The sequence below is a fragment of the Lytechinus variegatus genome, chromosome 11 (genome assembly GCF_018143015.1).
Source record: "Lytechinus variegatus isolate NC3 chromosome 11, Lvar_3.0, whole genome shotgun sequence".
Taxonomy (NCBI): domain Eukaryota; kingdom Metazoa; phylum Echinodermata; class Echinoidea; order Temnopleuroida; family Toxopneustidae; genus Lytechinus; species Lytechinus variegatus.
Window position 1 is genome coordinate 25,498,212 of NC_054750.1, and position 72,089 is coordinate 25,570,300.

General features: G+C 36.5%; 2 protein-coding genes across 15 annotated transcripts; one reads left to right on the top strand and one right to left on the bottom strand.

Moving 5' to 3' along the window:
• The first annotated feature begins 3,994 nt into the window (after positions 1-3,994).
• LOC121423736 lies at positions 3,995-28,835 on the top strand. 14 transcript variants are annotated; one of them, XM_041619194.1, is made up of 13 exons: positions 3,995-4,125; positions 10,318-10,397; positions 10,934-10,975; positions 11,348-12,738; positions 13,060-13,125; positions 15,781-15,846; positions 17,555-17,629; positions 21,037-21,108; positions 21,657-21,776; positions 22,766-22,905; positions 25,726-25,845; positions 27,281-27,388; positions 28,287-28,835. In XM_041619194.1, exons 1-13 carry the CDS (start codon positions 4,046-4,048, stop codon positions 28,306-28,308), a joined length of 2,382 nt encoding a protein of 793 aa, XP_041475128.1. In that variant the 5' UTR covers positions 3,995-4,045; the 3' UTR covers positions 28,309-28,835. The 14 variants fall into 14 exon arrangements, with proteins under 14 accessions (XP_041475128.1, XP_041475133.1, XP_041475131.1 ...); XM_041619199.1 differs by lacking the exon at positions 25,726-25,845; XM_041619197.1 differs by lacking the exon at positions 21,037-21,108.
• Positions 28,836-45,609: 16,774 nt separating this feature from the next.
• LOC121423744 (Krueppel-like factor 5) lies at positions 45,610-49,064 on the bottom strand. The gene is made up of 2 exons (XM_041619223.1): positions 48,890-49,064; positions 45,610-47,972 (listed from the first exon to the last, which is right to left on the bottom strand). The coding sequence occupies exons 1-2, from the start codon at positions 48,950-48,952 to the stop codon at positions 46,839-46,841; spliced, it is 1,197 nt and encodes a 398-aa protein (XP_041475157.1). The 5' UTR covers positions 48,953-49,064; the 3' UTR covers positions 45,610-46,838.
• Positions 49,065-72,089: the final 23,025 nt, after the last annotated feature.

Here is a 72,089-nt window from a genome sequence, read left to right on the forward strand (position 1 = left end):
AAACTTGAAAACTTTGGAAACTTCCGCCGGAATACCATGATAGGTTTCTATACAGGTTACCTTTGTAAGCATTAACGACTGTATGTGCCCTTCACCGGGTTAAATGTTTACATTTCTCCTGATTTGCATTTCCTTCTTATATCATTATACTTCACAAGGTCATTGTACTATTGTTGTGATAATGAGTTGTTTTTCTACGACGATACCATAAGTATGGTGAGGTATTACAAAATGTGTGATATACGGTTAATGTGTTTATCTAATATGCTTTTACCGGACTGCAGTAATATATGTATGTATAATTTTGATTCCCAATTAGGAGGGGAAGAGGCGAGTTTGGTCACAAAATGGACCCCCCCCCCTTATCTTTCTTCTTCACTAAGTGTACATTCAGTGGCGTAATGAACAGAGATGAGGGAGTCAATTATGGCATATGGGGCGAAAATAGAGCTGCGAGCTTGCAAAACCAGGGGGCGTTTTTTCTTTACCCTTTTAATACAAAAATCTATTTTTAATATAGATTTTCACAGAATATAAGAAAAATGATATCCTATTTCACCACTTTCCTTTTCCACTTATTTTCTAAGTCATGAAACTTTTTAGGCGCATGGCCCCAAGCACCCCACCCCCCCCTCCCTCTGCAGACCAGTGTATACATTTCTTCTGGATAACTCTTTGAGGATAAATTCGACAGAAATATTCCGAGGAAACAACAAAAGAGAAAAGATGTGCCCATCATATTATTTTTTCTTTTCTTTTGAGACATCAGAAAAGGGGGATTCTTACAAATAACTTCTCTCTACAACAACCAACACCTTATGGTGCCTTTTTTATACGGAACCTTATCACTTGGATTTGCTTTAAAGACGAAGAAAACAAAATCGTTTATTTAATTCTTAGGTTTTTTGTGGAATTCGTTGCGAGCTGCTAACAAAGAAAGACCTATGTTTGCTTTACTTTATTAATTTATCATTTTATAGTGGGGGTTTATAAAAAAATCGACATAGCGATTCCATTCAAGTTTGATGCATCTCGCGTAATGGTTATGGCGTTAAATGTTGGCGAGTATCTGTCGATTCATTTCAATTATGATATAACTACTATAAATCATTAATAGGTGTTTTTTTTGTTTATGTAATTTAACTTTCTTTGTTTGCAGGTGCCCTCGGGTCATCCAGGGTCTTTCATTTGAGTTGTTTCGAATATAAAATTTTACCCACTAAAGGGCGCCCTATTCCAAACATGTATAGCTGAGCGTTTTGATGCCGTTTTCTATCGATGTTACACTCTGGAAACCAACCAGAGTCAGTCAAATTGACTAGACCAGTAGTCAGCTGGGTGCAACTGATATGAAAATCACTGATGATCACATTTCTGAAATATATTCTGGTCAGAAATAACTCTGGTCTAGTAAAATATTTCATTATGTATATGAATTGAAGTTGTTTTTAAAAAAATCTACTTAATACAAAAAATAGAGGTTATTGTTTTTGCAACTTCAATGCAATTTTTTTACAAACACGATAACTGACACTAAAAAGTGGTTTTAAACAACTTTGATGTTACTATTCCATTAAAAAGTTGTTTCACAATCAATTTTACCTCGTGTAGGATTAAAACGTCATGGATACATGCATCTATTGATTGGCCCTTCATCAGGTCATTGCAGCCCTTTGATACTTTGTCGCAATTGGATTTTACAACACAGCAACGAATACTTCCTGATTATCACAACGTGAACGTTTTAATGGTGTCAACTTAATTTGGGACAAGACACTCCTCCAGGATATGATTCTTTTGTGTTCATGACACGTTGTTATTTTAAAGGTGTATTCTTTTTCTGACAGTCGCTCACTTTATAAGGCCAACTATTGCATACAAAAAAATAGCCCCTATCATGTTTATAGCTAGAGAAGAATTGGCCTTTATAGACAGATTCTGTAAGACCTAAACCTTCAAAAGAGAGAAAATAAACTTTAATGCTGGTGACCACTAAAGAGAGGTTTTATCTCTATAGACAGGTCGTTAAAACAGGGTTGAATCATGGGCAGATCCAGGATTTCCCAAAGCACGGGGCATTTTTGTTTAAAAAAAATTGATGATTAAAAAAAACATGAAAAGAGTTATGCGCGACATCATTAGGCCTATCCACTACAATTTTTTTTTCTAGCGGCTTTCAGGGGGGGGGGGGCACGGGCCGAATGTGCCCCCCCCCCCCGATCCGCCACTTGGTTGACATACAGACTTATTGTTCCATTTTTATTTAACCCTGGCTTTTCCTATTTTGAGTTCTACCACTAAAGGAAACCTATACCACTAGAGAAACCGAGCGAATGCGGGTTCGCATGACAACAGGACGCTACCCAGGATCAGCTTTCACAAAATGCATATACGCCAACCTCGCCCGCACTCCAGTCGCCCATTCACCATTCACGCCATGGGGGCAAAGGTGGATTTTCGTTCTGTTATTCCTGCCAGTTCCGCCGTGTCCCTCAAAAGAGGGGCGTGCTCACTGGAGCGTCAAGGTAGGGGGTAAATAAGTGTCGAATTTCATTGTCCCCATGAAGCTGGTGTTTACTGTCGCACAGGTAGTATGTGCCTGTTAAACTGTGTACTTCTAAAATGGAGTTAAACTGACACTAATGTCTCTCGCTGACAACACCATAAAAGTATTTTGGAAACGCGTAATGGATGCATGACGTGAGGGGCCGTGCTTGAAAGTGCTCGTGTATTCGTAACTATACGGATTATATTTCATTTATAGGAGTATATTTTGATTAAGGTAAGTGTAAGTACACAACCTACCTACATGACAGTAGTAAGAGTACTATAAGCACCTTTCTCGATTTTATAGTAATATTCGTGCAATGTACATACGTGTAATTATATCTCTGGTCATATATCGTGGCAATCTAATTTTCTCGATTGTTAATAATCATTGAATCACTGCGTGATAAAACTAATTCAAAAATAATTGAAACACATAATAGGGCGGCAAATTATTAACAGTTTCAGGCTATCGATATGAATCTATTTATAAGAGATCCATGTTGCAGATTATAGCAAGTAATGTATGTGTATACGGCTCATTTAGTATTTCGATGTCACTACATGCAATGTGCCTTAGAATGATGTGACATTGCTTGTTGTCATTTTTTATGAATGAATAATATTTACCAATTCACCAATGTAAGTTCATTGTATTTGCTCATCGATTTCTACATGTATGTCTGATTTCTGATTTATATGTTCTAAATTAATGAAATTTAATAAACCAATAACCCCAAAAAATAATTAAAGTAATTATTATTTCATGCGTGGATAGTTATGTTTTTTTTATAGCAATGAATTGAAGGAGCCTATATAGTTTGATGGTTTTAATACTCTATTATTACTGATTATTATCATTTTATTGTCAGTGTCATTATCATTAATTATATCATTCTAGTGCCTAAAACATGATTAATAATTACCGAATAAGTATTGCCTATTTAAAGATAAACAACATCAATAATAATTGACTTCGTTGTTACTTTCCAGATATAAGGAATCGGGAACACGAACCTTTTGTTTTAGGTATTAAACTAAATAAAGACCAACTTGAATCACTGCGAAAATCACAAGTAAACAATGAGAATTTAAACTTAGATACAGCATGCATTTATTAAAAATGAGCACCAACTCGATTCGTTAGCACTATTTTTATTGTTACTTTTTTATGCCTGTGTATCATATTCAAATGTTTGTAATATGCCTTTTATATGCGAATAAAGGTGATATGTACACATATATATATATTCTACTGACGTGACTTAGTATCACAATTGAGATCTTAGAAGTTAGAGCACAAACAACAAATAGGCCTATCGTCACATTTAATTACCGATTATATACGCCCAGCATATACATATGTATTCAATGTAATATAATAAATATATCAAATTGAACATTTTTGTTCGTTTCGTCATCGAAGACGGTGAGCAGTCTTCGGCGAGAAGGGGGATGAGGACGACGACGACCAGGAGATGACATGATGACGATCTAGATGTTTGCTCCCAGGACGCCACAGAACGGATCGAGGAACCTACCCAGGACATCGTCATCGAAGGCAAATAAAAACCAAAGGTAAAACGTCAGATTAACAAAAAAACGAAATACCAAAGATAGCTTTTGAAAGTGAATCTGATTATCTATCTGAATCCCAGATTTAAATGAATTCTGTAACTCTGTGGAGGTTTGCAAATATCTGAACTGCGGTGCCCTCTCTGCTGTCACTGCATGAATTAACGTTTCTAGAGGAAACCCTGAGTATTTAAGTATTTGAATAAATATCAAAACAAATCTGTCAAAATGATAATCGGGTCACCTGAGTGCAACTGTTATTCTAGTCACATTTGACTGTTTTCTAGTCGTATTTTACTAGAATATAGTTATTTCTGAATCGAATCTACGTCAGAAATGTGACTAGACATATCAGTTACATCCTGCTGACTACATAACTGATCTAGTCAATTTGACTGATTTGTTTTAATAGTGTAAAGCATCACTACATGCTTCACGCTAGTAAAAAGATATTACCTTCCCTCTATATCCTATCATCGCGGTAATTTCGCAACCGAATAGCGTAAAGGAGAATGAAACCTTTAGAACAAGCTTGTGTGAAAACAGAAAAACCAAAGAAACAGATCAACGAAAGTTTGAGAAAAATCGGACAAATAATGAGAAAGTTATAAGCATTTGATATTTCGATCTCTAATTATACAGAGATCCCACTAATTGGCAATGTGACAAAGATGTGTGACGTCACTTTTAAAATGTCAGGTGTTTGCGATCTGACATAAGGGTCTGCAGTTATGATTACTACATTAAATGCAAGAGAAAAAAAAAAATATTAATCTCAATTCTGAATGAATCTAAATGATTTATTTACTCGGGAATGGCTTCAGTATTAATATCTCGATGTAAGAAAATATTTGATTATATGAAATAAAACTCGTAAATCAGGTGGGAACCTACATGAAATGACTACGATTGCGTTTAATGATACACAGTCTGTCAGAAAAAACTATAATTAATGTGGAAATGTAGATGCCAATTAATGAAAGTCGACTTTAAGAGCAATTTACGTATAGGCTTGCCATATATGCTTTTCAACAATATCAGGTGCGAAGCGTGTTCGTCAGGGTTAGATAGCAAACAATAGTCTACTATCGATCGCTCCTTTCTAGTATTGCTATTACGTAATGACTGTTGTCCGCAAGACAATCGGATACATGGCGCGGGACAATTAGGACAATAATAAGAGAAATGGCCCTTGGGCTCCATATAGATTTGGGGGTGAGCAGGTCAGTGTTGGTGCATTTATCTGTATAAACATGGCATTCCTGATTGTAATTATTTCTACCTTGTTTTGACAGTATTAAACGATCACGTCGGAATCAGTGTGAAAACAACTCGATTGTTAGAAGATAGGATGTATATCTACGAAATCACTGGAATAAATACCGGTAACATTATGGTAAAAACATATCAATTTGACAAAATGAAACAAATGCAAAACGATTAAATCCACCGACGACAAGGTAACTTGTTATATGACCATATAGGCTTTCCATTTAGGCTTTTAGACGTGCCCAAAATTCATTGCGAATGTGGAACTGCATATATATTCATAAACGCATCAATATATTTTAACGTAGTTTTAGAAAAGATATTTATATGGTAATAAATGACTTTAAATGCTATACATGTATTTAGAAACCATCAACTGAATGTAGAAAATGTAGGCCTATTGACATGACTGATGTTTCATAGTTTCGATCATGGTTACGTGGTATAAGCTCAACATCAAGAGAGAGTGAACTTTTCTGTCCAAGACCTATAAAAGGGCATGACTTTATATGTCATTCAAGTCCCATTTTTATTCCATGACCATCGGCAAATCGATTTAGATGGGCTAATACAGCAGTCAAGTCTGCGGTATAAGTTATCAGACATGTAAGGGGGTTTGGGTCTTTAAAGATTTTTTCATTTGATTTCATTTCATATGGACAATTAAACATACTTTGTCTAGTAGATCGATAAAATGTAATGTTTGATAACATCATCTTCAGTACTGCACGTCAGTCAGTCATAAGTCATTAAGTATAGGACATAGCTTGTCCAAAAGCAAAAAAAGGTTGTTTGTGCACCAGCTCGAATTCGTTGCTATGTCGGTATACTCGATATACACCGCCACGTGTCCTACAAGAATGCATATACCACTCTCCTTTGACATTAAATTGATACAACGTCAAGTGTGACTCTCCCAGACCCCGGTGTTAAATGGGCACATGTACCTGGTAGGTTGAGAAAGCCAATTATGTTCTACCCAGCAGTTGAGCTTGAAAATATTGAAAGCTCCATCTGGAATGCCCCCCCCCCCCGTGGAGTGGGGGTAGTGCATTTTGATTGCGGGCAAAGACAAATAACAATGACTGGCGTAATATGAGTGCCTCACTCTACTCCTACACAAACTAGCGAACTATGGGATAGATGGCTCGATACACAAGTGGCTTACATCCTTCCTAACACACAGGGAGATGACTGTTGTAGTTGATGGAGAGCATTCCGACCCAGAAGAAGTAACATCAGGAGTGCCGCAGGGGACAGTGCTCGGACCCTTGTTATTTCTATGCTACATCAACGACCTCCCTGATGTCGTCCAGTCACAGGTTCGCTTATTCGCATATGACTGTGTGCTGTATAGACAGATTAAGTCTCAACGAGACCATCATAAGCTGCAGCAGGACCTTACTGCATTAGGAAGCTGGGCATCCACCCGGGGAATGAGGTTCAATGTTGGCAAGTGCGAAGTTATAAGTATAAATGCCCAAACCTCATACTTTTACACCATAAATGACTGTATACTTAAACATGTATCTCAACATTCATATCTTGGAGTAACACTAGCCGAAAATCTGAAGTGGTCACCCCAGATCAACAAAGCTGTGAGGAAGGCAACCTCTGTCCTTGCTTTACTCAGAAGGAACCTAAGTTTCTGCCCAGAGAATTGCAAACGCACAGCATATATTGCACTAGTCAGATCTATCCTGGAATATGGTGCATGTGTCTGGGATCCCTATCTTCAGAAGGACATTCAATGTCTGGAGAAAACACAGCGTAGAGCAGTACGGTTCATCTGTGGCGACTACAGCTCTCGAGAACCAGGCTCGATTACCAAGATGAGAGAGAATCTCAACCTGCCTACTCTTGCCTCAAGACGCCAAGTCCTGAAACTTACATCCTACTTCAAAGTGGTCGAGGGGTTGGTTCCTGCCCTTCCTGTTGATAAATATCTTATTAAAGCAAGACCCAAACGTAATATCAAAGCTAAGAAATTTGTATACTTTGATGCTACTAATGTGGTAGAGAAACAAGACATTGTAACACAGAGCAGTAAAGAAATTATTTTTTTGTGAATACAACGTTGGCCTGGAATCAACTCCCTAACGAAGTTGTCAGCAGTACATCACCAGAGGTGTTTAAAGCCAAGATCGAGGAAAGCCACCTACGTTTCGACTAAACTCATTTGTGCCCTCTTTTAACCCGGTGCATTATACCAAATGGTCCTGCACTGTATTACATCCAGATGATTATGTAAAGCACATATAACGATATCCCGATGCATGCGTTCTTGGTAACAGCACTGTATGAAATTGAAAAATTGAAATTATTATCATTTCAATATCAATTAGTGGCTAACTGCCTCAAAGGCGTACTGATTTGACCCCATGTAAAAATGTTAACATTTTCAAGCCCCTATATTTTTTTACCGGAGAGGTTCACTTTAAGAAAAAAATGGTCCTCGTTTGCATTTTTCCAATATCATGTCAAAGGAAGTCTGACAGGCCAAAAAAATGTATCTATAAACACAGTCCATCGCTAAAATGTTTTCGTACATTGTAATATTCTTCGTTTCATTGTGACAAATGCCACCAATTAATTAATTCGAAATCGAACATTTTTATCCCCCAACGCGCAAATCAATCCATGGACCCCTGCTCATAATAATACAAATACAAATAAATCCATGATTTCTCTCACTAAGGATACATCATACAGAGGATATATATTGAAACATTTTCATTTCATTGCCTCCTATTAATTAATTCGAAATCGATTTTTTTTATCCCCTGACGTGCAAATCAATCCCTGGATCCCCTTGCTACAAATACAATTAAATCTATGATTTCTCTCACTAATGATAAACCATACAAAGGAAGAATCTTTGCCCTCGCATTATCATCAAATCCTTTGTACTCAAATCATGACTCGCATATCACGCTCAGTCACACCAACGAGAACGACTCCAAACCGACCGATGGTATGCAATTGGAAATAACGTAATAGCTTCGATCGGTCTGGAGTCGGGCTCACCGGTTGTGACTGCGGCAGTATGCAGTGAAAAATAAAGGTCATTATCGATTAGTTACATGAAATGTCATTGGCGTCGAATTTGCGGTGTCAGTATTGGCAGTTAATGACAAGGATAATTGCTAATACACACATACGTGAGATCGATCGAAACGTTAGACTTGCAGAAGCAGCAACTTTACCTCAAATTATTCCGAAGTAAAATGCGGTTGTGGATGCTTTGAAATGTGGTAAGAACAAAAATACATCGATTTGCAGTCGTATTTCAATATTTTTCGGGTAAATATTGTATTGATTATTTACTAATAGTTGCAGTCGTAATGCATGATCTACGCTACGCTGGACCGCATACGCTAATGAATGACTTTATATCATGCACTCTAAAAAAGAAATCAGTCAAAAATGACTAGTTAATAGGGTCAGCTGGGAGCAACTTATAATCTAGTCATATTTGGCTATTTTCTAGTCGTATTTTACTAGAACATAGTTATTTCTGACAAGAATATACGTCAGAAATGTGATCATCAGTGATTGTCATATCAGTTGGAACCAGCTGACTACTTGTCTAGTCAATTTGACTGATTTGTTTTAAGAGTGTGGGTGTATTATAAACACTGGCATACATATGGGGGGGGCTCAGGGGCATGGCACCCCAAAAGCTCTACGACCAAGAACAACACAAATGAGAACAGGGAGAAAAGGAAATATAAGGAAACGAATTATGGTAAGATAAGATGTATTTTTTATTTCATATTTTGTCAACATCTATCACATCATTAGGTTTTTAATTTGTAAAAAAAACACGTTCGATTGTTTCGCTCGCTCGGGACTTTCACAAAATTCACACACGCCTAATTGTTGTGCCTCCTCGAAATTGTGGGCTCATTACGCTTCTGATTATAAAGAACGTTACTTTCTATTTATACAGTGACTGAACTTCTGTACATACTAATGTTGTGTATATAATCAGTCTGTTAATCTAAAATCACACAGCAAGAAATGTATATGCACCTGCGTGTGAAAACTGTATATGTGTGCGAGTCAAATTGTAAATGCATATATAAAATGCAAATATAATGGAGCCAACCTGTAAATACATATCAATCGAATGGTTAAACAAAATGCACTACATAAAGGAATCGGTGTGCCGTTACATAGTAACTCGACACTTATACGACTGAACGTCACGTTTCGATCTTTGTTTGGCAGTTTGATGTGAAAATAGTAGCATGTTAAAGGCATGCGTCAACATTACAAAGGTCTTATTTCAAAATAGACTGATCTTTGATTCATGTTGTAATTAATATTATTTATATGGATTAAAACAAATATGAAGAAAAAAATCGTGCCAACACTAACAAAATATCTCTAACTGAAAAATCATCATTCACATCTGGGAAGATTGATATTAATGTTTAGAATCAAATTAAGAAGGGGTTTCCAGTCACTTTATATTTCAATTCTTTTATTCACTAAATAATGGGTTTTCGGGCACAGCTTTTTTTCTGGGCTTCAATTTTTATAACACAACACATACACAAGTTACAAACGGCAGTGTTTCTCAGAGTTTTAGGGAATCCCATAGTGGAAGCTCAAATTTGTTTCACTTGGGTGCCAGAAGATAAATAGGTACCCCGAAAACCGAGTAAGCGGTGAGACCGGCCTTTATGCATCTCAATTCTATATCCTATAGAGTCTTGAATTCTGAAATATGCTATTGTTTTTAAAGAATTGGCCCATATTTTAATCCCACCAGTGAAAATGCTACCAAATCGCGATCAATCTCGTCAAGATAGAGATTTGCTTTTCATTTCCAGTGATTCCACCCGAGTTTCTCGATTTATTCATTTTTCATTTGTTGTTATTATAATTGCTTTTTATCACTGATTTTTTTTATTACAGCAAACCAAGATGTGAGGCTTGGGTTCCCCTTAATGGATGGGAGCAGAGTGATGATGCCGAGAGTGATGTCTTCTACCTAGGTAAGAACACCATTCCCCTTATCAGCCTATCACCTCCCCCCCCCCCCTTCCACCACTATGATCAACACTGTCTAATTCCTCGACCACCTTGAGTAAAAACAACTCAAGTTCCACAATCCCTATCCAATGAACAATTATTTAATCATCTACAATGTAATAATAATGGGCTCCTCGAGACATCCTTACTAATCATGTGTTTATACAAACAGAACAAAAATCTTAATAATTCAATTCGTATATCAAGAGCCTCAAGTGGTATGTATGAAGATTATTCTTTACCATGCCTATGCAGGGGTATAATTCAGACTAAAAGCTATGTGATTTTTCACCTGAACGTATCCTCCCCCTCCCCCCCCCCAAAAAAAAAAATGTTTAAGAAGTTGTGGCTTTGAAACGGCTTACAAATAACTCCAGATAAAATTTACTCATCTTTATAATTAGGCCAACAGACCAAATTTTCCTTTTAATGTTCACTTACAAAAATATCAGTCTGAACTTAATTATTGTTTAACGATATCATTTTTCTCTTTCTACAGCCATAGATGCCTGGGCCAAAAGAAACTCGAAGATTAAAGCAGGTGAGATATTTTGGATGTTTGCTATTTCTAATTGAATATAATGACTTGGCTTTGATGAGCATTTAATGAGAGGGTAGTCCTCGTCGAAAATCATCCAGTATGATCGAATGACAAAATATAATAATAGAGCATTAATTGGATCATCTCATCGCACGAGTTTACTATCAACTTCAATAATTACCACAGATGAATTGTCTTCAGAGACGGCATTATGTACCTGCTCGTAGATCATGACAAATCCACGAATCCTAGGTCAAAATTGTGAATATTCTTACCCGGTCTTTGGTTGCCATAAATAATTATCCTACCGTTCCACCGAATGGCAGTCTTTGTATAAGATGTAATGAAACCACTTCCTTTCGATTATTTCAGATGCTCCAAAAGGGGTTCCTTCCTCCAAGCTATGGGAGCCTTTCCTCTGCACAACTGACAACCAGTGCACCGGCATTCTGGATTTTGAAGCTTTCGTGAATGTCAGCCTGAGCCTGCACAAAGACATTGACGTGAAGCAAGAAGAATGTCGGCAAAAGGAAAGCAACGGCACAGACCTTAGCAATGATTCAAGTAAAACGACCAAAGCAGAAGCCAATGATGATGGTATTGGGAATGAGGTTGCCAAAGTCAAGATCCAGGATGAACAACCTAGCGAAATTTGCCAATCGGACAAGAAAGAAAATGATCAATCAACCAAAGAGGAGAAATGCAATGAGGACGAGAAAAGGACGAATCATTTGAACAAGACGGCCGGTACTGATACTAACAAGGATGACAACTCGTGCAAGAAGAAGATTGTCCACTTGGACATACCGGACAAAGTTACAAGGGATTTTAGAAATGTAGAGCACAAAGATACCCAGTCCTCAGAAAACCTTGGTTTGGTCAGCCATGATCCTGGACCTTTGGAGGGTGCGGATGGTGAGGCAATCAGCAGTGAAAGTGTACCTGACTGGAACGCACGCAATGGTACTTCCCACAGCGCCCCCGTGTCTCGAACGCAGCAGAGAGAACCGTTAAAGAGACGTCTCGGGTCAGCAGGGACCAAATCTGCAGAGGACAGACTTCGAAGAGCAGCTCTTAAGAAGGCCACAAAGACCAAGGTGAACTCAAAGAAAGTGTCGGTCACAGCCAACCCAGTAAAGATCTCGTACGCACATGCTGGTAACGCTCGACCGGGTATCTTTGCTGGTGAGTTACTTATGGGTGAGACATCTGACAGCGCTGAGAACACTCAAATTGAATCGCAAACAGATGAAACGCCGAGGAGGATCTCACTGGATAATCGGTTGTTGATCGAGGAAGCCATCAAAGACTCGAAGAAAATCGACTACATGACAAAGACTTCTGTGGTCAGCATTGGCGACCTCTTATCCACTGCACCCCGTCTCGAAAGGCGGCTGGGGAAACAAAGTAAAGGTCGTGAATCCATGTATGCTGCCATGGCGAACGAAAACGAAGATGCTTCCTCAAGAGACTCCTTTGGTACATTGTCTTCATCTCCTAGGCCGCCTGAAGACATCAGATCACCCTCTTCCTCTAGTCTTCCACCTGTCCCGGTGACGAGCAGACAAACCACACCGGTAAGAGATGTCCACTCGTCGGAGGGGCGAAAGCCTGGTTCCAAGCAGGCAGTAAACCTCCACTCCGCCAAGATCCCTGTTATAAGCTACCGAAAAGGGGTAAGCAGGGATTTTGAAGAGGACGAGGAGGGGGATAACGCCAATCGAGAAAGGGAGACGGATCTGGCTGATGTGCGTTATATCAAGGTAAGTCAGATCGTTTGATGTAGCATATTTTATCAGCTACTACTTAAACTGTTTTTCTTTGTAGGCTTACTTTTCCAGTCGTAAATGTTGATCATGACTATTCTTTTCACTTAAGTGATTCACAAACCTATATGTTTGTTTATTTACAGTCATCGTCCAACTGTCAAACCTACCATCATTATGTTGAACTATCTCTACACTAATCATTATTTTGATGATTTCCTTCAATCACAACCTTAGAAGTCTTACTGAATTAGTGGTAAATTTCGATTAAATCTAATTATTTCCATTGCCTGTATCCACAAACTGAACTTAATTCAGTATACCGACAGCATAATGAGTGCAATAGAAGAATCTACTGTGGACATGGACAAAAACTTAGACAGTGTAAGTTAACGATTGTGTTCATGTTTATTTCTGCATATTAACCATTATGTGAACACAATATTGCTAAGTACACACTGAACACGATACTGGGTCCGTTGCATAAAAGTTGCTATTAAGGTGACGTTGCCAACCAATGGTAACTTTCATGGGGTCCTTGATTTTGATTGGCTGATGAGCATTGTTACAATGGTCGTCACAAATGGATGGCAAAGTTAGCATAATAGGAACCTTTATGCAACGGGACCCATGTCATGCCAGGAATTTGAAATTACTATAGATTTCTGAAATCCTTGCGACTGTGTTCATGAATATTTCTGCATATTAACTCTTAAACGTGTATATTAATTTGTTAAGTAAAGTCACTTCAAGGTTCTCTTTCGCACGGGATAATGCAATTGCATGCTCAAAATGTTATGTATGATTTACCAAGTTGACAATAGACAGACCGACATCGTATCGACAACAGAAAGACAAACATTAGATGAACAACATACATACATCTGCTCGACAACAGACGGACAGGCATCAGGTCGTTATCAGACCAAAATCACATCTACCCCAGACAGACCGAGGCGCATCGACAACAGACAGACCGACATTATATCGCCAACAGACAGACTGACATCGGATCGACAACAGACAGACTAATATCACATCGACAACAGACAGACATCAGATCGACAACAGACAACCAACAATACATTGACAACAGACAGATCGACAACAGACAGACCGACATTACATAGATCGGCATCACAGTGACAATGGACAGACAGACATCAGGTCGACACCAGACAGACTGACATCACATCGACAATGGAACAGAATGACATCAGATCGACATCAGACAGACTGACATCACATCGACAATAGACAGAATGACATCAGATCGACAACAGACGGACCGATATCAGATCGACAACAATTACAGACATCAGACGTGACAATAGACAGACCGACATTATATTCACAACATGCATATACCCACAAGAGATCAAAATAAGAGTGTCAGAGCGATAGCGTGTTTGAAAGAAAAGAATATCCGTCGTCCTTTTGTGAAACAGTGGTATCAAGTAACTTATAACACCCATTTGCCTATTGCAAAGCACTTTGTTAATCATTGACCGTCTCACTTGGTATTTGGAGGTCCCTTTTGAAGGTTTTTTAACTTATGCACATGATTTCACTATACTTTCGGTCGCACCTTACAGGCACTGAACACCTCAGTAAGAGTTGCCTGGCTACGACTTGGCACTGTTTACATAGAAAGTTATACCGACGCGTTGGTCCAAGCCAGAATTATTACATTTTGTACCATCTGCTCCAAGAACAGTTTTATTCAAGAAAATTATGATCTACAGTCTCCTACCCATTTAATCTAACTGTAATTTATATGTATGATAAAATGTGGTGATAATCAATTTATTTCTCATAAGTAGAGATAGTCTGACTCTTTCGAATTGGAATCGACATCAGTTTGTCCGTCATTAGCTTGCTTTCTCATTATGACTATATTAAAAATACAAATTTAAAGTGGTTATGAAGTTGGAGTTATAAAATTAAGAAATATGATTTTATTTTGTAATTTTGTTTTGTTTTGAAAATGATTATTAACCATCTCAATAAACAAATTGTCACAATGCAACGAATGAAATGACAAATCGTTCATATTCATACGACCATTGTTGATCGAAAATGATTATCCATTTTTTTCCTATTTCATGTCATTCTTAATGAATTTTATTCACTCTGGAAGGCTGTGTTCTACCCCAATATATTCCCCCAACAGTTTACAAACTTCTCAAATTCACTCTTCATTCTCTGACACGTTTTATTCATACACTGCAAAAACTCCGGTGTTGATTTAACACCAGCCCGTAATCTCTATATGTCCACACCAGAAAAGTGTTAAACAACACCGGTTTGGTATTAGTCGAACACCAGATAGGTGTTTATACAACACCAATTACTTTTTAAAACAGCATCGGTTTGATTCCAAACTGGTATTGTTTCAATGCTTCTCTGATGTGGACGGATTCCCGGCCGGTGTTAAATCAACACCGGAGTTTTTGCAGCCTACGTTTTTAAGCACAAAAGCACATGATTGTTTGATGAACGCATTTGAACTATGAGCACCGATCAAATTAACAGGGTTTTTTTATCTTGTTAAAACTCGGCCTCTAACAACATGACACCTTTTTCACGGTGTCTCCTCATAATACATGTAGCAAGTATATGCATATTGGTTTACTATATTGATGATTTTATATTTTTTCAACAAAAGTACAAAACTATGTATTATTAATTGTAACACATACATTTACAACCGAATACATTCAACGGTGAAGATGAAGATCATGAAAAATATGTTGCGATATTGTGGTTTATCATGATTATATTACCTTAACTTTACATATACGTATAGAGTATAATCATGCATGCAATAGTACGTATAGAGTATTGTCATGCATGCATAGTACGTATAGAGTATTGTCATGCATGCATAGTACGTATAGAGTATTGTCATGCATGCATATATATATCATTCTGTTTTACCATGAATTTTTCCTTTTCTTGGGTAGCTTATTTTAGATCAATGCATGTATTATACTTTTGTATTCCTGCATCTCTTTCCTTGGTATATTCACTGACCAGAGGCTACTCAAGTCCGCTCTGTCACGGGGAAAGTCTCGGGTGCACTCGGCTGATCATGTCCGTCAGGTACAGGGCTTTTCTTTTCTCCTCTATCACGTCTATGTTACAGTCCCACCAACGAAACGGATTCCAAAGCGATCTCTGGTACGCCATTTGAAATAACGTTACAGATTTGATCGGTCTTGAGCCGGTTGCGTTGATGTGACTGTGGCATGATATTGCCCGTTGCAAATGATGCGTCTTTTAACTTGCGCCAATAGCCTTGTCATGATCCCTGCTACATTCATGCGTCAATTTGAATGCGTCATGAATGGGGAGTCCGTTTAACAAGCAGCATAGCGACACCCAGTTTTAGTAAAAAAAAATCAATTACTGTTCTGCTGGTTTTAAATTGGACATGTTTCTTTTTTATTTTCTAGTAGGTACCTCTTTTATCAAAGGTTGCGTGCACCAAATCGAAGTGGCAGTTTTTCAACGACGCACTGTTTGCAACGGGTGTACTAATTTCTTATTCCATTGAGTAGACATTTGCTTTTGTTTTCATCCCATTTCATTTGGTGGTTTTCGTTCGCATTCTTGTCATTCTTATATTTCGGTTTATTTAAAACTCGAACAAGTACTCTCCGTTTTATTCTGTTATCTTTTCCTGCTTCCCTTCTTCACTCAAATCTTGCCACTGCTTTTCTTCATGCACCATTAGCCTGGTTCACCATGGTTACATGTCACGCTACGATGGCGGCCTTCTCTCTTGCTCTTCATAATATTATACCACCAGCTCCTAAGATTCTTCCTTTTCTCTTTTTTTTCCTATACAACTAAGAATAAGGAATACAATAAATGTTACATCTCTTTCATTGTGTATTACTTTTATATGATTCATACACCCCCCCCCCTCCCCTTGAGTTTGATGCACATTACAGTAAGGCAAAGAATTTTATATATGTCAGGTATCCATATATCAGGAGTTATACGGATTTCTGACACTCGAAAATCAAATATTTTAATACAGTTTGGTGAATTATCTGTCTGATTAACGATATTTGTGAAGACTGACCAGTGTATTCATGGTATTGGTCAGAAATGTATGTTCCAGAAATCTGGTAGATTTTGACCAATGTGTGGTCGGACTATGTTGGGTAATTAATCAATCTCTGTAAGAGTTTATGACAAGATTTTGAACTTATACATTCTTGCTATATAGTATGTCATAATTTTAACGCGTGAAAATAACTAAAGTCTAATATTTGAAAATTGTTGTTTTCAATACTTTTGCACACGTTTTGTAGTTAGTATTATAACGTGAGAGCTGATTTAGTCTGTAATCACACTCCCTTCGCAGTGAATCCTTTGGGGTTTACTGTATACAATCCTTATAGAGTGCATTATAGCTCTTTTATGGAGTGAATTGTGTATCTTTTTTTTACACTTTTACTCAAAACAGGCTAAAATCCGCTCTCAAAAGATGCAAATATCGCTCCAAAAGGAGTAGTCTCTAGTCTCGCTCCGAGAGAAGTGTGATTCGGTATTAGATCAGCTCTTGAATGTAGCCTATACAGAGTATGGTCAAGTTGCTCATCATGAAGAATGACGTGAAATAACTTAGCTAATTTCGCTTCCGAGTTTTATCAAGAGATTTTACTTTTTATTTGCCAAAAGGTTTTTTTTAACTTTTTTAACACTCAGAGTGTTTTTCAGCAGTCGTAAATCTAACTTCTGTAACAGTTGAGGGTTTAGAAATATCTGTAACCATAGCAACCGTGTCCTTATTCCCAAGATTCCACAGGTAAACGACACAACAACTCAGCAAACAACGAAATCGGGCGGGAAAAAAGATGAGCAAAAATCAAAGGTAGATTGTTTGCCATGTCGGATGATGGTTGGCATGTGGACGCACTAACGCACTCACAAAATTCATTTTAATACACAAAAACCCATTTTCATTTTGATTTTGAAATGAATTGTTTTACACCGATTAACGCATTTTCACCTCCACTACACAGTTCCATAATTCAGCTCATTATCCAATATTTCATAGGCAGCTCACTGTCCAATATTTTATAGGGCTATGTTACATACACCCTTTACATGACCTGTGGAATAATTTTGATTCCCAAATCCAATTTTATATCAGATCGGATCTTAAATTATCATTCAGTACTACAGAATGTTTATATTTCATGTATATTAATGTAAACTCTCATGAAAATCCGGTCAATATGCACCAGTTTGCACAATAAACCTCTTTTCGAATGAAAAGAACTTATCAGAAGTTCCTTTTGCACATTCTCCAGTAAACATTGACATTCTAATATGTTTCCCCCTAATGATCTTTATAGATGTTAAGTGATCTTGGGTTGTTCTAACGGTTAAGTGCCAAATCGTCTACTGCCAACTCGTCCACTCACCACATGGACTACCTTCATTTAGTCTAATGCCATTCCGTCCCACTTTTCGTCGAACAACCATTTGGTCCAATAACCATTTGCTCCAATCATCACTTCGTCAAATCACCAGTTCGTTTCGCCTCATAACCAGTTGCTTTGGCCTAATATCCATTTAATTTTCATTCATTTCTCCCAGTTAACACTTAGTCAAATTAGACCAAATGGTATATGGACTAAATGGCTATTGGACCAACTGGTTATTAGACGAAATGGTGACTAGCTGAAATGGAAATAGACCATGTGGGTAGGGGACGAACTGGTGGCAGACCAAATGATAGTAGACTAGTTGGTAATTGGACGAATTGGCAAATTGACCCATTAAAAATAAACCGTTCTAACATGTTTCGTGTGCTTCACAGCGAGTAATTTGTCAGAATATCAATTATCACTGGTCGGTTGATTTCATCATGGACATGATGGGGGTTTGATTTTATTAACCTTATGATGTGTGAAAGGTTATTTTTACCACCATGGCTGACTTATCCATATTTATTTTTAGTTTAATATTTTTTCTTGATGAATTTCAACACGTTCTGAGGTCATGGTCACATCGAAATTTTATTGCTGATCAATCAATCATCAATTGTATCGAGCCATATTCAATAGAAAAAGTATATTTGCTTTCGAAACGATAAAAGCTGTCAGACTTGTTGAAATATGGCGTGGTAAAACCGCGAGTGTAGTTTATTACCCAACCATGGCAACAAACACGGAACTGACGGTTTAGGGGATATTTTCGTTGTCATTCATCTGCTCATGTAAAGAATTACGAGTTCATTTCATGAAAAGTAAGACCCTTTTCACACAGGATTTTCTTAACCCGGACTATCGCTAACCCCGTACTATCCTTAACCCCGTACTATTTTTTTTCCTTTTCACACATGCCAAATTGTTATTGCTAACCCCGGATAAGGAATGCTTGCTTTTCACACACGAAACTCACTAACCCCGGACTAGTGGTTTTTGTCGATCATTCGTAGTACAAGTACTTCACTCGTACACTTTTTACACACGCTAAAATTTCCTTAACCCCGTACTATAGGTGGGGCTAAATTGCCATTTAGCCCCAGCCCACTTTCATTTTACACTAGCGATCTTAACCCCGTACTATCGCTCTTAGCATCGCAATTGCTGGGATAACCCTGCTTTTTTGCAAGGCCAAATAATCCCGTACTAAAGGTGGGGTTAGCCCACTTTGCAAAAATGCTGTGTTAAAAGAAAGTGGGCTAAGCTTAACCCCGTACTATAGGTGGGGCTAAATGGCAATTTAGCCCCACCTACAGTACGGGGTTAAGGAAATTTTAGCCTGTGTAAAAAGGTATAAGAGTAGTTTCATCTGGGGACATTAATGTTTTGTTATTGCTGATTTGTCTGTTTTGCAATTTTACCAACACATACTAAAAACGTGCTCATTGTGGATGCATCGTTATAATGTTCATTATTGTATTTTATAAATGAAATATTTATCATCATATTTTCCGTAGATCGGCATTTATTTTAGCCCGAGATATTTTATCACTCAACGCGCAAAAGTGAAAGACCTAAAGGACAAGTCCACCCCATCAAAATTTGATTTAAACAAAAAGAGAAAAATTCATCAAGCATAACACTGAAAAATTTCATCAAAATTGGATGTAAAATAGGAAAGTTGTGACATTTTATGCACATCCTGGTTAGAATGCAAATGAGTGGACTGATGTCATCACTAACTCACTATTTCTTTTGTATTTTATTGTATGAAATATTGTAATTTTCTCCTCATTGGATGATGGAACAAGTCTTATCCATGAATATAGGGGATGGCAATCTTTTATTTTCATATTTCATGGTTCAGTCAAGCCGGTCCTTAATGTGAAATCTGTAAAGATGAAAATATGGTATAATTCAAACGATAAAAATAAAAAGAAATAGTGCGTGAGGGACATCCTCGACTCTGATTTGCATTTTGCCAAATTGTGCATATTCAATTGGTTTGTGAATAATCAGCGAAAGAATCAGACCGATACTGGTCTAACACTAATTGGTGTTTCTTAAATGCCAAACTGGTGTTTCAACACCTCTCTGGTGTGGACCGATATAAATACCAGGCTGATGTTAAATTAACACGGTCGTTTTCGCAGATACCATGTGGGTGTTTCATAAAGCTGTTCGTAAGTTCAGAGCGACTTTAAGAACGACCGGTGATCCTTTGGTGATCCTTGCTTGCATGGGCGGAAATCCCAGGGGGACAGAGGGGACGTGTCCCCCCTACTCAAAATAGTAGGGGGACACAATATCAAATGTCCCCCAAATATTTTGGGTCTTTGGTGATGCTAAGAAATATATCACTCAAAAATGGGAATAAAACGTGCGTTTTGGGACGGGATGATCTTTTTTTTTGGCTTGTCAAATATATTTCGTCGAAATGACCTTAAATTTTAGGTAATAGCCCTTTTTTTGCTTGTCAAATTTTCCAGACCCTTGTCCCCCCCCCCTGCCTTTTGGGAGAGATTTCCGCCCCTGCTTGCTTGTGGTACATGGTATTGAATTGGCGACGGTTTAGCGCTTAAGAAGGGTTCACCAGTCGTTCTTAAAGTCGCTCTTAACTTAAGAACAGCTTTATGAAACGGTTGCCAAGATAACAATAAATTGACGCAAAAAAATCTGTGTGCCTTATTTGTTTTTCATTCTTACTAGACGCCTTCCTCATGTTAAAATCTTTCTTTATTTCTTAAATTTTCCTTTGCATGCTTTCCATTGTCTCTGCATGGCCTTGCTGCTTCTGGACGTAATTTTCTCCCTTTTTATCCAAAATTATTTTGGTAATGATCAGCTTCAAGTTGAATGCGATCGTGATAAAAATCGCTTAGTCTCACAAGTTCTTGGTAAACATAGATCTATGAGGGTAAGTTTGCTTCTCTCTTAACAGGCTTAACCAAACAAAAGCTCTCCTGGACTTTCTTTCTATTTTGAATTTCCATTATCGTTTGTTCTTTTCATAAATACTGTCGTAGCTTGTAAAGCTTTCCATTTCAAAAAAGAATGCGTTTTATTCTGCAGTTCTGAAAAAAAATAATGCTTGATTTTATGTTTTGAAATTATAATTGTATTATGTCATTCATTTTGTTTTACATTATTTCGTTTGAAACATCTTTTCATTCATTTAGCTTTTCATTATTCTTAACTACTGAGAACATGCACCATTTTGAAATGAACTACGATTGAAAATACGTTATTTTACGTCTGATATGATGATGAAAATCATGAAAGTACCAATTCTTCAATATGATATCAGTTGTAATGGATTTATGAGAAAAATATGTTTACTATTAGATAAGTGTAAGGTTTCATGGAAGAAAAATTGTTATTAACTTAAATGTATAGTATCCAAATCAATTGAAGAAATCATTTCCTTCTTTTCTCGATGTGTTTCTTTTTATTATTATTAATCAGCGAGGTCCACCGGCATTCCGTCCACAAAGCTTCAAGACACCTCTTCAGCGGGCGGTGGAGAATGCTCATAAAAGGATGTATGGTCAACACTATTATCTGTTCAACAACTCAGGGGCATCGGTAAGAAGATTCATTTGGAAACTACATTCTCATATTTTGAGATCATTCACAATAACGACCGTCATGTATTACATATTGTATACATGTATTCAAATAATAAAAATGTTAACATATAGGGTTGTTGATCTGTTATATATTTATACTCTTTTATGACAAATTATTTTGTATGCAACTTATATTGACAATGCTATTTTGTGAAAAATGAAGAAAGAAAATTGGGTTGATGAATTTGAATTTTCATCATGAAAATGTGCGATCAGTAACAGGGAAATTCGGCAGGCTTTAAACCAGAAATATCATGGAATAGATTTTCATATGTTAAGTACAGGGTGATTACAGAAAAAATATATAGGAACCAAAAACTTTCTGCAAGTAAGAAAATAGAGATACATTATGCCATAATAGCATTGAAGACTATTGTGCGCCTCGGAATAGAATATTTATAGATAGATGGCGCTATATAAATGTCTATTATTATTATTATTATTATTATTATTATTATTATTATTATTATTATTATTATTATTATTATTATTATTATTATTATTATTATTATTATTATTATTATTATTATTATTATTATTATTATTATTATTATTATTATTATTATTATTATTATTATTATTATTATTATTATTATTATTATTATTATTATTATTATTATTATTATTATTATTATTATTATTATTATTATTATTATTATTATTATTATTATTATTATTATTATTATTATTATTATTATTATTATTATTATTATTATTATTATTATTATTATTATTATTATTATTATTATTATTATTATTATTATTATTATTATTATTATTATTATTATTATTATTATCATTATTATCAAAATTGTAAAATGGACGTACAATAAAGGGTGTCGGTCCCAGTTTTATATGTATATCCATGCATTAACATGAAGGGAAATTACAAAAATTACGTCCGTTGCGTCACGCATTACGAGTTTTTTTTTTTTTTACTTTTAGGGTACTGAGAACGGAGAAGACATTCGCAATGGCATGGACAGTGCAAAGACTCTCCGAGCTCAAAGTGCAAACGGAGAAACAACAAATGCTTACGTCTGGAAGGAGAATATCGAGAGTCAACAGCGACACAGACGCAAGGCGTAAGTCTAAGAATGTTTTTGTAATGCAGTATGCTGGTTTTGGGGTCAAGTCCAGCCCAAGAAAAGGTTTATTTCAAATTAAAGCAGGCAAATCAAACAAGCATAATGCTGAAAATTTCATCACAATCGGATGTCCAAACAGAAAATTATGGTAATCTAAAGTTTTGCTGATTTTCACAAAACACGTATAGGTGATTATGCAAATGAGAGAGCCGGTGATATCATACACTTAACTACTTTTTTAATTTTTGATATGAATGATAGATTATGTCAATTTTTCGAGATCTGATAATGATCAAGGAGCTCCTTGCAATAATTAATACCTCGGTCACATTTACTCTACGGTGGCCGTACGGCGAGTCGAAAACAGCCGTTTGAACCTTTTTCTTCCATAGCTACATTATAGGTGGTATGATAAAACGGCTGTTTTCGACTCGCTGTACGGCCGCCGTAGAGCAAATGTAACCGAGATATAAGCCCTTCATTAAATCATAATAGGTTGGAAGTTAATGGCAATGCCAAATACTCATACAGAAAGAAATCAAGCATTTTTCCAATTTACAGTATAAGGAGGAAAATTTGCAATATTCCATAATTCAGATTAAAAAAAAAACACAAAAGATATGGTGAATGGATGATTTAATTGGTTCCCTTCATTTGCAGGATGCGCTTATAACTGTTTCATGAAGTTAATCAAAACGTTAATGTGTCATGACCTTCTTATCTTTCATCAGATTTGGGAGAAAAAAAATTATGTTTGCGCTTGGTTAATCTTTCTCATTTTATTCAAATGATCATTTTGCTAGGGTGCACTTGAACTTCTTTAATTCTTCACTGCATATTCACGATAAAAGAGTAACGGGAAGGGTTCATATCATTTTCAACCCCATTATAATTATTCACTAATCCAGTTGATATTGGTCATCGTAATAGCCTTTATGTGCATGTGTAACCTTACTATTTTATAAATTTATGAATGTAACCCTATCATTTTAATAAATTTATGAATTGATGCAGTCGCCAAATTCAATTCATATTAAATGACACCCTGAAAACATTTCGAAATTTGTCCAAGATAAAAAAACATATACACAGCAAAAACTGTGGTGTTAACCGGTGTACATAGAGGACCACACCAGTTATTTTACACCGGTGTTAAATTGGTGGTGTTAGTTTTACACCTATAGGTGTTATTACAATACATTTTGTTGTTACATTTACACTCTTTGGTGTTATGTTTAATCTCTAGGGTGTAGTTTTAACACCTCAGGGTGTGGTCCTCTATTAACACAGATTGGTGTCAGTTTTAACACCGCAGTTTTTACAGTGTATTTGGCATGCAATTTATTCAAGCAATATGAATATGGGGGAAATGGTAAGTGTTCTCAATACTAATAATTGAAATTAAATTGATCTGAGCAGGACATCCCCCCCAAAAAAGTTAAATTTGAAATCGAAATTGATCAAAACAAGAACCCCCTCCCCGCACCAGAATGAGTTAAAATCTTACTGTGACAATTTCTCCATTATTTACTCTATAATATGCTACACTATACTATACAGAGAGTTGTATTATTCTTGCATCGCATTCATGAACTATTTTATTCTTATTTTGCGCGGGCGTTGACCGCTATTCTTCAATATTCCTATTAGATGTTCTCTTGAATTTATTTTCGTTTCGATCGTCGCAATCTCTGTAGTATTCCGCATCTATTTTACATTTCATTCGATCCTTTCCTCTTCTATTCATCCATCTAGCTTACTGCTTTTCTCAAACTCGATAAGGTATTCAGCATTTTTATGATTATTGATTGTTCATTCTTTATATACAAAGGTGCAGAAAATATTGCAGGTGCTGCTGTGAAATCTGCTTAGAGTTTGCTATTAATAATATTATCAGGAGGAAAGATTGCCATAAGAATGAAATAATATCCCTTTTTATCAAATCGCTGATAATTTATAAACAAAAAATTCCTTATGAAAAGTGCGGGGTATATAGTTATGAAGTATCCACCCATAGGGGAGGGATGGGGTACGTTTCCTGTTGTGAAACGGAAAGTACTCTTAGCAGTTAGACAATACTCATCCAAGATTGGTGAGGGAAATGCCATAAATGGATTGATACACCAAACCTTAACCCCAATTGAATTAAATATGCAATGGTTTATAATATTTATGATAACCTTTCTTTTACATATTTGCATCACTAATAGATAGAATATACTAATCATTATCTGTATAGTAATAATTCATACGTATTTACTTTGGCCAGTTGCATTTCTGACGGCATTTATTATTTGCATAATCATTCATTTTTATGCTTACTTCTTATTTCATTTTCAAGTTTTGAGTTCACATCCAGAACCTTTTATGCATGCCTTTCTGCGCAGAACAGGAAAACTGGGTACAGAATTTGAAACAAATATCTGATTTTTTTTCCTCGGGGAGCCATTGGTTTAGAAACATTGGGCACTGTTATCATCTCATTTTGGTGATTGTCATTTATTCATTGGGTATATCAGTCTGTTATTCTTTTTTATATCAATGATTTAGTTTGTGACATAATGTCTATTTCACCATGGAGAATTTAATTTATGCGATCGACTTCTCAATATGCCTGATATGATTAAAACAAAGTTATCAGATATTTTGTATTGTTTTTAGATTATTTGTTGATTCTTGATATTCCGCTAATAATGTATCCTCTTCTGTACTAATAATTGCAAAAAAAAAAATAAGTATATAATCTAATTTAATCACATGACTTCCTAACTCCATTCTCATTGGCTGGCTTGCGTCACATGACTTACTAATTCCTAGGAATACAACCAGTGTACAGATCGGTGAAGTTCATGATATTCGTTGGCGACATTCGACGCACCCCCTGACCGCATTGTCATCGGTTGTCGAACATTACGTCAACCAATCACTGGGCGCCGAGTGAGTTTTTGGTGGCGTCTGTGCTGTTTTCAAGGGGTGTTTAAAAGCCTAAGCGCATGTCTGAGAGATTCTTTCTCAATTAAATTCAACCACTTTTATGTTTTTTTTTTTACTTCGACCTCAAAGATCAAAGGCTATTACCTAAAATAAAGGTGTTTTTGCACGGTTTGTTGGAAAAACACCTTTGATGAGTGACGATATGCGTTGCGAGATCAAATATACTCCAAGATTATTTGAATAAAAATAAAAAATGTTAAATTTGCTCCTACTTTCGAAATTCAGGATTGTGTGAAAAAGTATCTTCTTCCCCATCTGACGTATCTGACACAAATATGGCGCATAAATAATAATGATTGTTTGCCAAGTCTCAAAATGTGCTCAGGCTTTTCACTCCGAATTGTGCATGCTCCTTCGTCGAATCGGATATCTTCTGATCTTTTTACTTTGTGAATTAGGTTTTTTGTTGGATCTCTTTTGGTCTACGGGTTACCTACCGGTTTACTAGAATAATCAAATTTTATCATCCTAGATTGCTTGTTATCCAATCTCAACACATTACTCCAACTTTATATCGGGTAATATAAGCTGCGAATGCGCTGCACAAAATGTCAAATTAAACAAATTTGACTGAAAGTCATTTAATACAATTTGAATATTTTAGTAATCCTTTCTATCGGTGTTTCTGATTCAGCAATACTTCTTCGTTTGTGTCGTTCTTATCCATATTTCCTTTCAAAACAATGATGAAGAAGAGAATGTAAAATTGTCGATAGCATGATAAATTCTGGGTTCATCGTTTTGTCTCTTGGTGTTTGCTTTCAGCTTCGTTTTATTCAATTCCTAGCATTGATTGTTTTATTGCATGCATGAATCTACAATAGGATTTGTGTGTTTAATGATACCAATTTTAATTGAAGTGATTGCTTTTGCTCAACAAATGTCTTATTTTGCTGTTGTTTTTGTACTCAACGACACCAAACCCTGGAAACCGTCACTTTGTTTTCCAGCAGATCCATCTTCATTAATTCCATAAATATATCATCCAACTATCATCACACAACACTACCGCCACCAACACCACCACCACCACCACTATAACAACCTATAACCTATGCAGTTAAGCCAATAGAGCTGATTTGATGTGATGCCATCCCTCAAACTGGAGAGAATCGCCACACCCCACCCCATCCTGCATGTCTTGTTCTTCGAATGCCGACAAAGTCGTATTCATTCGCTTTCAAAGCAGTGTTTGAATTTGTGTTGATTACATCAAGATCCAATGCAAAATTTGTTTTGTCAATTTTAAGTGCATGCATGGAATGGTATTTGCATGGGCATGTTTTTGGTTGTTGTTCTCGGAGTTTTGCCCCTCCGTTCGTATATTCACACATATATTTTCATGATTTTTATTATCTTATTTCTCTCCGATGTCTAGCTATTCCGGAACAGAGAAGTCTCGAGCCAAGACTACGAATGGTCACGCTGGATACAACGTATCGGACTTCAGACCCAACTTCAGAAGAGATACTCTCAAAACAGAAAGGTATATGACGTCGTTGTTGATCTGGGTTTTAGGGCGCGTGTCACTGAGCCCATTTTTATCTCAAACTTAAAAATATATCCTACTTTATGGAAGATTTTGTTTTAGTATGTATTTTTTTTCTTTTGGATGACACGTGGCTGTGCTACATGAGGTGGCAATACTCTATATTGTTATAAGTCATAAAAGTGAAAATAAAAACGAGCAAAGAAAAGGCTCAACATGGTAAAGGGAGAGTTTTACAACAAAATAAAATATTCAGAAGGAGGTATACAAAACTATGCCTCTAATTTTTTAAGTATGAAAATAAGAAATACTTTGAGTCATATCATGAAAAAATCCATAGAAGTAGATATGAAATGAAATACTCCAAAACTTTGCTTTGTCCAATTGATCGTGGGCCCTGCAGCCGCTGTGCAGCGCCAGATCGACGAGGCTCTATCCCTTTAATCGTTGAACGCCAAACAGGGTAACAGCAACTCCCATCTTTTAACGTCTTTTGGTCTGACGCGGTCGGGGTTTGAACCCCCGACCTCCCGGTTGTGAGACGGACGCTCTATCAACTGAGTCAACACACCGGTCGTAATTATATGAGTATCTTTCGAATCCCACTAAATAATAGGGAATAATTATAATAAAATATATCATGTATTCTTTGTTATGTCATCTCTCGATGTCGGTTTAAATTCTCCTTAACCGTTTCATACTTCTCGCTCTCTTGTTTCGTAAAGATTTGCAAAAAATATAGTGAATCTTCTTCATCGTTCGTTTTGCAAGGACCTTCTTTTTCTTCTGAAAAGCATCTTTTACGTCTTGCGGCAGAGTTTGTCTTTGTCTGCATTAGGTCATCAAATTCACATAATTCATAACGGAGTTTTATTTTGTTTATATTGACATTCAGAAGGAAGACAATACAAAGATGACAAGATCCAAACTTGGTTCATCAGGACTAACAAACGATGCTGATGTCGGTCGAAGGCTACCTTGCAGCTGAGGGCAGTCTTCGGGTCTTCGGTGCCGCAGCCCAGTGAGGATGACTCGGTGGCTCTTGCATGCTCGGAGAAAAATCTTGATCATAATGTTGCGATATTAAGGCATCCAGAACGGCAGAATGCAAAGATTTTGCATCTTCAGACCGTGGACCTACTAGTAGGTCCATGTTCAGACATGCTTCCAAATCTTTCAGACTGAATGGTCCGTATTCTGAACTCGGGTTTAAATTAAATCTGGTTTAAAGTTGGGATTTAACTATGGATAGCCAGTCGTGGCATAAATCCCTAATGGTAGGGGTTCAATATTTCAGCTTAGGTGACTCTGAAATCATTCTGAACTGTTTGGGAAGGATATAAAGAAGATAGTTGTTATACCAATTAAGAAAGAGCACAGTAAACATGAAGCTTCAAATTTATACAAAATTTTGACGTGTTTGGCTTTCCATAATTTTAGCACAGAGTTAGACCATGGTCTAATTCCAACCCGACTTCAGAATACACTGTAAAAACTGTGGTGTTAAAACTGACACCAATTGGTGTTAATAGAGGACCACACCCTGAGGTGTTAAAATAACACCCTAGAGATTGAACATAACACCAAAGAGTGTAAATGTAACAACCATAGGTGTTGTAATAACACCTATAGGTGTAAAACTAACACCACCAATTTAACACCGGTGTAAAATAACTGGTGTGGTCCTCTATGTACACCGGTTAACACCACCGTGAGTTTTTGCTGTGTACTATAAAACAGCCTATAAAAGCCTATAAAACATAGTTCCATCGTCTTACAAGTCAATTTTCCATCAGACTGTTACATAAATGGCTAAACGTCGATAGGTTTGTTGCATGAGAATGCTTGACACCATAAGAAAGATTTCCTCCTGTTGATTAGGAGAAGTATCCCTTCAAAAGGATGGAAAGTATATACAAAAATAGAACAAGATTCAAATGGAAATATTAGGTATATTGACTGTTTAGGGATTAAAACATAGGACCATTATATTAGTTGGATATTTCATCCCCGGGCTTTAGATACACCTTCCTATAATTGTTTTTAATCATTTATAATTTTTATCAAATGTGTAGGGATTGTATTTAACATACTCGAATTCGAGTTCAAATAAAAGTTCACTGACGATCAATGTAACAGTTTTTTTTTTCAATTTTCTGACACTGTAACGCAAACTAAATCGATTTTATATGTTTTCTTTGATTGAATACTCCATAATACTAATCAATATCATCCATAATTTGTATATTGTCCCTTAAAACCAGCTAGCTCCGAACGTTTCCTTAATTTATGTAAAAAAATAAATAAATCTTATTAATTCAAGTGAAATGCTGCTATCCTGTTGTATTAACACAGTGAAAAAAACAATAGCACATTGTTTAAGCATGTTGCTCTAGCAAGCTGTTTAAGCGTTTTTTACAATTTTTAAAACTTTTTAAACAACTTGTTTAAAAGTGTAAACAGTAGATAAATTAAAATTTTAAACAGCGATTTTACAGTATACTTATGTCTGTCGTTGATTATCAAACATGTCAAAAGTGCGGTTCCAATTTTTTTCTCAGTATAGCGCCATCTTGTGTTGTTAGTTCACGAAGGAAAGTGATATCTAATTTGAAATGAGTGGGTAAATACAAGGGCAACATGTGATCGTTAAGGGCAAGACTTGTATATTCTTTTAAAACGCCACTATATCTATCAACAAGAATAAAATAACTCGATGACCATCTGTTTTCTCCTTGACCATCATGACCATATGAGATTAAATTTGTCTGGATTTACAGGATGTGAACGAATGAAATCTTACTGACTTTATCTTTTAATCTACACGATGTGTTTAATCCCCCAAAAGTCTTCTAGAAGTTCAATTAGCAGCAAGATATCCAGTGATCGAACAACTTGGTCATGTGATTTCTACTATTTTCAGACAAGCTAGGCTATTTCTCGTGGTGAAAAATATGAACTTTGGAAACTTGATTGCTTACGAAATCCCTTTAAGGGGAAGTTCACCCTGACAAAACGTTTATTGTAATAATAGCAGAAGAAATAATAAAAAATATTGCCGAAGGTTTGAGAAAAATTCATCAAATAATAAAAAAGTTATTAGAATTTCAATTATTTGATTTGTGACATCATATGCGAGCAGCATTCCTACATAGCAAATGGTAAAAAATCAATGAAATGTCATTTTCTCAGAAAATTGAAAATGGTTTTCATTGTACCTTTTGTATATCAATAGACAAATCATTTCACACCCGATCATAAATAGAAAACAAAATTAAGTCATCAGGAACCATTAACAATTTGATATTCATGCATTTTATATTACATAACACATGGGGCAGCTGCTCGTTTATGACGTCACAAAGCCAAAACTTTGAACTCTAAAAATTTTCTTACTCTTTAACAAATTTTCCTCAAACATTCACCAATATTTTTTACTATTTTCTTCTATTTTTTACAATAAAGTTGTCTTTAGCGTGAACTCCCCCTTTAAAATGTTCTTTGATTTTCAATACTTGTGTTGCCTGTTTGGGTTTGTTTTCGCTTTTCTTATTTTGTTACGATTTGCATAATTATTTCGGAAACAGTCTATGTGTTTTAAAGTCTCGTCACTTTTATAGGTAACATGTGCAATATAATGCTTTGCATTTTCGGCTGAACTTACACTATTTCAGCATCACGATTATCAGAAAGGCATTATGTACATCCGACCCCCTATGTTGAACGTTCATGAAATTTTCTGTCTCTGATTCCTTGTAATGTCTTTCCATGACTTGGCAGTGGCGTAGCTAGGATTTTTTTTCCTGGGGGGCACTGGGGGTCCTTGCTTTTTCAGGGGGGGCACCATTTTTTCCGGTGTGTGTGTGTGTATGTGTTACAAGGGCGGTTCCGACTTTCGCCAATAGGGGACGGGGCCCGAAATTATCTTCACCTATTATTTTCCCCTATCAGTCACTTCTTAGTCTTATTCTTATAAAACAACATAAGCATGAAATAATCTCATAAGCCTTATAAAAAGTGCGAGCGCGAAGCGCGAGCGATTTTTTTTTTTTTACTTTCATGTGTTTTTTCCTGAAAATTTAATATCCTTGGCAATGTTGTGTGTGATCCTGAACAAGATTCGTATGTAACTAGATGGTTACTGCGAACGCCATGCGCGAGCAGAAATTTTTATTAACTGTTCTAGCATTATCGAAAAAGGACCTGTTAAAGACTGCTTACAGTTACCCACGAAAATGATATATTTCAATAATGCGAGCGCGAAGCGCGAGCAAAATTTTTTGACATTCCTACCTAAAAATATGGTCATTCCAAGCACTTTTTGTATTAATAAATGGGATAGGTATGTATAACTAAACAATTGATGCGAGCGCGAAGCGTGAGAGGAAGAAAAGGCATAAAAGACCTAAAAGCGGGACACTCTATTCATATTTTGTAAATCATAAATAGGATATAGTTAATTGGGTATTATTAATAATGCGATCGTGCAGCGTGAGCAGACAATTATTGATATTCTGATGTGAAACTGGATAATTTAAGTACACTTTAAATAAAGAGCATGCAGGCTATCGTGTATGTTTTAGATTTAGACCTAGAATCTTGGCATTCTGAATACATTTTTTAATGGAACATTATGGAATACACGTAGACAATAGGAACTTGGCAAATCAAACAATGTGACCACGCAGCGTGAGCTTAAAAAGCTGATATGCAGACCATAAAACAGACATTTTACAGAGCACTTAAATTTGTAAATGTCGATGTTCGAGCTAAAATATGTTTTGTATATTGACTTCAAAACTTGCTCCATATCAGCCTATTGAGCAAGATATGAATCTCATCGAACAGGCAATTCTGGCGCGAAGCGCAAGCAAATTTTTTTATAGTAACATGAAAGTTTTTTTGCAAGTCTTCCCCTCACATTATTTCATTCCCTCGTCTTCCTTCTCTTATTTTCACCTTTTTTCTTCTTTTCCCTTTTTCTTTTCTTCTTTCTCCTTTTTTTTGCTCTGCCAATTTTTTCAGGGGGGGCACCTGGGGGGGGTACAACAAATCTCAGGGGGGAAGCCCCCCTGCCCCCCCCCCCCCGTAGCTACGCCACTGTCAGACTTGGTCAGTTTATTAAGTGAAATAAGACTTGAAAAAATGGGGGTCGGACGTACAAAAGAGTTGGTCATTTTATAGAAATGCCCAGAATTATTCTTATTCTACCTAATAGGAAGGAAATGATCAGAGAGTTAGCCAAACGATAATGCAGGAAATATTTTTTTCGAATTTGCTGTTGTTTGTCCTAAATTCTGAACAGAATCTACTAAAGTTTGCCCTCATTTTACGTGAGTTATTTTAAAGAATCAGGCTCTACCAATTATCACTTTGGGGCTCAGTGCTTTCGTCTGTAGTTCTTTGAGATTTTGCTATTTCCTTCGCCATGTTAGCTTTAGTTTCTGTCGATGTTGTTGTCGCGCCCAATCTCTAGCGACCCGTTTTGAAATTTGGAACGAATCAAGTCACGGTAACTTAAAGCGGAAAATAAGATAAAACATATCCCTCGTGTAAGTTTAGGAGGTATTGTATTGAATAAAAAAGGAATTGCCACCTCGCCAACTCTTTCACCCCGTTCCCTTAACTGGACCCCCCCCCCTTCCCCTCCCCCACTCACTCCTGTACTTCACCTTCGGCCAACTCTTTTTAAAGGGGAAGTTCACACTTGAGAAAATTTTAATGTACACATAGCGGAAATAAATAATACAAAAATACTGGTGAAGGTTTGAGGAAATCTATTAAAGATTGATAAAGTTATTAGATTTTTATGTTTTGGATTTGTGACGTCATAAACGAGCAGCTGCCCCATGTTTTATGTGATATAAAATGCAGGAATTTCAATGTTTTTCTTTTTAGAAACGTGTGAAATGATTTGTCTATATTGATATACCAAAGGTACAGTAAAAACCGTTTTCAATTTTCTGAGAAAATGACATTGATTTTTTTTTGCCATACGATATGGAGGAAAGCTGCTAGCATATGACGTCACAAATCAAATAATTGAAATTTTGATAACTTGTGTATTCTTACCTGGCACTTTTATGCGTTGACATGCCACTCGAGTTATGAAAAGCTATACAACTATACTTTCTCTTTACAGCTTAATAAAGGTTAAGGATTTTTCTCAAACCTTCGACAATATCTTTTCTTATTTTTCTGTTTTTTTTTTATTATAAACTTTTTGTCAGGGTTAACTTCCCCTTTAAAGTGTGATGTGATTCATTCTGTACAGAGAAAATGACCAAGATTAATTTCAAGTTTAGAAATAAGAAATTGTTTCCAAGGTAACACGTTCCCATTTATATTAAGTATCGTGTTGAACTAACAGTTAATCTTATTTCATGTCTTTGAAATGTGAGTGTTGGTAATATGAATTGTATCCATATTACTATAAGTATGCTTGACCACTTCAACTTGTCAAGAATCTCGACTTAATAAATTTTCATTCTTAACAAATGACACCATGATTTCATTCTTGTGTATTAATGTCTTGCTCATAATGTATCATCATGTTGTTAGTATAAGTCTGTATGAAAGCAACAAAAAAACTATATTAGTCTGCAGAATTTGATGAAAATTGTACGAACTGATATCCAAAAATATAAATTCAAGCTATTTCCAAAATTATTCCATATGAAAATACGTGCTCAGAAATTCATTCAACCAACTCAATACAGCAAAGTTTGGTTAAAATAAGACCCTACCAACTGTGTTTTAACAAATAAAGGTTCATAACTGAACCAACTTTGGGGTTGGTTAAAACATTTCTAAGAGTGTATCATTTTCAAATCTCGTATGTGGCCCACAGTTTTTAGCTTTCGGGATTTTTCTTTCAACTACCGTACTTAATGTAATAATCCAAAAAGAACATGAAGATGCCAATAAATAATTTATGTTCAATTCCATCAATGAATACCATAAAAATATTTGTAGATTATTCCTTGACATTCTATGTGCACTGATAACGAAAAGGGCTTACTCGTCTTGGAATTAGAATTTCGTAAAAGCTTTAAAAGCCCTAACCGTTGAGTGGTATACAAAAATTTGTTGATAGATTGAGCTGGAATATTATTTTTTATCAGCAAACTTTTCTTGAAAATGTATTTATTTATTATAATGATTACATGATTATACTCATGTTAGCAATGCATTTAAAAGATTTTTTCCATCAGCTCTTAATCCTCAGTCAATTCCACCAGTAGCGTAAAGAGCCTGAATAAATTAAAGGGGGCAGATATGGGATATGGGGCAAAAATTTGAAAATGCTGCAAGCGAGCATAAAATTCTAATTTTGTAAAAAAAATCATTCTTCTAACAAAATTATATCATATTTCCTACTTTTTCTTCTGTTTCTTTCCTTTTCAAAGTTTTCTCTTGGTCTTGAAAGTGATTGGGTCCATACCCCTCCCCCCCCCCCCCATTATTCATATAGGCCAGTGGATTCCACCTATGCTAATGCTATCCTTGTTAATCTGTAAAAATTATAATCCAACATTCAACATCAACTATTAATATCTGAGTATTAGAAATGGTACGTCTTCGCCAACATGTATCGACGAAAAGGGGCGGCATCAAACTGTTTTTTAATAGGGGCAAGTCGACCCAAAGAAGGCAACATTTGTTCCGTAATTAAACAATAGGGGTGCACACTACCCAGACCTGTCCCTTTTATTCTTCTAAGTTATTTCTTTCCTATCCTCTTTTGCCTCCATTATTTGTACTTAAAAAATCGCAGGGGCGACATCCCTCTCACCCTTCAGCATGTGATTCACCCTCCCCCCTGCGGTGGTACATCTCTGGGCCTCCGATCGAGCCAGCTGACGTTCAAATCATCCAATATTCACAAATAAAATCCCCGGATGCCAACAAATTTTATTCACGCGTGTCACATTTGTATTATTACTATAAAATGAGTTTTCTTATAAACTTTGATCTGTCATATCAGCTGAGACTTATATTTTCTCATAATATTCCTTTGAAGGAGATCTTCCGGCACCACCCCTCCTTAATCTAATCGATCTTCTCTTTATAATAAATCACTCATCAAGAGAATATCAATATCTTAAAAATGAATCAATTCTTAATGATAATTTTGATGTAAGGTTTATGAACAGACTTATTCCCTTCGTTTATGTGATCACACATATTTCTCTTTTTCAGCTGCTCTTGAAATCTGCTCGAGCGTTCTCACGGAGTACACTTTAAATCAGAAAGTTGGGTCTTAAATTTAAAAACATTATGCGTCGAGCGATATATGGAAAGTTCCCATCCCCCGCTTACAAAAATGGGCTATGTGAACGACCCTGCAGACGTCAAGTTTGTAAATAATTCAGTTAAGGTTAACCCTTTAATTTCCACCAGGATAAGCCTTCTCTAGCAAGCGCAACATTACTTTGGCTTCCCAGTCTTCAAAGAGTTAACTCTATCGTTGGAATGGTTGAGAGCGAACGCGTGATGGCGTGCTCTTGCCTTGACGAAGTTCACGACAGCTAAATCTCAACGCGTGTGTCTTCGAAGTTTGAAGACGATCATTAATCTACTTGACTTTAATTATCATTCTCTTAATCTCCTGATCGCAGAATGGATGCTTTGTATATAATCCCTTCTAAAGGAAACGCCCATCATATTTCCATCGTTTTTTAATGATTTTTAAGAAATTTGATAAATCTGAAACGTGCGTTCATTCTTGTTGGAGTAAATTAATATTTGTTTATATTTCATTGGACTGAGATTAACGAGTATATGGAGATAATAATCTTTGAGCTGACCTATTGCGCACAAATCCTTCTGTATGCATGTGTTATACTTGTAGCATGTATCTCTGTACATTTGTTAATGGTTCGCATGCAACATTGGATGTGATTTTAAAGTATTGTGTTAACATTTTGTTTTTAACACTACCCCCTCCCCGCCTCTTTTTTTTAGGGTGGGGGTGCCAGGCACCAGCTAATGTACAGTCAACTTTTTTTATATTAAGCTTTATATTTAAGTTTCATTTTAAAAATTCGATCATACGGCAAGAATAAATATCTATTTATAGTCTCATATAGAATACATTAACTTTACAAAAGTAGTATTTTAGTGTTGTTATTTTTATTAGGGCCCCCTCCAAAAAACTCCCCATCAGTCTAACAGTGAATATAGCCGAAACAATCTATTTCGTTTATTGCTCGCATCATATCAATATAAAAGCACTACCCCCCCCCAAAAAAAAAAGAATAACATAGCAAGGAATATATATTTTAGAATTCATATATCATTGCTGGAAATGTTTATCATTCATGTTTATTCCGGAAAAAATTAAAAACATAATAATTTTCGTAATGAAAATAAGATAATAATCTTATCAATTTCACCAAATTGAATTACCTGCTTTTTTTCAGAGTAAATATACTGTCACCATGGTAACACTCAGAACGTGGCACAATTATTTTTTTATTAAATCAGACAATTCAGTGCCAGATGCTGTAACTTTAAAATCTGTCATACATGTCAATCATGATGATACTCCTCGACGTTTCACTGTTTCAGGGGAAAACTTGCATCCATCCCAATCAAATAATATCTCCTCTTACTCTTCTTTTCTCTCACTTTTCATCTCCTATCTATACTATCTCCTTGTCTCCCCCGGCCCCTCTCTCTCCCTTCCTTCTTTCTAATTCTTTTATTTTTTCTTTCTTTCTCTATTTCTTTCTTTCTATCTTTATATCTTTCTTTCTGTTTTTTATTGTCAGCATTTTGTGTGTACTTCTGTCACTCATTTTTCCTGTATTTCTTTCAATCTTACTTTCTTTCTTCATCATTTTCAGCCCTTTCATGACCCCTTTTTTTTCGTTTTTATTCATTCCGTTCTTTCTTTCGTCATTTTATCCCTACTAATATACATATTTTACCCCTAGACCTTGGATCAAAATTGTGTGTGAGGTGTCAAAATTATGTACGTCAGAACTCGTGTAAGACAATCTCACTTCGAAACTTTACCCAACTACGTCCGTTTGAACAACGAACATTATCCTTTCAAAATGAAAGTTTCTTGACCTTCTTCTCATTCTTTCACCAAAATGCTGTATTTCGAACGTACTTTCTGTTCTCATCGCCATCTCTCATTTCCGAGGCCTGTAAAAGGTTTCTGTCATATTCTTCTGTTCTGTTATTTTTTTTTCTTTGACATAATGTTATGTATTATTATCAGATAGTTTTTTTTATTTATTGTTTTGAATGTGTTTATGTAGGGTCAGCATTTTCATAATACATGCAATATCCAATAATAATTAAGCCAGAATCAGTGAAAGAACATCAAGTACTAGTGCACTAAAAAAAATCGTATTCACATGGTTCTATTAACAAATTACTTTCCATCTCACACGCCCCCTACAAAAATGATCTTTGAAAAGATTGCTCAAATCTTCCACAATATGGCTTTGAACTTTAAAAAAAATAAACTAAATGAATTGAAATTAGCAACACTAACAGTTCATCATTTTACTGGGCAAGCTATAGGGATGTCATTAATTTGTTCCATGAAAAAAAAATGATAATTTTGATTTGAGTTCTTAATCTGATCTCGTACCACTCTTAGACTACTGTTGTACTGTGTGTACTGTCGCACAGTGTGCGAGGTGCCGTGGCCGAATGGTCTAAGGCGCCTGACTATACATGGAAGTCTGGCATGTCTGGGGTTCGATCCTCGGCCGCGGCACCTAACCCTATGAGTAAGGTATTCAATCGACAGTGCTCAAATAAATGGAAATGATGTAAGCATTCTTGGTAACTATAGGTTGATGTGCCTAGTTGAAAAAAAGTTGTACAAAATCACCAGCGATTCCTCAAAAGATATAAACGTGAATAAATGGTATGTTCTGTAGTTTTAATACCAACTTCACAAAGTGTCAGCGTACTGCATGTAAGTCTTTTCTCTTGACCTCTTTAATTCCCCCCCCCCCTCCCTCTTACCCCTTTGCCATCTTTCTTGCCCCTCCAAATATATACATACATGTACAAAAAATAAACAAAAGAGCAAAATGGTCGAGACTGAATAGTTTAACTTTCGCTTCTTCTTTTTTCTTTTCGTTTGCTTTTAGCGAGTTGAATAGCCCAAACCAAGCAAGAACCAGACCTTATAACCATGCTATTAGTGTTTATTGTAACCCTCTGAATAGGCATACCCTCCGTTAAGTAGATTCTATAATGTTTAACATTCACTTATCCTGTGGTGTATTTTAAGAACCTTGTAAGCGGTGGTTGGCTTTTGAAATCCTCCTCTCTTTGTGCGATGTATTTAACTTCCTTCAAGAAGGTTTGCGTGAAATTGAGATGGGTCTATGTAAAACTACAGGACAGAAGCTGCCAATTGTCTGCAGCACAATGTAAATATAAAAAGAATCCAGAAAACTACAGCGGCGTTTATTGTGCCTTTTGTTTAGGGGGATAAATTTCTAAGATTGAATTATACAATGGTCATGATGGTGCTTAGTTCACGACGTCTTAAATCTCCTCTTTTCATCATATCATAATAATTTCTCTTCGGGATCACACATAAATAATGAATTTTCACAAAATCCCTTATTCATTTCATTCCGCTATATCCAATGCATAAAAGAGAATAGCATTACAAATTGTATGGATTTGTCATAATTGTATTTATATACGCAAAGTTTTTTTAAAAAATCTAACAATCGTTAGGCAATCTTGCTACAAGGTAATAAATCTTTTTGGCGCATTTTGCAAGTGATTTCCCATTCTTAATAGTAATTCAGATTTTTTTGTTCAACTTTTGAGACTAAAAATAAAACGACATATAACATTATGTTCTATTATATAGCTTAACATGGATACTGTATGATTGCACTTTTCCTGTCTGTTTCAGTTGTTTAACAGCCAAAAGGAAACGTTCAGACTGTGTAGCCCCACCATTATGACCGTGATCATCCAACACTCCAATGTTAAATCTATAATTTTTCAGTCTTTGTCAAAATTTCAGACATCTTTTTGATCATCTCCTTACTGAGTAGACGCACCTGCGGAGATACCCTTAGGGGGTCCAAACGAAGGGGTGATACCGCCCGGAGCATCGGCATAGATCGGACCGAGAAACGCGATCCTCCCGCCAGAAGACTCCGTGTTATTCTTCGTATGAACTGTAAATATTGATGCGGCGTGGAATATGACAGGAAAAAAACCCCTGAAAATACTAGAATTGCTGTCGCTCAATTTTCGATTCTTACGTAGGCGAGACATCACACTCCTTGTTGTTGAAGAGTTGAATTCAGTGCGATGTCCAGGTTAATGCTGGAGCCTTTTACATTTCATCATGGACCTTCTACTCCCGAGCTTCTACCAACTCTAGTTCCATGGTTTCGAACAGGAGGATGGGGGTGCTGAATGTAAACTCATATTCATAATGTAAATTTATTCTAAATGACAACAAAGAAGTTCCCCTGTTTATGGCGACGGTAATTCATCCTTTTGTCTAGAAGTATAGATTCTGTCCTTTTTTTCGGGGGGGGGGTGAAAATGCCAAAATAGGGAAATTGTGTGCTTTTTAAGAAAAGGGACAAAAACTAAACAAGGAAAAGACTTTGTTCATGCTTCATTTATCATGTTCAGAGTTTTTTTTTCATCTTATCCACAGTATAAACAAGGTCTGCCACAAGAACTAATAATGAAATTGGGTACAATAATCATTAAAATACAGGCCTGCTGTCGGCCCGATTTTTTTCTATTCAGAAAGAACCGTTCTCTATAATTATTCAAAAACAAGCTAAAACCTTTCTCTCTGACAAACACTTGATAATTTTTGTAAGAAATTTGAGAATAGAATCATTCATTGTTTTTAAAAGCGCTTTGAGCTTGTTTACAAGTCATGGAGAAAATGTTTTAATGTGTAGTTGTTTGAATTGTGTTATTTGAAAAGTGTTAAAGCAGAAATTTCCAATTCTAATATATATTTCTTGAAAAGTTGAACCCTGCCGTTGAAATATTAAAAAGAAAATAGTTGAGACTCATTCATAAAGATCAACTGTTCAGTTTACAGTAAACCAGATGATATCTGAACTCCAATAAAAGTTGCTAATTGTGTTTTTACTGTATTTACTTTCCCCTTTTCCTACCTTCTTTCACCATGTAATAGGTTCATGCTTTCACATAGTTCCATCAAGCATGGCTGTCGTTCTTGGCGTTTTCGCCCTTTAGGTATTTTTAGTTTTAAGAATCCATTTGTTAAGTACCTTTTATAAATACTATTTGCCAGAGACATGCTACATTGCGCTTATAACAAGTACTTTAAATCTGGCTGAGCTTGGCTTTGCTTTTATTACCTTGTTTGCCAATCTCCCCTTCAAACAGGGATCGCTCATGCGGTTGAACTTGGTAAAACCTCGCGAAATCATGATCATGGTGATAATTAGATTCACTTTCAAGATTTCAGTCAAAGGGGCATAGAGATTTATGCGGTTTATTTCCAATTGGTCTAATGCCAATTCGTCCAATTGCCAACTCGTCTACTATCATTTGATCTGCCATCAATTCGTCCACTATCCACATGGTCTAATTGCCAATTCTTCCACTCACCATTTCGTCTGATAACCAGTTGGTCCAATAGCCACTTAGTCCATATACCATTTGGTCTAACTGGATTAAGTGATGATTTGGCGAAATGAATAAAAAGAAAATGAGTATCAGACCAACTGGTTTTGGGACGAAATGGTGATTAGATGAATTGATTATTGGACAAAATGGCGGTTAGACGAAAGTCGCAAACGCTGTATACCATATATTTTTGCTTTCCTAACTAAATTTACATTGATTCAACCATGGACCTACTAGGTCCATGATTCAACCAACCGTTGCATGAACCCATGTAGTAATACCCAAGACAGTTAAATGTCTGAACCACATTTTCCATTTAACAGTATTTCTGATTTAATTTGATTGAGGAAGAGATGGATTAACGTTTCAAACTTTCTCAGATGAATTTTGCTGCACACTGAAAAGCAGGGGCGATTCCGGGATTTCATAAAAGGGGAGGGGGAACAGGAAATGGGTCTATTTTGTTTGGACAAAAAAAAAGAGATATGTTATGGAAAAGGAAAATGGCTCTTGCATTAAACGACACAATATTTACCCAAACAAATAACAAGCATGCATACAAAATTAAGACGAGTTAATCATTCCAAACTCCTTCAATAATTCCTCGAATTAAATCTAAGAATAACCACAAAAATGAAGAAAAAAATGAACGGCTTCACTACAAAACTGGTCGTATTTCCATCCCGAAGTCCGGTGAAGGGGGGTGCAAGATAGGTCACTCCAAACACCTTCAATAATTCCTCTATACCTAAGAATAACCCCCAAAAAATGAAGAAAAAAAAGAGGAACGACTTCACCACAAAAAATTGATGTATTTCCAATCCGAAGTCCGGTGAAGGGGGTGGGGGTGCAAGATAGGTCCCTATCATTGAATAACCCCAGGGTACTAATTATGTATAAATGTGAACATTCGGCACTGCATTTAGCCCCCTGTGCCCCGTTCTCTCCCATGGATCCGTGTCTGTTTTTTTTAGGAAATCGTTGAGTTTCCCGTTGGTAGTTTCTTGCGTCTCTTTGACTGAACATGATTCTCATACACTTTTAAATCATGCAAAATGATTGTGACGATTGACATGAATATCATATGAACTGCTATGTTAAATATTTTCTATAAAAAATAGATATATTCTGCTTTTCGAAATGTTCTTGAAATAATCCATGTGACTTCAAAGGGAAGATTCACGATCCTCCAAAACTCTGGAGCGGAATTCCGTCTTCAAACCATGTGCTGAACTTGAAACATCTTCATAAACTCATGAGCGCAGCTGCAGTGTTTGATAATAACATTTACAAATATGTCATCTGGCGGATATGCCAATCATAGGCGGGTTCAGATCCGGGGAGGGGAATTTTGAAAACCTGCCTATATTGGAAAGATCGTCTCGTCTTCCTGCCCCCCCCCCACCCCCACCAACCGACAATGAAAAAAAATGTCAAGAAATGACCACGTCTGATGCCATTTTCACATTATGCTGTTTGGAATACTGCGAGATATTGTACATTATTTTTATATCATTAAAATTATTGAACGATCGAGCACAAACGGTTCAGGTGGCGACCCCCCCCCCCTTTATTTTTGTTACAAACTAAAGGACAAGGACCTGACAAAGAGCTCGAGCCGGAAAATTCTTAATCTTTTGTTAATTTCCCCATTTGATATCCGACAAAGCAGTATAAAAGCAAGGGTTTTTGGTTGATTTGAGGGTATTTTTACATGAAATAAGTTAAACCATAATATAATATGTTTGTGATGTTTTAATTTTATATAAGAATAAATGTTGATCTTTTTTTTCATTGCTATACCATAGCAATAAAATAATTGATTTGTTTTACCATTATCATGATTATCGTCATCACCAATTCACCACCATCATCGCTTCTTGATTTCTGATTTTATAGGACAAAGATAGAATTGTGGAATCACTGGATGACGGAATGCCCACAGTGACGACATAATATTGACCGTTCTATATCGTAAAAAAAGTCCCCAAAAAAATACAATAACAGGCCATCTTTTCAAATTCTATCTGTTATTAAACTGAGTCTTGAAATGTATACTCGTTGATGTAGGCAAGTAATTCGAAATGATAATTTTGAAATAATGATTTCAAGACTAAACAGATAATTTTGATGAGTGAATATAGGGGGAGAAAGCTGTCCATTGAAGTCTTCTCCAAACCCATTTTGAACAGCGCCCCCATCGACAAGAACACACTTATGAAACTTCAATATTTTTTAAAGTACATGACCGCGATGATTACGAGTATATGCCCGTATTATGTATGATAGGATGTATGTCCCTTCCTTATCGAAGGGCTCAAAATGCAACCTATCATTAATATGTGCACAGACATGCAAGGGAACATAATCTTATCACAAAATCAAAATTTGAATTTAGGATATTAAATATTCAGCTAAATACAGGATGACATGATGTGTACTAAACCACTTTCAGAAAGGGTAATGATCTGTATAATATGAATAATTATGTTTCGCAATATCTGTTTCTCGTAACCCATTTCTACCGTTTGATGTAATACTTGTTCAACCCCGTTCAGTAAGCATTCTGTTTGTTTCTGTTTGTGGTAACTCCCGTAGGAACTCGGCAGGGCAGCATTTTGCTGGTAAACGCCAAGCTGGTATATAACCAATTACCTACGAAACATTTTACGTCTAGGTTAATCAGTCATAGTGGCTGACGTTATAGACGACATATATCACTCTCGGGCCTTTTTATCAAAGTGGAGACAATGGCAGAGTTGGGATTCGAACTCACAACCTTGCGATTATGAGTCCAATGCTCTAACCACTGGACCACACGACCCGATTCAACTTTGAACATTCAACTGCAACAACCACAAACAAGAAGTAATTTTAGATAAGCCCTTTTTCTTTACCTTTGTATTGGAAACTCTGTTCACTGATTTAAAAAAAATTGCTTCGTCGTATAATCTCATAATATAGATTTTCTGAATATGGATTAAAATTCATTCATTGCCTCACAAGTTATGTCCAAAATATTGGATGGAAATGTTGGCATTTACATGGAGTGCAGCACGGGTAATATTAGAATTATAAAATTTCCTAGTGCAGTAAACACAAAATCAAAAGGGTAATTTACAAATATTTTATGTCGTATTTCCTAATAAACGGGTTATATTCGTCTTATGGAATTTTACTGGATTATTATCTTGATTATTATGTATTAATAATTTCGATGGAATGCCTCATCATTTCGATGATGATTCAACATTAACATCTCCCCTCCGATGTTGAAATATTTGTTGAGGTGATGCAACAAAACACAAGGCAATCAAGATTCTATCATGACTGAACATGCGTTTTACTTGACTTTCTATAATAGTTGCGAAATACAAAATGATAAATTTAATTTTGTATATGACTAATTTGATCTCAAGTCCCTGTTCTTCTATACGTCTAAATCATTTCGGAAATATTATTAAATGATTTTCCCATTCTTTGTTCTCAAGCATAATTGAGATTTTCTGCGTTCTCTGAAATATATTTTCAAATTTAGCTACATGTACCGGATTTATTTATTTACTTATTCATTCGATTGCTTACTTTTCCTTTCAAAATATCATTCATATGGTCCTACCATCAAAAGAATATCATCTATTCAATTACCAAAAAAAAACGAATCGCAAAAGGTTCACAATGATGTGGAAAGTGTCTGAAATAAAGCATGATTAATACCATGGTCACATTTGTTCTACGGCGGCCGTACGGCGAGTCGAAAACAGCCGTTTTATTCATTTTTGATCAAACCACCTATATCTAGCTTGTACAAAAATGTTAAAACGGCTGTTTTCGACTCGCCGTACGGCCGCCGTAGAACAAATGTGACCATGGTATAAACCTTACTTTACTTTGATCGAAAACAAGGTGTCTGGTCAATATATTCGTCGCAAGCAATTTACCGAAGAAAAATTCTGAGGGTTTATTTGACTATACGGAGGAAAGATTGACAGAATAATTTCAATGTATTTTCCATGTAATTTTGATAAAAATTGGGGGAATTCTTGTATAAAGGTTAAAAATATCGTGCGCTTTAGAGAGGCCCTAATTTATTTTGTCTAAAAATTGAATGGTGAGATAGACAGAAGTTAGACAGATAGATAGATAGATAGATCTTTATAGATAGATCTTTATTTTAGCATGAGCCTTTTTACATGCTTCATGTTCAAGCAACTAATTCTCTCAAATATTAACAATCTTGAATCAGTTCCAATTCGCATTCGCTTTTAACATGATTAAACCAACATTATCATGATAGTCATCTGCAAACATCAACAACTCTCACCAGAATATACCCCAACAATCGAACACCAACAACACAATCTATCAGCACATTCACTACAACTTTATCAGCAACATTCAATCACTTCAACATCGCCATAATCAGTTTCTTACAACATCCGCAAACTTCCAACAACATCCACTAGAACAAACAACGTCACAACACGACCTTTCTTTCATCACTTTATCACCAACAATCAACCAACCAACCACAATGTTAAACTCAAGATAAAAAATTCTTGAACAGATAAGTTATATATTTTGAAATATTTTCTCCTCAGATTGGGGTTTTATTCACTATTTTTCACGTCGATTCTCAGACGGAATGAAATAAACATTTTATCAGCGGTGTTCATAACAAGTTAGTCAATACAATTTTAAGATCATTGTATCATACTTCAACAGAATGTGACATTCAACATTTTTAAGGATTGAATCTTGACTTTTTGTTGTAAAGTCCTGCTCATAACTACAGTCAACTAAATGATATTATCCCGCAGAGTTGTAGAAGATACTGCAATGTAACATAAAAGCGAGCAAGATAAGGCATGTTTTTTGAATAATTTAAGAGTTGATCTGAAAACTCAAACGACTCGCATTTCTCTGTCATGAATTAAATACGATAAAAATAAGAATTTTGGCAATTTCGCGCGATCATAAAATAATGGAATATATAAGTTGTCTTTGAGTTTTCAGATTTTTTTTCTTGAGACGATCAACGCCAATCAATTTCCTTTTCATATAAAATTTGTATTTACAAAGAAACAATTGGTGCATTAACATGAAATGCCTTACACTGTGAAAACGAAACGATATTGTTTAAATGCTGTTGATTTCACCGATGACAAATACAAATAACAGTACTGGGGTGAGGCACTCAATATACACGATTTGAAAATTGTTTTACAGAGTTTTCACTCAAAAAAATCTGACCAGAACGAATTTAAACCGATCTAAGATGTAAGTAATCGGACCATGTTTCATGTGGACAACACAGTATCGTATTTGGTCTTAAACTGTTACCGATCAGCCAAGAGGTTCAAGATTGTCAAAGACTTTGAGAAACAACCTGAGCGAATCGTCACGAACCTAACTTGGCTTTGATCGGATCTCTTCGGCACGCTTCGAGCAACTTCGGCGGACGAAGCTGCTTTCGGCATTGCGCATAAGCGATTGTGCATACCATTTGTACATTAAGAGGCACTTGACAAAAAAGCATACAAAGTCACAAAAAAGGATTTCATTTCAAAGATTTCCTGAAATTCTTCGGATCAAAGTAACCAGACCTGATCTCAAGTCACAAAAATACATAAAAATCCTATCAAACAACCACACAAAATGTGTGTAACTTTTTTGTGCCAATTTTCTTTGACAAAACGGTAATAAAAACACATAATTCGCTGTATGCAAGATTCGACACGAGCAGATCGATGTACTATCGTCTGCGGGTGCGTTCGCACTGCGAAATAAATAAACCAATATTGTTCAGTTCATTCATTCACATGTGACGTTTCATGTGAAGTGAAAGATGGTCAGAGCGGGAGAAGGCTCGTTCACACAGGTGGCATTGGAATGGTCGGTCACCGGTGTGCTTTCGGTAGTGGCGGGTGAGTTCATCTGAACGGGCGAACTTCCATCCGCATCCCTTCCAGTTGCAGTGGTAAGGCTTCTCGCCGGTGTGGGTGCGCATGTGAGCCTTGAGATGAGATGACTTGGTGTAGGTCTTCCCGCATCCCGGATGAGAGCAGGTGTGAGTGGTGGTTCGCTTACGACCCCATGTTCGCCTTCCCTTCCTTCGGACGATCTGAGTGGCGGGCACTGAAGTCGGGACAGTGGTGTCAACTGGAGTGTTGCGGAGGAGATCAAGGAGTGGCGAGGTTGGTGGTGTGTTGGGTGGTGTTGGCAGCATGTGTTGCTGGGGAAGCTGTTGCTGCTGTGGCATGGCCAACCTGGTCATCTGGGATGTGACAAGATGTTGGTGAGAGTAAGGTGGTGGCTCGGGAATGGATTGTGCCTCGGAGCGTTGCTGCAGCTGCGATGCCATCTGGAGGTGGTGAACGTTGTAGGTCTGGAAATATTGTTGCTGCTGCTGATGGTGTTGTTGTTGCTGCTGCTGCTGCTGATGGTGCAGCTGCTGCATGTGGTGAAGATCGCCAGTCAAGAGGTACTGTTGCTTCTGTTGCTGCTGTTGCTGTGTCTGGTTTTGGATCAACTGTGGTGCAACCTTAGCTTCAAAGGCATTGCTAAAGTTCAGGGTATCATCATAAAAATGTCCATTGCAGTCTGATGGTGTGGCACCAGGAAGCGGTGATGATGCTTCCTCCTTTATCTTGATCTGCTGCTGCGGTACAACTGCAACTGGTTCTGGTGAAGCTTCGGGACTGAATGCCTCCAGGTCGGATGTGTTGTTGATGATGAAGTCCAGGTCGAGAAGCTCGTCATAGACCTGGGCGAATGTATCGGACTGCGGCGAGACTGGGGGCGGTGACAGGCAAGTGCTACCATCGCTTCCTACTCCAGAGAACACTGTGGAGGTTGGTGAGCAGGTCTCGAGTCTTGGGGCAAATGATGGCTCCTCAAAGCTGGTTGGAGGGCAGATCTCTTGAAGAAAGCTCTCCATATCAGGCCAAATCTGAATAAATGAATGAAAAGAAAGTAGAAATTTTATTATTAAATATGAATAGATACTCAACAAATTACGACATTACTAGCATAATTGCATGACCTTCCAGTGAACTAAAGCTATGCGGAAGCCAAAAACTCTTTGCTAAACAATAAGAGTGTTTGTGAAAGTCGAAGGAATGAAAGTCAATCTGAATAGAATCATCTTATCTCTGTACAACAATAGACTGATCAATCTGGCCTGGGTGATTTGAATTGAGAAGCTACACTAATTATGCAGGAATGCAAAGTCCGTGGTTAATCACCGGCTTGTCCTTTTCAAGAACATCTTCAAAACCCGGTGGTCAATGAATAGAATGGCATCGCATCAATGACTGAATGGCTTGCATTGTTATAACAGTAGGAGGATGCGTGATTGGAACTCTTATGAATGAAGAACGGATTAAGAGCGTATCGCTCGGCCGGAGTTCAAGCGGGGTGGCTTGAAGCCCGACTTGTAAAATGAATCCAAGCTAAAACGGACCTCAAACTTTGCATGCAAGTAACACATAGGCCCATGATTTCATGACTACAAGTACATCTGTATGGTACATGGTCGACAAGTTCAACATAATTATTTTCAAAAGAGAAATAAGGATAAGGAATAATATTGAAAAGCTAATTTAGAGCGAGAATGTCAATGACTGTCACCCTCATTGGCAATATCTAGTAATTGATATAGAAAGATCAATGAAAGATATCTGAAATAAAGTTAAAGCCCTTAGCTATGGCCAAGACATCGTGATACCACATTGCAAAACAAATAAACAAGATAACTATTTAACCAATTACAATTGAAATAGTAAGTAATTATGAATATTGTTGTGGAAAGCATCATCGTAAATATAATCAAGTGGCATGCAACAAGTACAAGTGTAAGATGCTTACCTCATACGAGAAGTCATTGTTGTTCCCAGGCATGTGGTTGATTTCTCCTAGTAAGGCTGCCATGTTTCCTTTCCAATGTTTTGGTTTATGAGCTGGTAAATAAATTGTCAAGATACGATGTTTCCAGCACGAGAGCAAAAGTGGTTATGACCTGAAGATTCCCAGAGTAGTGGTTATAATCTCGTCGTCTGTACCTCGGCGTTCATTCAGGCCTGACACGTCCAGCCAATCACCGCCCGTTTAAATTTAGACGGGTATATATACTCGATCTGCACTGCGAGAGAGGTTCTCAGTCGTGTGATCGAACTCCAACGGGTACGGAGCTCCGTGTTCCCATGACAACGATGAATAAACATGAATCAACCGTGCGGCCGATCGCACACACGTAGAGAGAGGCAAACAAATCATTGCGACGTCATGTAGATTTCCTGACGTCACCCATTATCAGTCCAATGAAAGGTCCTTCTGCGGTAGCAGGCGCTGAATATTCATGATTTTGAACGGTGAAGGTTACGGACTACCTGAGCGCACGCTGAACGGGGGAATCTCACGGCTGTGTTTATGGTATACCACCGTCTGCTATTTTTAGGGGGTATATATAGCGATCGGATCGTCTGACTCAGCTCGCAGATTGCAACCTGTAGCCGTGCGAGAGAGACCGTGGAGAAACCCAGTAATAATCGTTAGTAAGCCTTTCGTCTCTCCAGCGGCTTTTGATAACTTTGTTTAGGGGAAATTTCCGAATCTGTATGACTTCTGGTATTTGCTCTCTGACGAGTTCATCTATCATACAGGAAAGTGGAATTTTCCCACCAGCGGTGCAAGATACTTCCAAGTTAATTCAAACCATCACAAACCTAAACTGTTTATTGTTTTACATCAATAAAATCATTAACTCATAAATAATAATTAGTGTAAAATATATTGATTAAGATCTGTTGTAAATATTGCGATTCTTGGTGATTTATAATAAAGACATGAATATAAAGTAAATATTGATTTATCTTCATTATCAAACCATAATTATCTCGCTGCGCTAACAATCCATTTGGGTATTGCGACCTCCCACGTCCTAATATTACAGTTGTTATTACCTTCGGTTGCAATCAATTAAAACTTGTTTTCGTCTCTAATTATTGTAATATTCATACTTCCTGCAGATCAGCAAGCGTGATTTTCCGGCAGATGCTTTTATTCAATTCATAAAACAAAAACGGAGAAATGGTTACCAAGGACAAATTTTCAGCTAAAGGACAGTCTTTTCTTTTCTTTTTTCTTTCTCTTTGTTCTCCTTTTTTCAGATTATGATTTGGCAAAATTACCTTGTAAAATATGTCAAAGGATGTTGAGAACAAAAATAAAATTAAACAATTAAAAAAAACATTTTTTTTTTCTATTTGGGTTTTTTTCATTTGGTTGCCAGATACATTTATTTCCTTTTTTTCTTTAGAAAATATTCAGTATCATATCAATTTTTATGCCCTTTTATAAACAATCAAATTCTTGGAGCGGTTGGTACACTCTAAAAAAATGAAGCTAAATTAGAACTTCATTTTTTAGAGTGTATAAACATGATAGAAGAATATAATGAGGTGTAATTTTTTTTGCAATCAAATTGTGCATTCTCATTTTTTCTCCCATTTAATGTCCGAAATTGTTCACTCAATTTTCATTATATAGGTCAAGTTTATGGCGTTAGGATTATTGGACTCGATGTTGAGTGGACTGTGTTGGATATCACGCTGTACTCAAATAACACTTGTCTCATATTACTCCTTCTGAGAGTTGAAAGTGGAAGAGAGAGAGAGAGAGAGGCAGAGTGAGAGAGGGTCAGATGACAAGAATATTATCGTATGACACTGAAGTTATCATATATCTCGTCCCATCGGATTGGATACGTATACCCTAATAACACTATAACCTTTATCATTTGATATGGCATGACATTAATTAAAGTATTCAAATAATGAAACATCTCTTTTGAACATTCTGATCCTGTACAGTATTTCTTTGAGATTAAAATAAGGTACCAATCCACAATTAGATTGAAATCTCACTCTAAATGATAGCAGTAGATTTTTTCATCAATCCATAATTCCATTATGGAAGTTCCTTACTACTGAACCAAAATCTGACATGCATCTATTCCCAATCTGAAGTATATATAGTGAGATGGTATTTGATAAGGAATAGGCGCGTAGAGAGGGGGCAAGAGGGAGTTCAACATCCCTCCCCCCCCCCCTTGGTTTATCTTGTTTTGTTACAGCTTATGAAAATATTTTCTGAATATTCACCATGCAGAACACGCAATTTTAGCATTAAAAGTAAATCAAAAAGAACACACGCATCTCGGTCGCTACCCTCTCTCGCCAGAGGTTTTCAGTTGAACTCACACCCCCTTCCTTTTTTAATAAAAAATCATATTTTCATGATTATTTTGGCCATTCACTTCCGCCATTGAATTTTATACGCACTCGTCTTGTTGATAATTATTTATATTTACCTCGAAAGAAAATTGAAATTTCAAGAAATGTACTTTCTTCGAGATGTCGATTAAACAAACCATCTGGACATTGCAATGGTTGCGGAAGTCGAAACGAAACCATAAAGAAAGAAAAAACACAACTGAATGAATATTTTAGTTTCGATCCACAGGAGAGAAAAAGACAAATTTCGAACATACTGTTCTACCATGTCTACGTGCATGTAAGCAATCACTATCAATCACATTATGTAAAATTAATGATAGTTGTATGGTAATTTTTTGGTTTGGGGGATTCATGTCATATATTTGTTAAGAAAACCATACACTCACACATACAGTCTTACATAAACTAGGGGGCTGGGGGCTTGAGCTCCCCAAACCCCCCCCCCCAAGCTTCCCTACTTTTTTTTCCAAATCCTGTACAAAAACGTAAAAATGACCATCTGATTGTGATGTTTTGCCTGGCCACCCCCCCCCCCCCCCACTTTCAAAACCGTTATGTGGCGCTGATCATCGTGTACTGTAAACTACAAACTGCAGACTTTGATAATAAATAAATAATGTATTAAAAATATATATATATAATAAATAAATACATAAAAAAAATTTAAAAAAACAATCAATAAATAAATACATACATCAAAAAATAAATAAATAAAAGGGAGCGTCAAAAGATGCAAGGTGGACCGAAAATGACAATTCATGCCATTCCCTTTTCATCAATAATAATATCATGTAGAATCTACGATGTAACGAGTATCATCCTACTACTTCAAATAAATATTAAAATACACCTCCTCACCAAAACAAAACGGTTTCGATGAATCCCCAATTCTATCCATCACTTCCTGATTATTTTCCAATGTATGTCGAAATTTCAAATATATTATTATAGTCTGATATCATAATGCTTCTTGATCATGCACATACTCCCTATCCCGGATGTACCTTATAGTTTTTAATGCTTACAGTTTGCTACATTCGTTGTATTTGACGCAAGTTATAATAAGTAACTGTAAGAATATCATTATATGAAAATCGTTAGGATGATGTTGATGGTGGTGGTAAAGATAGTAATAATGATAATAATAATAATAATAAACAATGATAACAACCACAATAATAACAATAATAATATCAGCAATGATACGATTTTCCAGGGGGCATGGGGGCAAAAATGGAAGTTATATTTCAGAATAAGGGCAGTTTTATTTTTAAATGAAAAGGCGAACTTGTGGCGCAGGGTTAAGGATTTTATTTGCGATAATGAATTGATATGGCCTCATCATCAAATAATTGGTCAAATATTTCATCTCGAACCAATGCAATTCGCTGAATTTGAACTAGATTCTCTTTTCTTTTTTTTCTCTATCATTATTTTCATTATTGCGTCAGTGAGATCCGCTTCCGGTAAAGAATAAGTTTCTATTCATATTATTCTTACTCTATTGAACATAAAAGTCAAAATGACAACGAAAATTGCTATGCTTGGCATCCTTATAGATTGATATCATGATATACATGTATATCAAAGAAGTCTGAAGAGCATTCAGTGGCACAATACATGCCTCGGGTTGATAGCCCTTATAGTCCGCTGATTTCTAAGAAGTACATGACGAAGGTATATTTAAAAACCCGAGTTTCCCCGAATTACACCGAAGAGGGTTTTAGGAAGTTCAAATGCGGCGAGGGCATAATGACAATGTACCCTGGTTTTCATTAATTAATATGAAATCTCCTTTTCCTGTATATATTATGTTTTTATCCTTTTGTATATCATTATTACCCACCCCTCTCATCTTCCCGCTGTCTTCCCCCCCCCCCCCCCCACTCCCTGTGTGTAGAGTACCTACACAAAGTACTCTACCTGTGTGTTCAATCAGTCTCTCTCTCTCTTCATCATGATAACTGATATTGCGACAAGACGACATCGTCGTCATGGCAACACCAGATCCGTTGATCATGATGATACAAGTCTCTTTTCTATTTCTTGTTATTTTCTCTTATACATGTATATTTAATCAATGAATAATAAATAAAAGTAAAAATCGAATGACGATATATCTCTCATGAATATTGAAGACATTCAAGCACCATTAATGCCCTTGTAATGTTTAGTTATTACCATGCAGGGATTAATCATTTTATGTAATATTAGTATTTTCATTTAACTCATGCATGAATTAATAAAAATTAGTTATGGTCGAATGGAAAAAATATATATATATAAATGACAGGGCGGGTTCCCCAACGGAACCCTGTAACGATTATCATTTTCGGCCCGCCAATATTTTGATGATTCACTCTGCAGACGAACCACCTTTATTAAAATATATTTTCTCTCCTTTTTTACTTTCTAATCGGGCTATACCAGCTAGCATGCCATTGACGAGTGCGGTACTAGATGATTTGCAAAAGTTGCATCTGTGACTCAGAACACGCAATAGGAAAAAACGAATAATAGATTCTGATATGATCAGTAAGTTTGAACAAAGGGACCCAATACCCCATGGTACCAGAGACCGACTATATCAATGGTAAAAGGGAATGTTATTTACCTGTAAAAACAAGGGTTGCGTAAATTGGGTTCCAATTTCTTCTCCAAAACCTCAAAAATCAAAGAGATGTCTGCTTATTCATAATTCGAAACTTAACGCCTAATTAATACGGTATAATGCAGCTACTTGCATGTTAATCGATTTCATGGTATAATAATACAATAAATTTCTTTTCTTTTTTCCAGTGTCATAATCAGCCAACAAATTTGAGAGACCACATAAGACGGATGGAGCATTGTTCCAAAAAAGATGCGAACAAGCGAAGTGAGCGAGCGAGCAAAAAACCTTTTTTTTACACAGGAATCCATGTTTCTGATAGATTTTGACATAATACAAAGAAAATAATTTTTGTATATACTTCTGAATCTTTCAAATGTTCTTTTTTTCTTGGTCATGAAACTTTTTGAGTAGGCATGGCCCTCCACACTGTACGCCAGTAAGGGGCGGATCCAGGAATTTTCGAAAGGGGGGGGCACAATTTCCTGAGGAAAAATTTGACAAGAAAAAAAGGTCTTCACTTTCAAAATTGGTGGCACACTTTTGTTTTAACAACAATTTAACATTACAAATTTTAAGTGTGTCCCCCTCCCCCTGGATCCGCAAGTGACGACAGTGCCACCCCCCCCCGAGTGTGAAAGCATAGACCTTATGCAACAACGTGATAAAAACAAACATGTATAATAGTTGCTCCTTCGAGGCTTAACCTAAGGTTTTATTGACATCACATCGGGTCATTATAGTACCGTTATTACCATCTTATCATTTTGACGATATCTCCTCCTTGTTTGCTCAACCAAAAATAAAGTAGTGTTGGATAATGGACTCTGACACTTCCTATCTTATTATAAAGCTAGTAAATAAATACTGCGGCCGTACCAGGGTACGAACGAGACCTGCTTTTCAAAACGATATGATTAATAATATTGGGAATAGTGATATTTTTTTCATAGAAGACTGTTAATCATGTTACAACTTGTCACATTTCGAATTATTTGGCTCTAAGTTAATAGTGTTTAAAACCTCGTGAGTTGCACTTGGTGTTTATAATTTTCATTATCAGTCAGGCGATTCAAATTCTAATATCTGCTTGAGATATTAAAGTGAGCATTGCGTTCTATTAAATTTATATTTGTAGGTGTGTAGACCCTATATGTAAAATAAATGCAAGAATGTACAGCGTCGGGCTTTTAGGGAGATTAAATAAAAATGAAATATGATATCAGATAATATCGATTAATTTCTTTTAAAGATCTCAATTCTCAAAAGCAAAATTTCAAGAGCAAATTAATGAAGGCTTAACGATGTTCTCTTATATTTATGAACGTGTCTGTTTATCGTTCCCAGTTCTAAAGAGTACCACAAAACACTGTCTATCCGTGACACTAGAATTTCCAAATAATGATGATAAATATTGTCACAGTTTTGCAAGGATCACTTGCGTGGGCGGCTGCATGGGAGACAGATCGAAGCGAGCGGACAGGTGCGCTCTTTCTTCCCCAGATCGCACGCGCGTTAATTACTCGGAAAAGCATGTTTATGGATAATAACGTTACACACAATAAGAAAGAAAAAAATTGTCATCATATTCACGAGTCTGTCATACCTTCATCTCCATATCTCTATGCATAAGCATTGAACCTGCATAGCTCTATGTCCCAGTGGTGCAGTGAAAGGGACGTCTTGCACAATATCCCCAAAATTGTGAGCGAGTGAAACGAGTTAGCCAATAATCAATTCATGGAGAAAATGTTACTTCATCTGATGTTGAAAATAGCCCTAGCATCACCCCACCACCACAACCAGTACTAAAATGAGAAGTTCAACTATACATTGTAAGAACTAAGTCAAGAAATTAAACTTCATCCAGTGGCATTTTTGTACATGCATTCTGATTTGATCTTCAGGTCAGCAGAGGTGGCTCTTCTTGCCATACAGAGTATCCTAGATTTAAGAATACCCTTCATAATTAACCCAAACAAAATGCCATTTCCGCAATATAGATCTTTCGTAGTAAACTTGAGTTTTGTACAGAGCATGCCCTTGAGATTCGGTGGTTTGCGGTTATCCGGGTGGATATTGAACCGCTCATTTGCATAGATCGATAATTCGAAGAACCGACAGGCCGGATCGAGTGCGCCAAATGGCGTTGAATTGCTATACAATAAAAACCACTTGATTCGATCAATATTGTCAAATATTTGTGGTTTAAATCGCTTCCTTTCAGTAATACTAACATTGTTATACCGCGTGTTTAGGTGGTTGCGGGGGTTATTATTATGGATGCAAAGTGAATACTATCCGCATATACATTCACTCTTTCTGTTCTTTCATTTTTCAAAAGAATGGAATGTAAAGAATTTAATCGTAAGGGCCATTTGTCATATACTTTTAATTGAAACTGTTGATTTGCATTATGAGGGTTTATTGTTTTGAAATACGTCGTAACCGACAGCACATTTTCTGATCTGTGTGTATATAATGGCATGTGGAGTTCCATACTGACTGCCTTGTGATTAAACCTGACTGAGTATAGTTCTGTGAAGTTTGTTGTGCATTCAAAAAATCTAAGCAGGAATTATTTCTGTTTAATCAAAGTCTATATCACATTCAGATTGGCTTGTATTGGTATATTTCACAGAGTATACAGCAAAGAGGTCACCATTTCATGCACCAGAAACTTTGTGAAGATCATCCCAATTTTGGCGCCTCGACCACGGCAACCGCAATGCACTACTCTTCCCCGATGTACATCTCTCTCTTTCTCTCTCTCCCTATTCCACACACAGGAACATGTCCTAATGCACATCCCTCCTTCCGCACCTCACTTATTCCACTCATCTTATCAATCTTATTTTCCTTCCTTTCTTTCTTTCTTTCTCTCTTTCTTTCTTTCTTTCTTTCTTTTTTCTTTTTTTTTCTTTCTTTTTTTCTTTCTTCTTTCTTTCTTTCATCTTTCTTTCTTTCAGTACTTTCTTCATACTCTCCCTTCTCTTTCTCTCTTCCATATGTATATATATATATATATACATATATATATATGTATATATATATATATAATATATATGTGCGTGGGGGTGTGTATGTGTTTGTGTGATTATTTCACACAACAAACCACACTAGTTCATACACACATTCACACACACACTCGCCTTCATCATATCGTGGGAATCCCGGTGCCCTTCGATCACCAGTCTATAAACTTTACTAACCCACGATAAATAAATATTATAGTGACTCGACCGCGCACACCACAAAACACACACTCCGCATTTGCATAATCACCATCAAATCGACCGCAGGTGTAAATATTGCTTTTGAACTCCTGCAGGTTCAAAGTCCAAAACTATAGTGACGTCAATGCCTGGTGGTAAAAACTTCGACCCTCGTCATTTTGTGTCCCCCGATCACATCGTGCCCATAGACATACCACGTAATATCGTTGGACAAGGATCTTTCATGTTACGCGCCATTTGGGAAGCGGGGACTATTGTGTCCCAAAGCACGCAGAGTTTGTACAAAATGAATTTGGCGCCAATGTATATTTATGGGGGAGTGCACAAAAGTTGACATTTCTTTTATCTTAATTGAAAGATACGGGTAACCAAGATCTCTGCTTTCTATATATAGTCTTCTTGACATTTCCTACCATTTTTTCTTTACTTTTGTTTCCCGTTCATTCAAATACTTGAAACTCATAGCGGGGCTGTCGCCCAATGCCACACAATAATGAATTATGCATTTGTCCTATCAGAGTCACAGACTACCGTCATGAATATTCAAAAGGAACCCAGTTCCGTTCTAAATCTCCCGTGAATGACATCTCTGTTGATATGATTGCGAAATATTGCTTTGCAGAATTATTCAGTGATGATACAGCAAGAACCATTGCATCTTTTGTTGTAATGTTGTATGCTTGGAATGTAAACCATGACCGGTATTTTTTCTTTCTTGGTCTTACACACAATCATGATTACCAAACATTTTATTAGGTGATCTGTCAATCGACAGATCAACTATTAATTTCGTACGAATTTTCTTTTTTATTTATTTATTTATTTTTATTTTTCCGCCCTTTTCTTGTTAGCACAAAATCTCCAAATCCACATCATCAATTATCTTCAAAATATCATCAGTTATGGGGACTTATCATGTCATGTGTATATAATTAAGATTTATACCCACATAATGAATGTATTCAAACCGCCAAGGTGACCGAAGATCATTGGGATTTTTAGCCGTCATTAAAATAATATTGTCATTATCATTCTCATTTTCCATTTTTTAGTAGGCTATTTAATATTGATATATCCTCTAAATCAGAGCTGCTCTAAATGATGGACTCTTGGTATTTTCAAAAATACAGTATTCTTTATTACTAAGACGCTTCCACGTTTTCTGGAATTACTTTGTTTGTATTTCATGTTGTTGATCAATGATATAATATGAGTAAATTGTATTAAGTTCATTTATGGTTTTCATACAGTGGGTATAATATTTTTTTGTTGATTTTCTTTTTCATCTCCACAATAATATTAGCGAATTATGAGAGTTGTTGCCAATGATCTATTTGGGTCAATGCCAATGACAAAAAAAAATGGTCGCCTTCATCCGCCAATCAAATAAAATCAATTTTGTTCTTGATAATTGTTTTCAACTTCTTCTGAAACATGTTAAATAATGCTAAATTTAGTAATCATTAATTGCGTATCTTATTCGGAAAGTGAAAAGTACGCAAGTACAATGTAAATAAAGATTTTTTAAGCACTTAAAGTATAGTGCCAAAAGTTTTGACATAGATATTACGAATGAAATGAAAATCTGAAAGAAATCCGAAGCAACAGATAAATCATAACTTTGAAATTGTATTTTTATCATTATTCATCAAAAGATCAAATTTGAAGTACCATTTTGGTATACTTTTTAGAGTGTATATGCTTTGTGTATAGTATACACACACACACACATGAATTTACTCAAGGATACAAAAAATATCCGATTTTTTTTCTAAACAAAACCAGACAATTCATAACTGACTGGACAGGAAGTCTATTCATATGGTTATTGGATCGGTGTCAAAATATCCGCAATACCTTTTCTCTTTTAAAATTTTTACCATCCAATATTTTAGCTTTTGATAAGGAAAAAAAACTCACTTCTTGGGGTCACCAGACACAGACGCGATAGGAAGTTTGATGGGAGAAAAAAAAAGCTGAGATTTTCCTGAAGATATTTCCATTTCGTAAAGTCTGTGAATGAAATTAAAATTGTCTGCGATCTTTCGAGTATTTTTCATGTTTTATTTAGTTTCATAGTCCATGGTACTATGGTAGTATTGGTCTGGATATAACCTAGATTAATGTAAATGCCAGGTTTACTCTGGCTGTGTGTCAGTGACCGGTCATTTTTGTCATCGTACTTTTGCCATCCAATTTCATGGTTCAAGTAAAAGGGGTATTCCTTTTTATGCATATCATGAAATCAATTGAGGAAAGACAAGCCAAATTTTAATGGTTTATCTTTTGATTAAGATTAATGCTAATTCTGAAGATTTTATGCAGCTAAGCGCAATAAATAAGCTGTAAACCTTCATGTCAAGATGTTTTTCTTCCTTGTGTTATAATCACTGTAACCCTTGTTACCGCCCTGTACACGAAGTCATGATGATGGATAGTCAGTTGGATGATGTAATTCTAAGCACCGAATAGTTTAGCCCGGGAATTGGTGTTTCTTCTGAGCAGATTTAATTGCATATGGAACATATAACATGTATAACAGAAACAATAAATTGCGTTGCGAGCTTTATATAAACAATTCCCGGTCTATTACAATAAATATATATATATATATTTATGGGGGTCAAGGTATAACAAAATAACCTATGATTTTCATGTTAAAAACATCAAGTGTTGCTGCGATTGCTGTTGGTATCACCATGGACCTATCACGAATGGTATCTAGTCTGCAGGCACAGACCCTCATTGGAACTTTGATCAACAAGTGTGCCTCCACGCAAAGACTAGCACATATACAAAACTTGCTACACAAGGCATGAGTATAGGCTGTACATTCAGACCCTTAACTAAATGGTATCATCCAAGCGAACAGTCCAGTAATCGCATAGGTGAGAAACATAATCGTAACAAACGCTACTAACACCTGTTGCAAAGTGCACATCATTTTTTTTCTTTATGCAATGTGCGATTATAACGATTAGTTGTTTTTCTGTTTTTGTATCTATATACATGAGGCATACTAGGTTTATGAGTTGTTCCTTTCCCTTGCTATGCTAAAACATACGGCATGTAAGAGATAACGGTCAAAATGCCCGATGGTAAATTCATAGTATTATCGATGGACGTATACAGTGGAAGAAGACAAGACCCCCGTCCCCCTCCCATCCCACTCCCTCTTATTCCCTCCCGAAAGTTAATTTTTTTTTATCTCATTGTATTTTTTCACAAATTCTATCAAAAGTGCACATCAAATTCTTTAATTCAAATTGAAATTAAAAGAACACTCCATTTTAATGCTCTGTGTCATCCCTAATTTACTGGAAAGAACAGTGCCACAGTGTGTTCACAGTGTGGTACATAATTATGTGACATCACTTTCACACTGTTACATTAAGCATTTCACATAGTTGACCATGTTAACACGCCGCGGCGTGAACACAGTGACTGTCGAGGGATCCACAGTGTGAAAATATCTTGACACTGTTTAATGAGACCATTTCAACTGTGTGAATAGTATATTTCACCTCGTCCACTCTGTGATCACACTTTCCAGCCTCGCTCCCTCGCGTCTTTCTACTCGACTCGAACACTATATTTTGTACACAGCATAAACTGTGGTGTTAACCGGTGTACATAGAGGACCACACCAGTTATTATACACTGGTGTTAAATTGGTGGTGTTAGTTTTACACCTATAAGTGTTATTACAACACCTTTTGTTGTTACATTTGCACTCTTTGGTGTTATGATTAATCTCTAGGGTGTAATTTTAACACCTCAGGATGTGGTCCTCTATTAACACCAATTGGTGTCAGTTTTAACACCGCAGTTTTTACAGTGTATTATTCCGCAGGTAGGTGAATCCGATAGCTCAGCTAATGCTCAGTATAATAATGGATGTATTCAACCATGGACCCTCCATGATTCAATCATGGGGCTACAAAGCGTACCTTGGAACGAGATACCCATTAAATATGCTAATTATACGATCATGGCTCCACTTGAAATCAAGTTTGCCGAAAATTACTTGCTGCTGAATTTTCACTGTAACAAAAAAACGCTGTTTAAAATCGCAAGCACGTGGTTTATAAGCCCGTCACTCTAACAATTATTGTTTAAACTTTTAAACAATTGGTTATTGTTTATGCTAAATCCGAATCTTCATTTAGTCTCTTATTATGGCGCTATAATAATCTTAATAAACTGGCCCCTTGTGTTGTTCTTTTCTTTACAGTTTGTTCGTTTCAACTTACATTGTACACTTTTTATACTCATGTTTGTTATATGTTTGCATTTTTGTTGTAGGGCCTCCAAGGACAACAGTATATCAATTACTGATGGAGCCACCCTACTAAAAAAAAGACTTATAAATAAATAAATAAATTTAAATAGTTTAAACAATTACAAAACAGTTTAAACAACTTGTTGTTAGAGTGACAGGCTTAAACAATGTGTTTTTTTTTTACTGCATGTGAAGACGAATCCGACTTCGAACCATAACTGGGGCAGACGAGGGAGAGGGTGAGTAGTAGGCATGACTGTATTGAGCTATAGGTGCTTTCCCCATTTCGTGCCAAGATTATCGGTTCCGTGACATTTCCTCCGACGACAATTGCTCCGCTGCCAATTCCACACATTGATAGAATGACCAACTTCAACCCTGGAATTAACACTATACCGTATTTAACCATAAACCTCACATAAAACCCTATTTTATTTCATTTCATTTATTGATTTAACCATTTTAAAAAACAACAAAATTACAATGTTCAAAAGATACAAATGCAGCAAGAGAATTAAATACAAAGTAGATATTCAAAGATACAAATATGATTACAATAAAACATAGTACAAAAGTAAAATGGTTAGGGAACCCAGAAGAAGCAAAAGCTTGTTGATAGGGCTCCCTGCAAGTAATAATCCACACACACACCACACTCATACACACCTGCGCTGCAAGATGAGAGAAAGTATAGGGAGAGAGAGAGGGAGGGAGACAACAGTAAATGGGGAAAGAGAGAGGGAAAAGAGAGGAAAGAGTGAAGAGAAAAATGGAAAGAGATATGACGAAGGAGAAAGAAGTTATTGCAACCCTAACTTTATTTATATCTTAGACAAATAAGGCCCGGAGCAATCGTCGCCGGGGCAAACTACCAATATGGTTATGTGCATATTCGAAGCCCCCGATTGGAAATTACCAAAGAACAAGTCCCCAAAACCAACTTGGTCCATATACCATGTATGCCGTGGGATATGTTTTGAAAACCATGCACAATTATTCATTTACAGTAATTGAATAAAGCATTAAAAGAAAAACATTTTAACAGCACGCATGTCTAGTGAAAAGTAATGCCCTATTGAACAGAAAACCAACACATTTTTGCCCGATCGGAGGGTATGAGTTCCTTTTCTACATTTTGATCCATTACTGTGTACTTTCCATGCTAATAGGTACACGCATGGACCGAAAGCCGCATGTGTGGTTAATGCACGGAGAGTTAAGTCCTCGGATGGCGCCTTGTTGCTACTGCACTGCTTTTTACGTGCACCCAGCGCCGTACCACTGGTTATTGTAAAGGTCTTCGCATTGTAAATAGACACACCAATGGTAAGAGTTTTATAATTCCTTCCACTGATCATAGCCATATCCCTTCCAAAGAATAACTACCACAATCAAAGTTTCCACGACTGAATGGCGAGGTGGCTTAAATCACAAACACAAATAAGAAAAGAGGAGTGATCTTTCCCCGCAAGACAGCTTAATCCTCTTCTCAAATACATTTCAAGTGTTTAACAGCATCTTTACTTTCACAAACCCCGCCGTGCCCATTGTTCGCTAGCCTAGGTGATGTATTCACCGATATAATAATGTTTCAGCATTGCAATGTGTATGGGATGAAGAAAACTAGTAGGAGTCAGAAAGAGAGAGAGAGAAGAAGAGAGGAGGTTTGGATTCCCTAAGAATAAACGCATTCATGGCTTAACTCTTGAATGATCGGATTAAATCAATCATCATCATTATCATAAACTTAGGTGGCGCATCGTTGTGATTTTCTATACTGTGCTTCTTTCTTATATACCATCTACATGCTTATAAATTTGCTCATAATTTTGTTCAATCAACTAACTTAATTTAGTTATCAACATTGGTTCCCTATTGACGTGATTGATACATTATTTTGAAGAAAAATCTGTTATGAATACAAATTATGCCCATGAATGGCCCTTGGTAGAATTCAGTACTCGTATTTATGTGAAAATGTAAAGTAAAGCGTGGGTCATTATAATTCGATCTTTCGTGCGGAATCTACCAGAGCCAAAATAGATTTCAAACAATAATTCTATTACCTTACATACCAATGTCACTGATAGGCCTATTGCTCTGTCAGACGCACTTGCACTGCTGCACGGCTGTTGAAAATTTGGACAAACTCATGGACGACATTCAAGATCCCTCCGTCATGTCTGTTACTTTTCGTTAAATGTAAAAGAAAGTAGTTGCAGCAAACTATTATTTCATGAGAACGTTTTTTAAAATCAAAGTTAAATGATACCACATTACCATAGATCAATTCTGGTATTGAAATAAACTCATCTTTGTGAAATCATGAAATCATTGATGATCACTAACACAAAAAGATATGGATGGGACAGTGTACATGGTGTATTAAACTTGTTCAGAAAAATACCAGACATGCTATGGAATTCTGTGCTTAGCTTGCTAATTTCTCAGCAATTACACTTTTTCCCCCAGAGCCATTTTGCACATATTTTTTTCATACACACACACACACTTGGGTGATCATTAATTTTTATTTGATTCTATTCGAACTCATTTTGACTTTACCAATATGGCCCCCGCATGGTGAAGAAGTTTTCACGAAAATTTTCGCCAGTGATTTGACGCGATTGGCTAATTTTAGTAAGTGAAAATCGCTGCCAAAACTTCTCATAGAACGCTCCTCCATGCCTTCAATTCAAATCTATTATACAGGTATACAATCGTGGTATAACCGTGCTGGATATAAAAGTCCATTATCATAATTATATACCATACGTATACGTTCATCCTGCTGGACGGTGCTGGGAATTCATTGTCAAGACTTCCTAATCTTTTCCAATTTTAAAAGAATCAGCATAGTAATAACATTAGATTTAGCCAGTTAATGTTGCTTTGTCGAATAACATTAACGGCGCGATCATCGGGAAATCACTCACAGAATATCGAATCGTACCATGGTTTGTGGTTTATTACCCCAGTCACTTCCCACATCTTCCCTTATTTCAGTCCTTAAACCAATTATCATGAAATGGTTTAGATAATGTGTTAGTTTGCCAGGAGATTCGCTTTTTATTTTGCCATATCCCCAGCGATCGATAGACAAAGATAGCTTATTAAGAACACACCCCAGATCAAATCTACTTCAAACGAACCGATTCTGGGCCAATTCAGATGTCCTTTTTTATCTTCTTTTCCCCATTCTTTTCCGCCCCGTCACTTTTGTTTCTGTTAATTCTTTATTCTACTTCTTTTTAATCTTCATTTGAGTTACCTACGGACTTACCTATGAGACTACTAGGTATATCATATCAGATATCACTCTTAATTATTATGACAATAGACCCCCCCCCCCCGTGAACAAAGGATAATCCTATATGCGCTGACGCCTTTGATATGCACCTGTATATCCACAAAGATCGCAAGAGCCCTCCCGACATAACGCCAAACTTTGCTTGGTATCATTTTATTTCACAAAGTGCAGTTTTTTCACAGAGCACTCGAACAACCGACTGAGCATATGCGAATCTCGAAATTTATGTCAAAATTCGTGTCGCCATGCAGCAGCTGCTCCATGCATGTCTTTTGGTTCTCCAGATTTTTTTTTTTTTTCAAAATCGTTTTAAATTTTGGCATGCGGTTCTCATTTTTCGAAAAGTAATTTACAATATTCTCGAACATCAATGGTGATTTTTTTTTAATTACCTATGAACCGATTTTTTAAACAGTAAAAAAATATATTTGCATCTTTTGTAAATCTTTCGCACCCTCGTGAAAATTGCACTTTAGTAACCATAGTAACAGCGTATCAGAATATCTTGCCACTTTCCATCCCTCCATCAACATCGCCATGGAAAGGCAGGGCCGTCACCAGCTTTTTTCTAGGGGGGGTGCTTTTTATGAAAAAAAAACACAAAAACACAAAAAACAACGTATTAACTCAATTTCATGCAGTTATATAGCCCGCCGGCCAGAATGGATATAGAAAGTACATACTGGTCAACATGCCTATTGTTCCTCAATGCAGTTTCGGTGTCTGTGTGTCTTTTTTTTTTTTTTTTTTTTTTTGGTTCTGAAGGGGGGTGCGTTCGCACCCTCCGCACCCCCCCCCTGGCGACGGCCCTGGAAACGTCAGAAAACTTGGTGTACTTGGTAATAAACCGTTCTTGTAGGTACGTTTCAGTCTTTGAACCATTATCCAGTATTTGCATGATTATTCTGAACTCACATACGAATGCTAAAACTCTTCCCTTAAGCCCGGTACACACTATGGCCCATATTCTGAAGTCGGGTTTAATTTAAACTCTGGTTTTAAGTTGTGGTTTAACTATGGAAAGCCAGTCGATACATAATTAGTAACAGTAGATTTTCAATGTATCGGCTCATTATTTTGACTCCCGAAACGATTTTAACTGCCTTGGACATGTTGGAAGAATAGGTATGACAATTATCTTCACCATTAAAGAATATTAGTAAAGAGTATGTACAGTAAAAACGAAAAGCATTCACTGTAAACAAAATTTTGACACTTTTGGCTTCCCATAATTTTAGCACAGAGTTAGACCATGGTCTAAGTTAAACCCGACTTCATAATTCGGGCTTATGTGGTTCGTTACGATCCGAATTTCAATTTAAAAAAAATAAAAAAGCAAAGTTGTGATTGTATTATTCCTAACATTATGCCGACCTTCATATGAAAACATTTTACTTCTTGGAACTTCACATGAGATTTTTTTATTGCGCTCATCGGACCGCCTGTGCGCTGGGCTTTACATAATCATGCAAATGAGGATTAGAAACCAAATGTCCTTTTTTAATGCAATACAAAATTCTGTCCTTCTGTAAATGCAACATAACACGTCATAATGGGAAACGAAAATGAAAGTTCTCATTATTTCATAAACTTTTTTGTGCATTTTCCGCAGTATTCAAATCGTGGCGCCGCATAATTTATACATGCATGAGCGACGCCCGGGCGCCAGCATACCCTATCTGCCTCTAGTATATGACGTCAGCGTCAGGTTTGCTGCACGCTACTTTTCATAGTCATTTGTTCCTCAAACTGAAACAAATATATATGATAATTGGCTCAATTGAAAGAATGGTTGTTTTACATGTTCTAGTTCAAAATGACAAAAAATGAATTTGTATCGTTATGTATAGGTTTCAATGACATTGCTGCACATTTCTTCATTCTCATGGATGCTTTCGTGAACCCCCAACTTAAAACCTGCTTTCTACTTATTCTTTGAAGCTCTCGCTGACCCCCCCTACATTTCATCAAGTACTTGATTGAGGGTTTCGTTGATCATTTTTTTACAAGTTATGACCATTTTAAAGCTTAGAATGTACCTTTCAAAGCTCAATAAAAATCTCAAAATTTGTTAATTTGGGATGGCTGGTAACAAATTGCAACATAAGATTGTGAAACATTCTACATCTTGGAGCATTTATTTTACCTCATTCCAGTAAAAAAAGCGATTACTTTCCAGTTAATCCAGAGTAGGATATAGGTAATGATTCCAATTTGTTTACCTCGAACACGTTCTCGGCATCTGTTTCATTTCATTGCATAGTAACCTCGGCCTTAAACATGGGAACGGAGATACACTTCTATCAACAAAATATTGTTCGTTGTGTAGCTGTGTTTTCACTGGCTACATTTAAAATAGGGCACGTATCAAGATACAAATGCATTTTCTAGAATATGTTCATTCTTTGCAGATGTAGCGAGGTGTATGTTACTACTAATCTGTTTTATATGACTATCAAATATTGTGATAGTTTTATTTATCTGGTAGAAAATGAATTAACGTGAATAATCAAAGGTGATGCACCAAATGAGGCGCGATAGCTCAGTCGGTAGAGCGGGAATTTGGATTCCGGTGACCCGAGTTCGATTCCCACTTGGTGCGCTAAGGCATTATTCCTCATTACCGGGTCCTCCGGAGAGGACCTTAAGCCGTCGGTCCTCTGGTTTCTTGCCTGAAGCATTCATGCTTGCTTAGCAATCAGGTAAAAGGTATCACCACCAATGATAATGCAAAACAAATGCTGCGATATATATATATTTTAATTTGAATTTCGATTTCGATTTAGTACATACTTGATACCCATATCACAGTAGTTATTTAACGGTTTAAACAAGCGTTCTAAAATCTTCAACAATAAAATTAATTTTTGATATTCAACCATCAATAAATAAAGCATATGGTTATTTGAAATTCTGAACACTTGTTTAAACTGTTAGTTACTGTTAACTTCATAGTCATGACCAGTATTTTTATACAAAATTTTAACAGCGTTTTTACCTTGTACGGGTGTTTAGTAAGGCATAATGAAAACGCAGCAAATGACCCTGTTGATATTGTATATGATTTTCAGAGCGTGAAACGGAATAGTTTCCACAGTTCCGCTTGACCATGAGACGTCCCTGGCCATGGTCTTTAAGCTTTTTGAAGAAAAAAAAGTAGGATTTAGTGAGGTGGAGATGGCGATGTCTGTCATTCAAAAGTGAAGACAGAAAGAAGATGAGATGTCATGAAGATTAGCAGATGTCTTTAAAAAGTTTTTGATCATTCTATTTCCGAAAACTCCCAAAGTGACTTACATGACTGACTGAGTTCTCTGTGTTCAATGTTTTCGATTTAACTTTCCGAAGAAAAAAAATATGAGAAAACTTTCTGGTGAATTTGACACAAACAAATGTTGACTAATTAACCATATGGGAGATACGTTTTGTGAATACTATGATCATGATGATAGTGTACGTAGCTATTATTGCGTTACTCTCAGTCAGAGCCTTATAGGTGACAGAGGGTCTCAAACCTCTCTCCGAGGGGCATGGTAAAACGGTCACGGCCTTAAAATTTCAGATCCAGATATTTTTATTTGGCATTGTGCAATCAGGTACAAATGGAAATTCAATTTGTTCGCACAAAATAATGTAGAACAATGATAATAACGTGACATTGATCATGTTGCTAAATTACTGGCTTGGTCTCGAACCCTAGACCTGATATACCACCAGGCCTACTGAAAAACCACTCTCCCTACATGGAAAGGAAGCACATGTGGCCTCAAACTAGATCATTCAATGACGATTCTGAAACTGGTTCACTGCTAAAAGCTATGGTACACCTTCAATGAATAGGAGCTCATATTTTTGTGACCATCCAGGCAAATATCATTCGAATGACCGTGACTGATATTGGTGAGTATTATGATGTCACATTGAACTCTGAGGGAACCACCGGTCAGAAGACTGGTATAGGCAGGACCAGCATATGTATGTAGGTCAAACGCAACCATTTTTTTTTCAAAATAAAATTTTCTGATAAAATTTTCTTGAATATCTGGTTAAGACAACCTTCCAAATCTATTTTGTGATACTTGAAAAAATAATAATGTCATTTTTTTTTAACTTGCTTGCACATTTTTTTTTCTTGGGGGGTGGGTTGACCGTTGAGAAAGTGATGAAAGGTAGCCCAAAAGCTCCCAACAGAAAGTATGAGCCTATTTTGTTAAAGAAAGTGGTTTGTTGCAAACCATTTTGTCATATTCTACGGTATTAGATTTTCATGGCAATGCTGTCAGAGATTGTATGCCTATTTGTATTGTCGATTTCTAGAGAATAAAGAGTCGAGACTACAACCTGCAACTGTCATGACTGTATTTTGGCTCGGAATACCAATGGGGGCAAGGTATCAATAAAACTCTATAATCGCTGTCTTTCATGTTGGTAAGCAGACGGATACACAACTAATTAGTAATAGATGAAGCCATTCCACTAGCTGCTACCCGAATGTAGGAAGCCAGGGCCAGATTCTTTAGCTGAAGTGGTTCCTGCCTGGACCTGGTCTAGACGTTCTTTTATGAGAAAGTCGTCGTGCAGTTCTGGTAGACATTCGAGTTCCATTGCCTTCAGATTAGTCCAGATTATCTCCTCCCCCAAACCAAATTTTGAAATCGGCCATGTCTTGCAAGAGTGATAAAAATAGAAGTTCTGTCTTTCCAGAAATTGCCGATAGCCCGATACCACAAATCAATAATACCCATGGCGGATACAATGGGACGTATCAACGGAGGTGACTTCTTTGAAACGCTTCAGTTGCATTCTTTGCAACTTTATCCCTATTCACAATCGAAAAGTGATTAAATCCAATCAATTAATCTCTATTACGATACTAAAACGTAGAATGGAGAAGGCTTCTGTATTCAAGAAAGATCAGTGAGGAGGCTCTATTCAGTGGCTAAGCTGTCTCGAGACGGGGTGTCCCAATCCGCACAACGCCGTCACCTCTGCATGCTCTGGCCAAAGAATACCCGAATAATAGAGGTATCTTCTGACAAAAGAAACACTTAAGACGTAAAAGTCAGATGAGGACCTTTGACGCGACAAAGCCACCTAAATTGCTCGTTCTCAAAGAGTTTAGCAAGGTCATTCGAAAGCACAAATGAACTTGGTACTTAAAGGGATAGAAATGGTCATAAAATCGCAGCATTATTGGAGTAAATGGGATAATTTAATGTGATGAGTTGATTAAATCTGGGAAGAAAATCATCAATGGCGACCTCCCACATAAGAGGCAATGCAGGAACTGTGTTTATTTTTATATTGGTAAACAAGCACAAGCTGATAAACAACAAAAAGTTCGTCACACTGATATATATCATACAGTATTAATCGAAAAGGAAAAGGAAATTATTTGTCACGTTTCAAGCTATTTCAGTTGTTGCTAATTTGCTATACCATCGTCTTGAACTTGGTAGATATTTAGTCAATACCACAAAGTGACAGTTTGTTATATTTGTGATTGCTGCTGATGTTGTTGTCGTTGTTGTTGTTGTTGTTGTTGTTGATGATGTTTTTGTTAATGTTAATGTGGGGGATATATTGAAACAAATTGCCAAAGTAACTTCAAAATATGTACAAAAAAGTAAAATAACACATATCATTCATCAACTGTGGTTTATCCAACATTGTATAATTAGTTGCAAAAAAAGATGTCATAATAAGCGATAATGTGCTTGAATGCAAGGCAAGTGCCATTAAACAGAAATTGTTGAATATAAGAAAAAAAAAGGTTATGATTGCAAAATTGAGATATACGTATTACTACATAAGGTAATGAATGAAATATGATAAAGATTGCAATGGTAGAATGATGGTGGTGGTGGTGATGGCGGCGATCATTGTGAGGATGAAAACAATGATGATAAAAATGATGAAAATCATAGTGGTAAAGGTTTTTTTTTACTCAAGGTACTCTTCGCTTCAAACATCTTTTGTATATTGTTTAGTTCTTACTAAGTATTCTTGTCTGCAAATGTAACACCATATCAATGTGAATATTAATTTACATGGTGAAATAAGTATAAAAAATAGAGAGACAAGTAAAATTTGACTAAAATTTAATATCATATTTGAAATCAATTCTAGTGGATAAAGTTTCAAATCTCTGATTATTTCCAACATTAAAAAAATATTTGTCGTGGGCCTCTAATCATCGTAATGTTTATACATCATAATTTTTATGATTGTTATTTCATTTCATTTTTTTCCCTATGGGGATGGCCGCCGTTTCCAGGAGATGCATTTAACAAAATCGTCGAGACCATTGTTTGGTCGTCCATGAATCCTCTTACGTTGTTAAATGCATCGAGGGATTCTATTGTTGATGTAATTTCCGGTCAATAGGTAGGTTGGCTAACCATGCATTCATAGTGGTACCGAAAGTTCGGAGAAAAGTTACATTATACAATTTGGTATACTTGGTATATAATTATGAAGAGATAAAAATAGCCCCGTAACAGCCCCACTTTATGTGCTAAATGCGGAAGACTGAACGCAAATCATTTAGGCGGCTGATCCTTTTTCAGAATTGGGATATCTAGCCCCCAGTATATATGTTTTCATGGCAAATTTGATATAAACAGTTTCAGAAAAAAAAATCTTCTAATCTAGTCACATTTGACTAGGATACATGCATTTTAGGGTATATACCGGCAATATAAAGCTGATAAAGCTACACCGTGGGATACATCTTTTTATTTTACACTGTTATTTCTGTTTCTGTTTAGATTAACTCTCGTTAGGACTGGCGGCAGGGCTCCAATCCCCCCCCCCCGACGCTTCGCGCGCTATAAATTGCTGAAGATGGTACACTGAGGATATTCTGCACTCTATTTTGCATATCACCATACATTTTCTTATCAGCATATACACTCGATAAGCGGTCATTATAAGGGAAGTTGACATGATTTCGGAAGTGTGCCTACACGCTCAACTACCTGTCATATATTTTACTTTAATTTTTTTGGGCCACTCGAACTTGAATAGCTGTATAGCATATGCGTGCCGCTGGTTTAGATCTTGGATTTAGATTATCATCCAAATTGCCAGGCCGCTGTAAAACAACTCGACAACGCCTCCCTAATGACCGTGTTCATACATTGCCGAGAATCGCACGTGGAACTCCAGGTTCACATATACCGCCGAGTACTTAATAAATTTGATTGCCCCAGAACAAATGTCACAAACAATTAGTTGAAATTAGATAAACTTATTTACACTTGCAGGCACTGGCGGATCCAGTGAGGGGGGTGGGGCAGCCGGCCCGTACCCCCCCCCCCCTTGAGAGGC

What these genes read in the sequence shown, in the direction of transcription:
- LOC121423736 (XM_041619194.1), top strand. Translation starts at nt 4,046, where the DNA reads ATGTTTGCTCCCAGGACGCCACAGAACGGATCGAGGAACCTACCCAGG. An exon ending in TGGACAAAAACTTAGACAGT is followed by an intron (nt 13,126 to 15,780) that starts GTAAGTTAACGA and finishes TTCACTGACCAG; the next exon opens with AGGCTACTCAAGTCCGCTCT. An exon ending in AAGATGAGCAAAAATCAAAG is followed by an intron (nt 17,630 to 21,036) that starts GTAGATTGTTTG and finishes GGTAATGATCAG; the next exon opens with CTTCAAGTTGAATGCGATCG.
- LOC121423744 (XM_041619223.1), bottom strand. Translation starts at nt 48,952, where the DNA reads ATGGCAGCCTTACTAGGAGAAATCAACCACATGCCTGGGAACAACAAT. An exon ending in ACAATGACTTCTCGTATGAG is followed by an intron (nt 47,973 to 48,889) that starts GTAAGCATCTTA and finishes TCATTTATTCAG; the next exon opens with ATTTGGCCTGATATGGAGAG.